The sequence below is a fragment of the Eubalaena glacialis genome, chromosome 13, assembly GCF_028564815.1.
Source record: "Eubalaena glacialis isolate mEubGla1 chromosome 13, mEubGla1.1.hap2.+ XY, whole genome shotgun sequence".
In the NCBI taxonomy this organism is placed as follows: domain Eukaryota; kingdom Metazoa; phylum Chordata; class Mammalia; order Artiodactyla; family Balaenidae; genus Eubalaena; species Eubalaena glacialis.
The window spans coordinates 37704404-37775756 of NC_083728.1; positions in this window are offsets into that span (position 1 = coordinate 37704404).

Here is a 71353-nt window from a genome sequence, read left to right on the forward strand (position 1 = left end):
GTACTCGTATGAGGCATGCTGGTCTCAGTTCCTTGCTGGGAGCTCCTCCAGGAGCACACTGGAGCTTGCCGGCCAAGAAATTGGACCCCTGGTCTCAAGTAAAAGTTCAGATTTCTTCCATAGTAAGCTTAGGTATGCCATAGTAGCGGAGAAGCATGTGTTCAAGGAATGCTGCCACACTGTTGCGTCTTTCACGACTCCTTGTGCACTCACGTTCGTTGTAACATCTTTGAAAGGGCACTGAATGCCGTCCAACTCTTCTGTTGCGTTTGAGCCAACAGAAGCAAATTGGTTTGTTTGCTTTAACGCTGTGAATCTGCAGCGGTAATGGCAAAGCCCTGCCCGGATCGCTCAACAGCTCTCGTTTGTACAGCATTCCAACGGCCTCAGGAACGCCGTTCCAAGCAGCCTTACATTCCATGCTGGTGTGCCCCAGGGAGGCCTTTGGATTCTTCTGAGAAACACCACCGTGCCTCACAAATGAAACCTGTGGGCTCCCAAGAGATGCCTCCCTGCGGCAGTCGGAAGCTACATGTTGAGTTCCAGCCTGAAAACAACGGAGAGCTTTCCCTGTGACAAGGCTGGACTTCTGGGACCCTCCAGATTCACCAAGGCCTAACTTTTGCACGGCGGGGGAATGCTCTTCTGCACGTACAGCACTCCCCACGTGAAAACCTTTCTTAGCAGAACGAGGCAGTCTTTCCCTAGTACTAGAGGGCTAGGCAGAATCTTCAGATAAACATGCTGTGTCATCAAGCGTGAAAGGGGGACACTGATGGGAACGGTAGCATTCTCCCGGTTTGGAAGGGACTTGCTTTGGTCTTCCAAGCTGCCTGAACAGCACTAGCGGCCCCACTTCTCCTCACTGCAGGATTGTCGCTGTGGGCCAAGGCTGCGTTCTCTCAACGTCAATAATGTGCTGGCAATTCCTTTCTAGAAACTCATCCCACTGCACTCCAGATTCAGCTCCGGCCAAATGAAAGGTGACCTAAGGCCTCAAGGTAAGGTCCAGTGTTTCACATCAGCAGAGTTGGGTGTGCAGTGGTATCCACGAAGCCATACTCTGAAATGGATTGCCTTAACTCTGCTATGCGCCTGGGGACACATAGGACAGTCGATCGTGCACCAATTTCGCATGATGACCGCTGTGTGCCGCCAGAGCGGCCGCTGGCTTCTGAGGAGCCCTAGGCCAAATAGGCCCCCGGGAAGCACTCTTCACATTCATAGCAAGGGCAACGCACTCCTTTCTGGGTTGCCTATGGAGAGTGTTCCAGTCGTCAAAGAGCCTCGCGCAAGCAGCGCCTGGCAGACTCTCTTTGCAAGTGGATCGGTCTCGGTGACTGAAACAGAACTGCACTGCTAATACACAATGTGCTGACGATTCAGTCCGGGACACAGGACAGCACTCTCACAGAAGCAAAAGCTGAGCTTTTCATCCAGCCTGAAGACCAGTACATTTTTCACACTTAACACTGTTAGGTATGTGCAAGAGCCATGGTCACAGAGGCCTAGCTAAGGTACTGAAATACTTACCCAGCTCATCCTATGCAGAGGTGCCCGTGCCCAAAGGGTCTCCATGGAAGGGCCCTGTGGGTCCCGTGTGTTTCCTTGAGGTAGTCAGAGACTACTGAGGATAACCTTATGAGCTCCAGTTTGAAACCGGGCAACCCTGGCAAAACCTTAATTTCGTCCGTGGGAGGCGAGACAGTGGCGGTTTGAAAGCTGCCTGAAAAACACTCCTGCTGCCCATCTTCTCTTTGCTGCCTGACGGCGTCCCGAAAGAACTGTGAGTGTACTCGTATGAGGCATGCTGGTCTCAGTTCCTTGCTGGGAGCTCCTCCAGGAGCACACTGGAGCTTGCCGGCCAAGAAATTGGACCCCTGACCTCAAGTAAAAGTCCGGATTTCTCCCATAGTATGCTTAGGTATGTCACAGTAGCGGAGAAGCATGGGTTCAAGGAATGCTGCCACACTGTTGCGTCTTTCACGACTCATTGTGCACTCAAGTTCGTTGTAACATCTGTGAAAGGGCACTGAATGCCGTCCAACTCTTCTGTTGCGTTTGAGCCAACAGAAGCAAATGGGTTCGTTTGCTTTAACGCTGTGAATGTGCAGCATTAATGGCAAAGCCCTGCCCGGATCGCTCGACAGCTCTCGTTTGTACAGCATTCCAACGGCCTCAGGAACGCCGTTCCAAGCAGTCTTACATTCCATGCTGGTGTGCCCCAGGGAGGCCTTTGGATTCTTCTGAGAAACACCACCGTGCCTCACAAATGAAACCTGTGGGCTCCCAAGAGATGCCTCCCTGCGGCAGTCGGAAGCTACATGTTGAGTTCCAGCCTGAAAACAACGGACAGCTTTCCCTGTGACAAGGCTGGACTTCTGGGACCCTCCAGATTCACCAAGGCCTAACTTTTGCACGGCGGGGGAATGCTCTTCTGCACGTACAGCACTCCCCACGTGAAAACCTTTCTTAGCAGAACGAGGCAGTCTTTCCCTAGTACTAGAGGGCTAGGCAGAATCTTCAGATAAACATGCTGTGTCATCAAGCGTGAAAGGGGGACACTGATGGGAACGGTCGCATTCTCCCGGTTTGGAAGGGACTTGCTTTGGTCTTCCAAGCTGCCTGAACAGCACTAGCGGCCCCACTTCTCTTCACTGCAGGATTGTCGCTGTGGGCCAAGGCTGCGTTCTCTCAATGTCAATAATGTGCTGGCAATTCCTTTCTAGAAACTCATCCCACTGCACTCCAGATTCAGCTCCTGCCAAATGAAAGGTGACCTAAGGCCTCAAGGTAAGGTCCAGTGTTTCACATCAGCAGAGTTGGGTGTGCAGTGGTATCCACGAAGCCATACTCTGAAATGGATTGCCTTAACTCTGCTATGCGCCTGGGGACACATAGGACAGTCGATCGTGCACCAATTTCGCATGATGACCGCTGTGTGCCGCCAGAGCGGCCGCTGGCTTCTGAGGAGCCCTAGGCCAAATAGGCCCCCGGGAAGCACTCTTCACATTCATAGCAAGGGCAACGCACTCCTTTCTGGGTTGCCTATGGAGAGTGTTCCAATCGTCAAAGAGCCTCGCGCAAGCAGCGCCTGGCAGACTCTCTTTGCAAGTGGATCGGTCTCGGTGACTGAAACAGAACTGCACTGCTAATACACATTGTGCTGACGATTCAGTCCGGGACACAGGACAGCACTCTCACAGAAGCAAAAGCTGAGCTTTTCATCCAGCCTGAAGACCAGTACATTTTTCACACTTAACACTGTTAGGTATGTGCAAGAGCCATGGTCACCGAGGCCTAGCTAAGGTACTGAAATACTTACCCAGCTCATCCTATGCAGAGGTGCCCGTGCCCAAAGGGTCTCCATGGAAGGGCCCTGTGGGTCCCGTGTGTTTCCTTGAGGTAGTCAGAGACTACTGAGGATAACCTTATGAGCTCCAGTTTGAAACCGGGCAACCCTGGCAAAACCTTAATTTCGTCCGTGGGAGGCGAGACAGTGGCGGTTTGAAAGCTGCCTGAAAAACACTCCTGCTGCCCATCTTCTCTTTGCTGCCTGACGGCGTCCCGAAAGAACTGTGAGTGTACTCGTATGAGGCATGCTGGTCTCAGTTCCTTGCTGGGAGTTCCTCCAGGAGCACACTGGAGCTTGCCGGCCAAAAAATTGGACCCCTGGTCTCAAGTAAAAGTTCAGATTTCTTCCATAGTAAGCTTAGGTATGCCATAGTAGCGGAGAAGCATGTGTTCAAGGAATGCTGCCACACTGTTGCGTCTTTCACGACTCCTTGTGCACTCACGTTCGTTGTAACATCTTTGAAATGGCACTGAATGCCGTCCAACTCTTCTGTTGCGTTTGAGCCAACAGAAGCAAATTGGTTCGTTTGCTTTAACGCTGTGAATCTGCAGCGGTAATGGCAAAGCCCTGCCCGGATCGCTCAACAGCTCTCGTTTGTACAGCATTCCAACGGCCTCAGGAACGCCGTTCCAAGCAGCCTTACATTCCATGCTGGTGTGCCCCAGGGAGGCCTTTGGATTCTTCTGAGAAACACCACCGTGCCTCACAAATGAAACCTGTGGGCTCCCAAGAGATGCCTCCCTGCGGCAGTCGGAAGCTACATGTTGAGTTCCAGCCTGAAAACAACGGACAGCTTTCCCTGTGACAAGGCTGGACTTCTGGGACCCTCCAGATTCACCAAGGCCTAACTTTTGCACGGCGGGGGAATGCTCTTCTGCACGTACAGCACTCCCCACGTGAAAACCTTTCTTAGCAGAACGAGGCAGTCTTTCCCTAGTACTAGAGGGCTAGGCAGAATCTTCAGATAAACATGCTGTGTCATCAAGCGTGAAAGGGGGACACTGATGGGAACGGTAGCATTCTCCCGGTTTGGAAGGGACTTGCTTTGGTCTTCCAAGCTGCCTGAACAGCACTAGCGGCCCCACTTCTCCTCACTGCAGGATTGTCGCTGTGGGCCAAGGCTGCGTTCTCTCAACGTCAATAATGTGCTGGCAATTCCTTTCTAGAAACTCATCCCACTGCACTCCAGATTCAGCTCCGGCCAAATGAAAGGTGACCTAAGGCCTCAAGGTAAGGTCCAGTGTTTCACATCAGCAGAGTTGGGTGTGCAGTGGTATCCACGAAGCCATACTCTGAAATGGATTGCCTTAACTCTGCTATGCGCCTGGGGACACATAGGACAGTCGATCGTGCACCAATTTCGCATGATGACCGCTGTGTGCCGCCAGAGCGGCCGCTGGCTTCTGAGGAGCCCTAGGCCAAATAGGCCCCCGGGAAGCACTCTTCACATTCATAGCAAGGGCAACGCACTCCTTTCTGGGTTGCCTATGGAGAGTGTTCCAGTCGTCAAAGAGCCTCGCGCAAGCAGCGCCTGGCAGACTCTCTTTGCAAGTGGATCGGTCTCGGTGACTGAAACAGAACTGCACTGCTAATACACAATGTGCTGACGATTCAGTCCGGGACACAGGACAGCACTCTCACAGAAGCAAAAGCTGAGCTTTTCATCCAGCCTGAAGACCAGTACATTTTTCACACTTAACACTGTTAGGTATGTGCAAGAGCCATGGTCACAGAGGCCTAGCTAAGGTACTGAAATACTTACCCAGCTCATCCTATGCAGAGGTGCCCGTGCCCAAAGGGTCTCCATGGAAGGGCCCTGTGGGTCCCGTGTGTTTCCTTGAGGTAGTCAGAGACTACTGAGGATAACCTTATGAGCTCCAGTTTGAAACCGGGCAACCCTGGCAAAACCTTAATTTCGTCCGTGGGAGGCGAGACAGTGGCGGTTTGAAAGCTGCCTGAAAAACACTCCTGCTGCCCATCTTCTCTTTGCTGCCTGACGGCGTCCCGAAAGAACTGTGAGTGTACTCGTATGAGGCATGCTGGTCTCAGTTCCTTGCTGGGAGCTCCTCCAGGAGCACACTGGAGCTTGCCGGCCAAGAAATTGGACCCCTGACCTCAAGTAAAAGTCCGGATTTCTCCCATAGTATGCTTAGGTATGTCACAGTAGCGGAGAAGCATGGGTTCAAGGAATGCTGCCACACTGTTGCGTCTTTCACGACTCATTGTGCACTCAAGTTCGTTGTAACATCTGTGAAAGGGCACTGAATGCCGTCCAACTCTTCTGTTGCGTTTGAGCCAACAGAAGCAAATGGGTTCGTTTGCTTTAACGCTGTGAATGTGCAGCATTAATGGCAAAGCCCTGCCCGGATCGCTCGACAGCTCTCGTTTGTACAGCATTCCAACGGCCTCAGGAACGCCGTTCCAAGCAGTCTTACATTCCATGCTGGTGTGCCCCAGGGAGGCCTTTGGATTCTTCTGAGAAACACCACCGTGCCTCACAAATGAAACCTGTGGGCTCCCAAGAGATGCCTCCCTGCGGCAGTCGGAAGCTACATGTTGAGTTCCAGCCTGAAAACAACGGACAGCTTTCCCTGTGACAAGGCTGGACTTCTGGGACCCTCCAGATTCACCAAGGCCTAACTTTTGCACGGCGGGGGAATGCTCTTCTGCACGTACAGCACTCCCCACGTGAAAACCTTTCTTAGCAGAACGAGGCAGTCTTTCCCTAGTACTAGAGGGCTAGGCAGAATCTTCAGATAAACATGCTGTGTCATCAAGCGTGAAAGGGGGACACTGATGGGAACGGTCGCATTCTCCCGGTTTGGAAGGGACTTGCTTTGGTCTTCCAAGCTGCCTGAACAGCACTAGCGGCCCCACTTCTCTTCACTGCAGGATTGTCGCTGTGGGCCAAGGCTGCGTTCTCTCAATGTCAATAATGTGCTGGCAATTCCTTTCTAGAAACTCATCCCACTGCACTCCAGATTCAGCTCCTGCCAAATGAAAGGTGACCTAAGGCCTCAAGGTAAGGTCCAGTGTTTCACATCAGCAGAGTTGGGTGTGCAGTGGTATCCACGAAGCCATACTCTGAAATGGATTGCCTTAACTCTGCTATGCGCCTGGGGACACATAGGACAGTCGATCGTGCACCAATTTCGCATGATGACCGCTGTGTGCCGCCAGAGCGGCCGCTGGCTTCTGAGGAGCCCTAGGCCAAATAGGCCCCCGGGAAGCACTCTTCACATTCATAGCAAGGGCAACGCACTCCTTTCTGGGTTGCCTATGGAGAGTGTTCCAATCGTCAAAGAGCCTCGCGCAAGCAGCGCCTGGCAGACTCTCTTTGCAAGTGGATCGGTCTCGGTGACTGAAACAGAACTGCACTGCTAATACACATTGTGCTGACGATTCAGTCCGGGACACAGGACAGCACTCTCACAGAAGCAAAAGCTGAGCTTTTCATCCAGCCTGAAGACCAGTACATTTTTCACACTTAACACTGTTAGGTATGTGCAAGAGCCATGGTCACCGAGGCCTAGCTAAGGTACTGAAATACTTACCCAGCTCATCCTATGCAGAGGTGCCCGTGCCCAAAGGGTCTCCATGGAAGGGCCCTGTGGGTCCCGTGTGTTTCCTTGAGGTAGTCAGAGACTACTGAGGATAACCTTATGAGCTCCAGTTTGAAACCGGGCAACCCTGGCAAAACCTTAATTTCGTCCGTGGGAGGCGAGACAGTGGCGGTTTGAAAGCTGCCTGAAAAACACTCCTGCTGCCCATCTTCTCTTTGCTGCCTGACGGCGTCCCGAAAGAACTGTGAGTGTACTCGTATGAGGCATGCTGGTCTCAGTTCCTTGCTGGGAGTTCCTCCAGGAGCACACTGGAGCTTGCCGGCCAAAAAATTGGACCCCTGGTCTCAAGTAAAAGTTCAGATTTCTTCCATAGTAAGCTTAGGTATGCCATAGTAGCGGAGAAGCATGTGTTCAAGGAATGCTGCCACACTGTTGCGTCTTTCACGACTCCTTGTGCACTCACGTTCGTTGTAACATCTTTGAAATGGCACTGAATGCCGTCCAACTCTTCTGTTGCGTTTGAGCCAACAGAAGCAAATTGGTTCGTTTGCTTTAACGCTGTGAATGTGCAGCGGTAATGGCAAAGCCCTGCCCGGATCGCTCGACAGCTCTCGTTTGTACAGCATTCCAACGGCCTCAGGAACGCCGTTCCAAGCAGCCTTACATTCCATGCTGGTGTGCCCCAGGGAGGCCTTTGGATTCTTCTGAGAAACACCACCGTGCCTCACAAATGAAACCTGTGGGCTCCCAAGAGATGCCTCCCTGCGGCAGTCGGAAGCTACATGTTGAGTTCCAGCCTGAAAACAACGGACAGCTTTCCCTGTGACAAGGCTGGACTTCTGGGACCCTCCAGATTCACCAAGGCCTAACTTTTGCACGGCGGGGGAATGCTCTTCTGCACGTACAGCACTCCCCACGTGAAAACCTTTCTTAGCAGAACGAGGCAGTCTTTCCCTAGTACTAGAGGGCTAGGCAGAATCTTCAGATAAACATGCTGTGTCATCAAGCGTGAAAGGGGGACACTGATGGGAACGGTAGCATTCTCCCAGTTTGGAAGGGACTTGCTTTGGTCTTCCAAGCTGCCTGAACAGCACTAGCGGCCCCACTTCTCCTCACTGCAGGATTGTCGCTGTGGGCCAAGGCTGCGTTCTCTCAATGTCAATAATGTGCTGGCAATTCCTTTCTAGAAACTCATCCCACTGCACTCCAGATTCAGCTCCGGCCAAATGAAAGGTGACCTAAGGCCTCAAGGTAAGGTCCAGTGTTTCACATCAGCAGAGTTGGGTGTGCAGTGGTATCCACGAAGCCATACTCTGAAATGGATTGCCTTAACTCTGCTATGCGCCTGGGGACACATAGGACAGTCGATCGTGCACCAATTTCGCATGATGACCGCTGTGTGCCGCCAGAGCGGCCGCTGGCTTCTGAGGAGCCCTAGGCCAAATAGGCCCCCGGGAAGCACTCTTCACATTCATAGCAAGGGCAACGCACTCCTTTCTGGGTTGCCTATGGAGAGTGTTCCAGTCGTCAAAGAGCCTCGCGCAAGCAGCGCCTGGCAGACTCTCTTTGCAAGTGGATCGGTCTCGGTGACTGAAACAGAACTGCACTGCTAATACACATTGTGCTGACGATTCAGTCCGGGACACAGGACAGCACTCTCACAGAAGCAAAAGCTGAGCTTTTCATCCAGCCTGAAGACCAGTACATTTTTCACACTTAACACGGTTAGGTATGTGCAAGAGCCATGGTCACCGAGGCCTAGCTAAGGGACTGAAATTCTTACCCAGTTCATCCTATGCAGAGGTGCCCGTGCCCAAAGGGTCTCCATGGAAGGGCCCTGTGGGTCCCGTGTGTTTCCTTGAGGTAGTCAGAGACTACTGAGGATAACCTTATGAGCTCCAGTTTGAAACCGGGCAACCCTGGCAAAACCTTAATTTCGTCCGTGGGAGGCGAGACAGTGGCGGTTTGAAAGCTGCCTGAAAAACACTCCTGCTGCCCATCTTCTCTTTGCTACCTGACGGCGTCCCGAAAGAACTGTGAGTGTACTCGTATGAGGCATGCTGGTCTCAGTTCCTTGCTGGGAGCTCCTCCAGGAGCACACTGGAGCTTGCCGGCCAAAAAATTGGACCCCTGGTCTCAAGTAAAAGTTCAGATTTCTTCCATAGTATGCTTAGGTATGCCACAGTATCGGAGAAGCATGTGTTCAAGGAATGCTGCCACACTGTTGCGTCTTTCACGACTCCTTGTGCAATCACGTTCGTTGTAACATCTTTGAAAGGGCACTGAATGCCGTCCAACTCTTCTGTTGCGTTTGAGCCAACAGAAGCAAATTGGTTCGTTTGCTTTAACGCTGTGAATGTGCAGCGGTAATGGCAAAGCCCTGCCCGGATCGCTCGACAGCTCTCGTTTGTACAGCATTCCAACGGCCTCAGGAACGCCGTTCCAAGCAGCCTTACATTCCATGCTGGTGTGCCCCAGGGAGGCCTTTGGATTCTTCTGAGAAACACCACCGTGCCTCACAAATGAAACCTGTGGGCTCCCAAGAGATGCCTCCCTGCGGCAGTCGGAAGCTACATGTTGAGTTCCAGCCTGAAAACAACGGACAGCTTTCCCTGTGACAAGGCTGGACTTCTGGGACCCTCCAGATTCACCAAGGCCTAACTTTTGCACGGCGGGGGAATGCTCTTCTGCACGTACAGCACTCCCCACGTGAAAACCTTTCTTAGCAGAACGAGGCAGTCTTTCCCTAGTACTAGAGGGCTAGGCAGAATCTTCAGATAAACATGCTGTGTCATCAAGCGTGAAAGGGGGACACTGATGGGAACGGTAGCATTCTCCCGGTTTGGAAGTGAGTTGCTTTGGGCTTCCAAGCTGCCTGAACAGCACTAGCGGCCCCACTTCTCCTCACTGCAGGATTGTCGCTGTGGGCCAAGGCTGCGTTCTCTCAATGTCAATAATGTGCTGGCAATTCCTTTCTAGAAACTCATCCCACTGCACTCCAGATTCAGCTCCTGCCAAGTGAAAGGTGACCTAAGGCCTCAAGGTAAGGTCCAGTGTTTCACATCAGCAGAGTTGGGTGTGCAGTGGTATCCACGAAGCCATACTCTGAAATGGATTGCCTTAACTCTGCTATGCGCCTGGGGACACATAGGACAGTCGATCGTGCACCAATTTCGCATGATGACCGCTGTGTGCCGCCAGAGCGGCCGCTGGCTTCTGAGGAGCCCTAGGCCAAATAGGCCCCCGGGAAGCACTCTTCACATTCATAGCAAGGGCAACGCACTCCTTTCTGGGTTGCCTATGGAGAGTGTTCCAATCGTCAAAGAGCCTCGCGCAAGCAGCGCCTGGCAGACTCTCTTTGCAAGTGGATCAGTCTCGGTGACTGAAACAGAACTGCACTGCTAATACACATTGTGCTGACGATTCACTCCGGGACACAGGACAGCACTCTCACAGAAGCAAAAGCTGAGCTTTTCATCCAGCCTGAAGACCAGTACATTTTTCACACTTAACACTGTTAGGTATGTGCAAGAGCCATGGTCACCGAGGCCTAGCTAAGGTACTGAAATACTTACCCAGCTCATCCTATGCAGAGGTGCCCGTGCCCAAAGGGTCTCCATGGAAGGGCCCTGTGGGTCCCGTGTGTTTCCTTGAGGTAGTCAGAGACTACTGAGGATAACCTTATGAGCTCCAGTTTGAAACCGGGCAACCCTGGCAAAACCTTAATTTCGTCCGTGGGAGGCGAGACAGTGGCGGTTTGAAAGCTGCCTGAAAAACACTCCTGCTGCCCATCTTCTCTTTGCTGCCTGACGGCGTCCCGAAAGAACTGTGAGTGTACTCGTATGAGGCATGCTGGTCTCAGTTCCTTGCTGGGAGTTCCTCCAGGAGCACACTGGAGCTTGCCGGCCAAAAAATTGGACCCCTGGTCTCAAGTAAAAGTTCAGATTTCTTCCATAGTAAGCTTAGGTATGCCATAGTAGCGGAGAAGCATGTGTTCAAGGAATGCTGCCACACTGTTGCGTCTTTCACGACTCCTTGTGCACTCACGTTCGTTGTAACATCTTTGAAAGGGCACTGAATGCCGTCCAACTCTTCTGTTGCGTTTGAGCCAACAGAAGCAAATGGGTTCGTTTGCTTTAACGCTGTGAATGTGCAGCGGTAATGGCAAAGCCCTGCCCGGATCGCTCGACAGCTCTCGTTTGTACAGCATTCCAACGGCCTCAGGAACGCCGTTCCAAGCAGCCTTACATTCCATGCTGGTGTGCCCCAGGGAGGCCTTTGGATTCTTCTGAGAAACACCACCGTGCCTCACAAATGAAACCTGTGGGCTCCCAAGAGATGCCTCCCTGCGGCAGTCGGAAGCTACATGTTGAGTTCCAGCCTGAAAACAACGGACAGCTTTCCCTGTGACAAGGCTGGACTTCTGGGACCCTCCAGATTCACCAAGGCCTAACTTTTGCACGGCGGGGGAATGCTCTTCTGCACGTACAGCACTCCCCACGTGAAAACCTTTCTTAGCAGAAGGAGGCAGTCTTTCCCTAGTACTAGAGGGCTAGGCAGAATCTTCAGATAAACATGCTGTGTCATCAAGCGTGAAAGGGGGACACTGATGGGAACGGTCGCATTCTCCCGGTTTGGAAGGGACTTGCTTTGGTCTTCCAAGCTGCCTGAACAGCACTAGCGGCCCCACTTCTCCTCACTGCAGGATTGTCGCTGTGGGCCAAGGCTGCGTTCTCTCAATGTCAATAATGTGCTGGCAATTCCTTTCTAGAAACTCATCCCACTGCACTCCAGATTCAGCTCCGGCCAAATGAAAGGTGACCTAAGGCCTCAAGGTAAGGTCCAGTGTTTCACATCAGCAGAGTTGGGTGTGCAGTGGTATCCACGAAGCCATACTCTGAAATGGATTGCCTTAACTCTGCTATGCGCCTGGGGACACATAGGACAGTCGATCGTGCACCAATTTCGCATGATGACCGCTGTGTGCCGCCAGAGCGGCCGCTGGCTTCTGAGGAGCCCTAGGCCAAATAGGCCCCCGGGAAGCACTCTTCACATTCATAGCAAGGGCAACGCACTCCTTTCTGGGTTGCCTATGGAGAGTGTTCCAGTCGTCAAAGAGCCTCGCGCAAGCAGCGCCTGGCAGACTCTCTTTGCAAGTGGATCGGTCTCGGTGACTGAAACAGAACTGCACTGCTAATACACATTGTGCTGACGATTCAGTCCGGGACACAGGACAGCGCTCTCACAGAAGCAAAAGCTGAGCTTTTCATCCAGCCTGAAGACCAGTACATTTTTCACACTTAACACGGTTAGGTATGTGCAAGAGCCATGGTCACCGAGGCCTAGCTAAGGGACTGAAATTCTTACCCAGCTCATCCTATGCAGAGGTGCCCGTGCCCAAAGGGTCTCCATGGAAGGGCCCTGTGGGTCCCGTGTGTTTCCTTGAGGTAGTCAGAGACTACTGAGGATAACCTTATGAGCTCCAGTTTGAAACCGGGCAACCCTGGCAAAACCTTAATTTCGTCCGTGGGAGGCGAGACAGTGGCGGTTTGAAAGCTGCCTGAAAAACACTCCTGCTGCCCATCTTCTCTTTGCTACCTGACGGCGTCCCGAAAGAACTGTGAGTGTACTCGTATGAGGCATGCTGGTCTCAGTTCCTTGCTGGGAGCTCCTCCAGGAGCACACTGGAGCTTGCCGGCCAAGAAATTGGACCCCTGACCTCAAGTAAAAGTCCGGATTTCTCCCATAGTATGCTTAGGTATGCGACAGTAGCGGAGAAGCATGGGTTCAAGGAATGCTGCCACACTGTTGCGTCTTTCACGACTCATTGTGCACTCACGTTCGTTGTAACATCTGTGAAAGGGCACTGAATGCCGTCCAACTCTTCTGTTGCGTTTGAGCCAACAGAAGCAAATGGGTTCGTTTGCTTTAACGCTGTGAATGTGCAGCAGTAATGGCAAAGCCCTGCCCGGATCGCTCGACAGCTCTCGTTTGTACAGCATTCCAACGGCCTCAGGAACGCCGTTCCAAGCAGCCTTACATTCCATGCTGGTGTGCCCCAGGGAGGCCTTTGGATTCTTCTGAGAAACACCACCGTGCCTCACAAATGAAACCTGTGGGCTCCCAAGAGATGCCTCCCTGCGGCAGTCGGAAGCTACATGTTGAGTTCCAGCCTGAAAACAACGGACAGCTTTCCCTGTGACAAGGCTGGACTTCTGGGACCCTCCAGATTCACCAAGGCCTAACTTTTGCACGGCGGGGGAATGCTCTTCTGCACGTACAGCACTCCCCACGTGAAAACCTTTCTTAGCAGAACGAGGCAGTCTTTCCCTAGTACTAGAGGGCTAGGCAGAATCTTCAGATAAACATGCTGTGTCATCAAGCGTGAAAGGGGGACACTGATGGGAACGGTAGCATTCTCCCAGTTTGGAAGGGACTTGCTTTGGTCTTCCAAGCTGCCTGAACAGCACTAGCGGCCCCACTTCTCCTCACTGCAGGATTGTCGCTGTGGGCCAAGGCTGCGTTCTCTCAATGTCAATAATGTGCTGGCAATTCCTTTCTAGAAACTCATCCCACTGCACTCCAGATTCAGCTCCTGCCAAATGAAAGGTGACCTAAGGCCTCAAGGTAAGGCCCAGTGTTTCACATCAGCAGAGTTGGGTGTGCAGTGGTATCCACGAAGCCATACTCTGAAATGGATTGCCTTAACTCTGCTATGCGCCTGGGGACACATAGGACAGTCGATCGTGCACCAATTTCGCATGATGACCGCTGTGTGCCGCCAGAGCGGCCGCTGGCTTCTGAGGAGCCCTAGGCCAAATAGGCCCCCGGGAAGCACTCTTCACATTCATAGCAAGGGCAACGCACTCCTTTCTGGGTTGCCTATGGAGAGTGTTCCAGTCGTCAAAGAGCCTCGCGCAAGCAGCGCCTGGCAGACTCTCTTTGCAAGTGGATCGGTCTCGGTGACTGAAACAGAACTGCACTGCTAATACACATTGTGCTGACGATTCAGTCCGGGACACAGGACAGCACTCTCACAGAAGCAAAAGCTGAGCTTTGCATCCAGCCTGAAGACCAGTACATTTTTCACACTTAACACGGTTAGGTATGTGCAAGAGCCATGGTCACCGAGGCCTAGCTAAGGGACTGAAATTCTTACCCAGTTCATCCTATGCAGAGGTGCCCGTGCCCAAAGGGTCTCCATGGAAGGGCCCTGTGGGTCCCGTGTGTTTCCTTGAGGTAGTCAGAGACTACTGAGGATAACCTTATGAGCTCCAGTTTGAAACCGGGCAACCCTGGCAAAACCTTAATTTCGTCCGTGGGAGGCGAGACAGTGGCGGTTTGAAAGCTGCCTGAAAAACACTCCTGCTGCCCATCTTCTCTTTGCTACCTGACGGCGTCCCGAAAGAACTGTGAGTGTACTCGTATGAGGCATGCTGGTCTCAGTTCCTTGCTGGGAGCTCCACCAGGAGCACACTGGAGCTTGCCGGCCAAGAAATTGGACCCCTGGTCTCAAGTAAAAGTTCAGATTTCTTCCATAGTAAGCTTAGGTATGCCATAGTAGCGGAGAAGCATGTGTTCAAGGAATGCTGCCACACTGTTGCGTCTTTCACGACTCCTTGTGCACTCACGTTCGTTGTAACATCTTTGAAAGGGCACTGAATGCCGTCCAACTCTTCTGTTGCGTTTGAGCCAACAGAAGCAAATTGGTTTGTTTGCTTTAACGCTGTGAATCTGCAGCGGTAATGGCAAAGCCCTGCCCGGATCGCTCAACAGCTCTCGTTTGTACAGCATTCCAACGGCCTCAGGAACGCCGTTCCAAGCAGCCTTACATTCCATGCTGGTGTGCCCCAGGGAGGCCTTTGGATTCTTCTGAGAAACACCACCGTGCCTCACAAATGAAACCTGTGGGCTCCCAAGAGATGCCTCCCTGCGGCAGTCGGAAGCTACATGTTGAGTTCCAGCCTGAAAACAACGGACAGCTTTCCCTGTGACAAGGCTGGACTTCTGGGACCCTCCAGATTCACCAAGGCCTAACTTTTGCACGGCGGGGGAATGCTCTTCTGCACGTACAGCACTCCCCACGTGAAAACCTTTCTTAGCAGAACGAGGCAGTCTTTCCCTAGTACTAGAGGGCTAGGCAGAATCTTCAGATAAACATGCTGTGTCATCAAGCGTGAAAGGGGGACACTGATGGGAACGGTAGCATTCTCCCGGTTTGGAAGGGACTTGCTTTGGTCTTCCAAGCTGCCTGAACAGCACTAGCGGCCCCACTTCTCCTCACTGCAGGATTGTCGCTGTGGGCCAAGGCTGCGTTCTCTCAATGTCAATAATGTGCTGGCAATTCCTTTCTAGAAACTCATCCCACTGCACTCCAGATTCAGCTCCGGCCAAATGAAAGGTGACCTAAGGCCTCAAGGTAAGGTCCAGTGTTTCACATCAGCAGAGTTGGGTGTGCAGTGGTATCCACGAAGCCATACTCTGAAATGGATTGCCTTAACTCTGCTATGCGCCTGGGGACACATAGGACAGTCGATCGTGCACCAATTTCGCATGATGACCGCTGTGTGCCGCCAGAGCGGCCGCTGGCTTCTGAGGAGCCCTAGGCCAAATAGGCCCCCGGGAAGCACTCTTCACATTCATAGCAAGGGCAACGCACTCCTTTCTGGGTTGCCTATGGAGAGTGTTCCAGTCGTCAAAGAGCCTCGCGCAAGCAGCGCCTGGCAGACTCTCTTTGCAAGTGGATCGGTCTCGGTGACTGAAACAGAACTGCACTGCTAATACACAATGTGCTGACGATTCAGTCCGGGACACAGGACAGCACTCTCACAGAAGCAAAAGCTGAGCTTTTCATCCAGCCTGAAGACCAGTACATTTTTCACACTTAACACTGTTAGGTATGTGCAAGAGCCATGGTCACAGAGGCCTAGCTAAGGTACTGAAATACTTACCCAGCTCATCCTATGCAGAGGTGCCCGTGCCCAAAGGGTCTCCATGGAAGGGCCCTGTGGGTCCCGTGTGTTTCCTTGAGGTAGTCAGAGACTACTGAGGATAACCTTATGAGCTCCAGTTTGAAACCGGGCAACCCTGGCAAAACCTTAATTTCGTCCGTGGGAGGCGAGACAGTGGCGGTTTGAAAGCTGCCTGAAAAACACTCCTGCTGCCCATCTTCTCTTTGCTACCTGACGGTGTCCCGAAAGAACTGTGAGTGTACTCGTATGAGGCATGCTGGTCTCAGTTCCTTGCTGGGAGCTCCTCCAGGAGCACACTGGAGCTTGCCGGCCAAGAAATTGGACCCCTGACCTCAAGTAAAAGTCCGGATTTCTCCCATAGTATGCTTAGGTATGTCACAGTAGCGGAGAAGCATGGGTTCAAGGAATGCTGCCACACTGTTGCGTCTTTCACGACTCATTGTGCACTCAAGTTCGTTGTAACATCTGTGAAAGGGCACTGAATGCCGTCCAACTCTTCTGTTGCGTTTGAGCCAACAGAAGCAAATGGGTTCGTTTGCTTTAACGCTGTGAATGTGCAGCATTAATGGCAAAGCCCTGCCCGGATCGCTCGACAGCTCTCGTTTGTACAGCATTCCAACGGCCTCAGGAACGCCGTTCCAAGCAGCCTTACATTCCATGCTGGTGTGCCCCAGGGAGGCCTTTGGATTCTTCTGAGAAACACCACCGTGCCTCACAAATGAAACCTGTGGGCTCCCAAGAGATGCCTCCCTGCGGCAGTCGGAAGCTACATGTTGAGTTCCAGCCTGAAAACAACGGACAGCTTTCCCTGTGACAAGGCTGGACTTCTGGGACCCTCCAGATTCACCAAGGCCTAACTTTTGCACGGCGGGGGAATGCTCTTCTGCACGTACAGCACTCCCCACGTGAAAACCTTTCTTAGCAGAACGAGGCAGTCTTTCCCTAGTACTAGAGGGCTAGGCAGAATCTTCAGATAAACATGCTGTGTCATCAAGCGTGAAAGGGGGACACTGATGGGAACGGTCGCATTCTCCCGGTTTGGAAGGGACTTGCTTTGGTCTTCCAAGCTGCCTGAACAGCACTAGCGGCCCCACTTCTCTTCACTGCAGGATTGTCGCTGTGGGCCCAGGCTGCGTTCTCTCAATGTCAATAATGTGCTGGCAATTCCTTTCTAGAAACTCATCCCACTGCACTCCAGATTCAGCTCCGGCCAAATGAAAGGTGACCTAAGGCCTCAAGGTAAGGTCCAGTGTTTCACATCAGCAGAGTTGGGTGTGCAGTGGTATCCACGAAGCCATACTCTGAAATGGATTGCCTTAACTCTGCTATGCGCCTGGGGACACATAGGACAGTCGATCGTGCACCAATTTCGCATGATGACCGCTGTGTGCCGCCAGAGCGGCCGCTGGCTTCTGAGGAGCCCTAGGCCAAATAGGCCCCCGGGAAGCACTCTTCACATTCATAGCAAGGGCAACGCACTCCTTTCTGGGTTGCCTATGGAGAGTGTTCCAATCGTCAAAGAGCCTCGCGCAAGCAGCGCCTGGCAGACTCTCTTTGCAAGTGGATCGGTCTCGGTGACTGAAACAGAACTGCACTGCTAATACACATTGTGCTGACGATTCAGTCCGGGACACAGGACAGCACTCTCACAGAAGCAAAAGCTGAGCTTTTCATCCAGCCTGAAGACCAGTACATTTTTCACACTTAACACTGTTAGGTATGTGCAAGAGCCATGGTCACCGAGGCCTAGCTAAGGTACTGAAATACTTACCCAGCTCATCCTATGCAGAGGTGCCCGTGCCCAAAGGGTCTCCATGGAAGGGCCCTGTGGGTCCCGTGTGTTTCCTTGAGGTAGTCAGAGACTACTGAGGATAACCTTATGAGCTCCAGTTTGAAACCGGGCAACCCTGGCAAAACCTTAATTTCGTCCGTGGGAGGCGAGACAGTGGCGGTTTGAAAGCTGCCTGAAAAACACTCCTGCTGCCCATCTTCTCTTTGCTGCCTGACGGCGTCCCGAAAGAACTGTGAGTGTACTCGTATGAGGCATGCTGGTCTCAGTTCCTTGCTGGGAGTTCCTCCAGGAGCACACTGGAGCTTGCCGGCCAAAAAATTGGACCCCTGGTCTCAAGTAAAAGTTCAGATTTCTTCCATAGTAAGCTTAGGTATGCCATAGTAGCGGAGAAGCATGTGTTCAAGGAATGCTGCCACACTGTTGCGTCTTTCACGACTCCTTGTGCACTCACGTTCGTTGTAACATCTTTGAAATGGCACTGAATGCCGTCCAACTCTTCTGTTGCGTTTGAGCCAACAGAAGCAAATGGGTTCGTTTGCTTTAACGCTGTGAATGTGCAGCGGTAATGGCAATGCCCTGCCCGGATCGCTCGACAGCTCTCGTTTGTACAGCATTCCAACGGCCTCAGGAACGCCGTTCCAAGCAGCCTTACATTCCATGCTGGTGTGCCCCAGGGAGGCCTTTGGATTCTTCTGAGAAACACCACCGTGCCTCACAAATGAAACCTGTGGGCTCCCAAGAGATGCCTCCCTGCGGCAGTCGGAAGCTACATGTTGAGTTCCAGCCTGAAAACAACGGACAGCTTTCCCTGTGACAAGGCTGGACTTCTGGGACCCTCCAGATTCACCAAGGCCTAACTTTTGCACGGCGGGGGAATGCTCTTCTGCACGTACAGCACTCCCCACGTGAAAACCTTTCTTAGCAGAACGAGGCAGTCTTTCCCTAGTACTAGAGGGCTAGGCAGAATCTTCAGATAAACATGCTGTGTCATCAAGCGTGAAAGGGGGACACTGATGGGAACGGTAGCATTCTCCCAGTTTGGAAGGGACTTGCTTTGGTCTTCCAAGCTGCCTGAACAGCACTAGCGGCCCCACTTCTCCTCACTGCAGGATTGTCGCTGTGGGCCAAGGCTGCGTTCTCTCAATGTCAATAATGTGCTGGCAATTCCTTTCTAGAAACTCATCCCACTGCACTCCAGATTCAGCTCCTGCCAAATGAAAGGTGACCTAAGGCCTCAAGGTAAGGTCCAGTGTTTCACATCAGCAGAGTTGGGTGTGCAGTGGTATCCACGAAGCCATACTCTGAAATGGATTGCCTTAACTCTGCTATGCGCCTGGGGACACATAGGACAGTCGATCGTGCACCAATTTCGCATGATGACCGCTGTGTGCCGCCAGAGCGGCCGCTGGCTTCTGAGGAGCCCTAGGCCAAATAGGCCCCCGGGAAGCACTCTTCACATTCATAGCAAGGGCAACGCACTCCTTTCTGGGTTGCCTATGGAGAGTGTTCCAGTCGTCAAAGAGCCTCGCGCAAGCAGCGCCTGGCAGACTCTCTTTGCAAGTGGATCGGTCTCGGTGACTGAAACAGAACTGCACTGCTAATACACATTGTGCTGACGATTCAGTCCGGGACACAGGACAGCACTCTCACAGAAGCAAAAGCTGAGCTTTTCATCCAGCCTGAAGACCAGTACATTTTTCACACTTAACACGGTTAGGTATGTGCAAGAGCCATGGTCACCGAGGCCTAGCTAAGGTACTGAAATACTTACCCAGCTCATCCTATGCAGAGGTGCCCGTGCCCAAAGGGTCTCCATGGAAGGGCCCTGTGGGTCCCGTGTGTTTCCTTGAGGTAGTCAGAGACTACTGAGGATAACCTTATGAGCTCCAGTTTGAAACCGGGCAACCCTGGCAAAACCTTAATTTCGTCCGTGGGAGGCGAGACAGTGGCGGTTTGAAAGCTGCCTGAAAAACACTCCTGCTGCCCATCTTCTCTTTGCTGCCTGACGGCGTCCCGAAAGAACTGTGAGTGTACTCGTATGAGGCATGCTGGTCTCAGTTCCTTGCTGGGAGTTCCTCCAGGAGCACACTGGAGCTTGCCGGCCAAAAAATTGGACCCCTGGTCTCAAGTAAAAGTTCAGATTTCTTCCATAGTAAGCTTAGGTATGCCATAGTAGCGGAGAAGCATGTGTTCAAGGAATGCTGCCACACTGTTGCATCTTTCACGACTCCTTGTGCACTCACGTTCGTTGTAACATCTTTGAAAGGGCACTGAATGCCGTCCAACTCTTCTGTTGCGTTTGAGCCAACAGAAGCAAATTGGTTCGTTTGCTTTAACGCTGTGAATGTGCAGCGGTAATGGCAAAGCCCTGCCCGGATCGCTCGACAGCTCTCGTTTGTACAGCATTCCAACGGCCTCAGGAACGCCGTTCCAAGCAGCCTTACATTCCATGCTGGTGTGCCCCAGGGAGGCCTTTGGATTCTTCTGAGAAACACCACCGTGCCTCACAAATGAAACCTGTGGGCTCCCAAGAGATGCCTCCCTGCGGCAGTCGGAAGCTACATGTTGAGTTCCAGCCTGAAAACAACGGACAGCTTTCCCTGTGACAAGGCTGGACTTCTGGGACCCTCCAGATTCACCAAGGCCTAACTTTTGCACGGCGGGGGAATGCTCTTCTGCACGTACAGCACTCCCCACGTGAAAACCTTTCTTAGCAGAACGAGGCAGTCTTTCCCTAGTACTAGAGGGCTAGGCAGAATCTTCAGATAAACATGCTGTGTCATCAAGCGTGAAAGGGGGACACTGATGGGAACGGTAGCATTCTCCCAGTTTGGAAGGGACTTGCTTTGGTCTTCTAAGCTGCCTGAACAGCACTAGCGGCCCCACTTCTCCTCACTGCAGGATTGTCGCTGTGGGCCAAGGCTGCGTTCTCTCAATGTCAATAATGTGCTGGCAATTCCTTTCTAGAAACTCATCCCACTGCACTCCAGATTCAGCTCCTGCCAAATGAAAGGTGACCTAAGGCCTCAAGGTAAGGTCCAGTGTTTCACATCAGCAGAGTTGGGTGTGCAGTGGTATCCACGAAGCCATACTCTGAAATGGATTGCCTTAACTCTGCTATGCGCCTGGGGACACATAGGACAGTCGATCGTGCACCAATTTCGCATGATGACCGCTGTGTGCCGCCAGAGCGGCCGCTGGCTTCTGAGGAGCCCTAGGCCAAATAGGCCCCCGGGAAGCACTCTTCACATTCATAGCAAGGGCAACGCACTCCTTTCTGGGTTGCCTATGGAGAGTGTTCCAGTCGTCAAAGAGCCTCGCGCAAGCAGCGCCTGGCAGACTCTCTTTGCAAGTGGATCGGTCTCGGTGACTGAAACAGAACTGCACTGCTAATACACATTGTGCTGACGATTCAGTCCGGGACACAGGACAGCACTCTCACAGAAGCAAAAGCTGAGCTTTTCATCCAGCCTGAAGACCAGTACATTTTTCACACTTAACACGGTTAGGTATGTGCAAGAGCCATGGTCACCGAGGCCTAGCTAAGGTACTGAAATACTTACCCAGCTCATCCTATGCAGAGGTGCCCGTGCCCAAAGGGTCTCCATGGAAGGGCCCTGTGGGTCCCGTGTGTTTCCTTGAGGTAGTCAGAGACTACTGAGGATAACCTTATGAGCTCCAGTTTGAAACCGGGCAACCCTGGCAAAACCTTAATTTCGTCCGTGGGAGGCGAGACAGTGGCGGTTTGAAAGCTGCCTGAAAAACACTCCTGCTGCCCATCTTCTCTTTGCTGCCTGACGGCGTCCCGAAAGAACTGTGAGTGTACTCGTATGAGGCATGCTGGTCTCAGTTCCTTGCTGGGAGTTCCTCCAGGAGCACACTGGAGCTTGCCGGCCAAAAAATTGGACCCCTGGTCTCAAGTAAAAGTTCAGATTTCTTCCATAGTAAGCTTAGGTATGCCATAGTAGCGGAGAAGCATGTGTTCAAGGAATGCTGCCACACTGTTGCGTCTTTCACGACTCCTTGTGCACTCACGTTCGTTGTAACATCTTTGAAAGGGCACTGAATGCCGTCCAACTCTTCTGTTGCGTTTGAGCCAACAGAAGCAAATTGGTTCGTTTGCTTTAACGCTGTGAATCTGCAGCGGTAATGGCAAAGCCCTGCCCGGATCGCTCGACAGCTCTCGTTTGTACAGCATTCCAACGGCCTCAGGAACGCCGTTCCAAGCAGCCTTACATTCCATGCTGGTGTGCCCCAGGGAGGCCTTTGGATTCTTCTGAGAAACACCACCGTGCCTCACAAATGAAACCTGTGGGCTCCCAAGAGATGCCTCCCTGCGGCAGTCGGAAGCTACATGTTGAGTTCCAGCCTGAAAACAACGGACAGCTTTCCCTGTGACAAGGCTGGACTTCTGGGACCCTCCAGATTCACCAAGGCCTAACTTTTGCACGGCGGGGGAATGCTCTTCTGCACGTACAGCACTCCCCACGTGAAAACCTTTCTTAGCAGAACGAGGCAGTCTTTCCCTAGTACTAGAGGGCTAGGCAGAATCTTCAGATAAACATGCTGTGTCATCAAGCGTGAAAGGGGGACACTGATGGGAACGGTCGCATTCTCCCGGTTTGGAAGGGACTTGCTTTGGTCTTCCAAGCTGCCTGAACAGCACTAGCGGCCCCACTTCTCCTCACTGCAGGATTGTCGCTGTGGGCCAAGGCTGCGTTCTCTCAATGTCAATAATGTGCTGGCAATTCCTTTCTAGAAACTCATCCCACTGCACTCCAGATTCAGCTCCGGCCAAATGAAAGGTGACCTAAGGCCTCAAGGTAAGGTCCAGTGTTTCACATCAGCAGAGTTGGGTGTGCAGTGGTATCCACGAAGCCATACTCTGAAATGGATTGCCTTAACTCTGCTATGCGCCTGGGGACACATAGGACAGTCGATCGTGCACCAATTTCGCATGATGACCGCTGTGTGCCGCCAGAGCGGCCGCTGGCTTCTGAGGAGCCCTAGGCCAAATAGGCCCCCGGGAAGCACTCTTCACATTCATAGCAAGGGCAACGCACTCCTTTCTGGGTTGCCTATGGAGAGTGTTCCAGTCGTCAAAGAGCCTCGCGCAAGCAGCGCCTGGCAGACTCTCTTTGCAAGTGGATCGGTCTCGGTGACTGAAACAGAACTGCACTGCTAATACACATTGTGCTGACGATTCAGTCCGGGACACAGGACAGCGCTCTCACAGAAGCAAAAGCTGAGCTTTTCATCCAGCCTGAAGACCAGTACATTTTTCACACTTAACACGGTTAGGTATGTGCAAGAGCCATGGTCACCGAGGCCTAGCTAAGGGACTGAAATTCTTACCCAGCTCATCCTATGCAGAGGTGCCCGTGCCCAAAGGGTCTCCATGGAAGGGCCCTGTGGGTCCCGTGTGTTTCCTTGAGGTAGTCAGAGACTACTGAGGATAACCTTATGAGCTCCAGTTTGAAACCGGGCAACCCTGGCAAAACCTTAATTTCGTCCGTGGGAGGCGAGACAGTGGCGGTTTGAAAGCTGCCTGAAAAACACTCCTGCTGCCCATCTTCTCTTTGCTACCTGACGGCGTCCCGAAAGAACTGTGAGTGTACTCGTATGAGGCATGCTGGTCTCAGTTCCTTGCTGGGAGCTCCTCCAGGAGCACACTGGAGCTTGCCGGCCAAGAAATTGGACCCCTGACCTCAAGTAAAAGTCCGGATTTCTCCCATAGTATGCTTAGGTATGCCACAGTAGCGGAGAAGCATGGGTTCAAGGAATGCTGCCACACTGTTGCGTCTTTCACGACTCATTGTGCACTCACGTTCGTTGTAACATCTGTGAAAGGGCACTGAATGCCGTCCAACTCTTCTGTTGCGTTTGAGCCAACAGAAGCAAATGGGTTCGTTTGCTTTAACGCTGTGAATGTGCAGCAGTAATGGCAAAGCCCTGCCCGGATCGCTCGACAGCTCTCGTTTGTACAGCATTCCAACGGCCTCAGGAACGCCGTTCCAAGCAGCCTTACATTCCATGCTGGTGTGCCCCAGGGAGGCCTTTGGATTCTTCTGAGAAACACCACCGTGCCTCACAAATGAAACCTGTGGGCTCCCAAGAGATGCCTCCCTGCGGCAGTCGGAAGCTACATGTTGAGTTCCAGCCTGAAAACAACGGACAGCTTTCCCTGTGACAAGGCTGGACTTCTGGGACCCTCCAGATTCACCAAGGCCTAACTTTTGCACGGCGGGGGAATGCTCTTCTGCACGTACAGCACTCCCCACGTGAAAACCTTTCTTAGCAGAACGAGGCAGTCTTTCCCTAGTACTAGAGGGCTAGGCAGAATCTTCAGATAAACATGCTGTGTCATCAAGCGTGAAAGGGGGACACTGATGGGAACGGTAGCATTCTCCCAGTTTGGAAGGGACTTGCTTTGGTCTTCCAAGCTGCCTGAACAGCACTAGCGGCCCCACTTCTCCTCACTGCAGGATTGTCGCTGTGGGCCAAGGCTGCGTTCTCTCAATGTCAATAATGTGCTGGCAATTCCTTTCTAGAAACTCATCCCACTGCACTCCAGATTCAGCTCCTGCCAAATGAAAGGTGACCTAAGGCCTCAAGGTAAGGTCCAGTGTTTCACATCAGCAGAGTTGGGTGTGCAGTGGTATCCACGAAGCCATACTCTGAAATGGATTGCCTTAACTCTGCTATGCGCCTGGGGACACATAGGACAGTCGATCGTGCACCAATTTCGCATGATGACCGCTGTGTGCCGCCAGAGCGGCCGCTGGCTTCTGAGGAGCCCTAGGCCCCCGGGAAGCACTCTTCACATTCATAGCAAGGGCAACGCACTCCTTTCTGGGTTGCCTATGGAGAGTGTTCCAGTCGTCAAAGAGCCTCGCGCAAGCAGCGCCTGGCAGACTCTCTTTGCAAGTGGATCGGTCTCGGTGACTGAAACAGAACTGCACTGCTAATACACATTGTGCTGACGATTCAGTCCGGGACACAGGACAGCACTCTCACAGAAGCAAAAGCTGAGCTTTGCATCCAGCCTGAAGACCAGTACATTTTTCACACTTAACACGGTTAGGTATGTGCAAGAGCCATGGTCACCGAGGCCTAGCTAAGGGACTGAAATTCTTACCCAGTTCATCCTATGCAGAGGTGCCCGTGCCCAAAGGGTCTCCATGGAAGGGCCCTGTGGGTCCCGTGTGTTTCCTTGAGGTAGTCAGAGACTACGGAGGATAACCTTATGAGCTCCAGTTTGAAACCGGGCAACCCTGGCAAAACCTTAATTTCGTCCGTGGGAGGCGAGACAGTGGCGGTTTGAAAGCTGCCTGAAAAACACTCCTGCTGCCCATCTTCTCTTTGCTACCTGACGGCGTCCCGAAAGAACTGTGAGTGTACTCGTATGAGGCATGCTGGTCTCAGTTCCTTGCTGGGAGCTCCTCCAGGAGCACACTGGAGCTTGCCGGCCAAGAAATTGGACCCCTGGTCTCAAGTAAAAGTTCAGATTTCTTCCATAGTAAGCTTAGGTATGCCATAGTAGCGGAAAAGCATGTGTTCAAGGAATGCTGCCACACTGTTGCGTCTTTCACGACTCCTTGTGCACTCACGTTCGTTGTAACATCTTTGAAAGGGCACTGAATGCCGTCCAACTCTTCTGTTGCGTTTGAGCCAACAGAAGCAAATTGGTTTGTTTGCTTTAACGCTGTGAATCTGCAGCGGTAATGGCAAAGCCCTGCCCGGATCGCTCAACAGCTCTCGTTTGTACAGCATTCCAACGGCCTCAGGAACGCCGTTCCAAGCAGCCTTACATTCCATGCTGGTGTGCCCCAGGGAGGCCTTTGGATTCTTCTGAGAAACACCACCGTGCCTCACAAATGAAACCTGTGGGCTCCCAAGAGATGCCTCCCTGCGGCAGTCGGAAGCTACATGTTGAGTTCCAGCCTGAAAACAACGGACAGCTTTCCCTGTGACAAGGCTGGACTTCTGGGACCCTCCAGATTCACCAAGGCCTAACTTTTGCACGGCGGGGGAATGCTCTTCTGCACGTACAGCACTCCCCACGTGAAAACCTTTCTTAGCAGAACGAGGCAGTCTTTCCCTAGTACTAGAGGGCTAGGCAGAATCTTCAGATAAACATGCTGTGTCATCAAGCGTGAAAGGGGGACACTGATGGGAACGGTAGCATTCTCCCGGTTTGGAAGGGACTTGCTTTGGTCTTCCAAGCTGCCTGAACAGCACTAGCGGTCCCACTTCTCCTCACTGCAGGATTGTCGCTGTGGGCCAAGGCTGCGTTCTCTCAATGTCAATAATGTGCTGGCAATTCCTTTCTAGAAACTCATCCCACTGCACTCCAGATTCAGCTCCGGCCAAATGAAAGGTGACCTAAGGCCTCAAGGTAAGGTCCAGTGTTTCACATCAGCAGAGTTGGGTGTGCAGTGGTATCCACGAAGCCATACTCTGAAATGGATTGCCTTAACTCTGCTATGCGCCTGGGGACACATAGGACAGTCGATCGTGCACCAATTTCGCATGATGACCGCTGTGTGCCGCCAGAGCGGCCGCTGGCTTCTGAGGAGCCCTAGGCCAAATAGGCCCCCGGGAAGCACTCTTCACATTCATAGCAAGGGCAACGCACTCCTTTCTGGGTTGCCTATGGAGAGTGTTCCAGTCGTCAAAGAGCCTCGCGCAAGCAGCGCCTGGCAGACTCTCTTTGCAAGTGGATCGGTCTCGGTGACTGAAACAGAACTGCACTGCTAATACACATTGTGCTGACGATTCACTCCGGGACACAGGACAGCATTCTCACAGAAGCAAAAGCTGAGCTTTTCATCCAGCCTGAAGACCAGTACATTTTTCACACTTAACACTGTTAGGTATGTGCAAGAGCCATGGTCACCGAGGCCTAGCTAAGGTACTGAAATACTTACCCAGCTCATCCTATGCAGAGGTGCCCGTGCCCAAAGGGTCTCCATGGAAGGGCCCTGTGGGTCCCGTGTGTTTCCTTGAGGTAGTCAGAGACTACTGAGGATAACCTTATGAGCTCCAGTTTGAAACCGGGCAACCCTGGCAAAACCTTAATTTCGTCCGTGGGAGGCGAGACAGTGGCGGTTTGAAAGCTGCCTGAAAAACACTCCTGCTGCCCATCTTCTCTTTGCTGCCTGACGGCGTCCCGAAAGAACTGTGAGTGTACTCGTATGAGGCATGCTGGTCTCAGTTCCTTGCTGGGAGTTCCTCCAGGAGCACACTGGAGCTTGCCGGCCAAAAAATTGGACCCCTGGTCTCAAGTAAAAGTTCAGATTTCTTCCATAGTAAGCTTAGGTATGCCATAGTAGCAGAGAAGCATGTGTTCAAGGAATGCTGCCACACTGTTGCGTCTTTCACGACTCCTTGTGCACTCACGTTCGTTGTAACATCTTTGAAAGGGCACTGAATGCCGTCCAACTCTTCTGTTGCGTTTGAGCCAACAGAAGCAAATTGGTTCGTTTGCTTTAACGCTGTGAATGTGCAGCGGTAATGGCAAAGCCCTGCCCGGATCGCTCGACAGCTCTCGTTTGTACAGCATTCCAACGGCCTCAGGAACGCCGTTCCAAGCAGCCTTACATTCCATGCTGGTGTGCCCCAGGGAGGCCTTTGGATTCTTCTGAGAAACACCACCGTGCCTCACAAATGAAACCTGTGGGCTCCCAAGAGATGCCTCCCTGCGGCAGTCGGAAGCTACATGTTGAGTTCCAGCCTGAAAACAACGGACAGCTTTCCCTGTGACAAGGCTGGACTTCTGGGACCCTCCAGATTCACCAAGGCCTAACTTTTGCACGGCGGGGGAATGCTCTTCTGCACGTACAGCACTCCCCACGTGAAAACCTTTCTTAGCAGAACGAGGCAGTCTTTCCCTAGTACTAGAGGGCTAGGCAGAATCTTCAGATAAACATGCTGTGTCATCAAGCGTGAAAGGGGGACACTGATGGGAACGGTAGCATTCTCCCAGTTTGGAAGGGACTTGCTTTGCTCTTCTAAGCTGCCTGAACAGCACTAGCGGCCCCACTTCTCCTCACTGCAGGATTGTCGCTGTGGGCCAAGGCTGCGTTCTCTCAATGTCAATAATGTGCTGGCAATTCCTTTCTAGAAACTCATCCCACTGCACTCCAGATTCAGCTCCTGCCAAATGAAAGGTGACCTAAGGCCTCAAGGTAAGGTCCAGTGTTTCACATCAGCAGAGTTGGGTGTGCAGTGGTATCCACGAAGCCATACTCTGAAATGGATTGCCTTAACTCTGCTATGCGCCTGGGGACACATAGGACAGTCGATCGTGCACCAATTTCGCATGATGACCGCTGTGTGCCGCCAGAGCGGCCGCTGGCTTCTGAGGAGCCCTAGGCCAAATAGGCCCCCGGGAAGCACTCTTCACATTCATAGCAAGGGCAACGCACTCCTTTCTGGGTTGCCTATGGAGAGTGTTCCAGTCGTCAAAGAGCCTCGCGCAAGCAGCGCCTGGCAGACTCTCTTTGCAAGTGGATCGGTCTCGGTGACTGAAACAGAACTGCACTGCTAATACACATTGTGCTGACGATTCAGTCCGGGACACAGGACAGCACTCTCACAGAAGCAAAAGCTGAGCTTTTCATCCAGCCTGAAGACCAGTACATTTTTCACACTTAACACGGTTAGGTATGTGCAAGAGCCATGGTCACCGAGGCCTAGCTAAGGTACTGAAATACTTACCCAGCTCATCCTATGCAGAGGTGCCCGTGCCCAAAGGGTCTCCATGGAAGGGCCCTGTGGGTCCCGTGTGTTTCCTTGAGGTAGTCAGAGACTACTGAGGATAACCTTATGAGCTCCAGTTTGAAACCGGGCAACCCTGGCAAAACCTTAATTTCGTCCGTGGGAGGCGAGACAGTGGCGGTTTGAAAGCTGCCTGAAAAACACTCCTGCTGCCCATCTTCTCTTTGCTGCCTGACGGCGTCCCGAAAGAACTGTGAGTGTACTCGTATGAGGCATGCTGGTCTCAGTTCCTTGCTGGGAGTTCCTCCAGGAGCACACTGGAGCTTGCCGGCCAAAAAATTGGACCCCTGGTCTCAAGTAAAAGTTCAGATTTCTTCCATAGTAAGCTTAGGTATGCCATAGTAGCGGAGAAGCATGTGTTCAAGGAATGCTGCCACACTGTTGCGTCTTTCACGACTCCTTGTGCACTCACGTTCGTTGTAACATCTTTGAAAGGGCACTGAATGCCGTCCAACTCTTCTGTTGCGTTTGAGCCAACAGAAGCAAATTGGTTCGTTTGCTTTAACGCTGTGAATGTGCAGCGGTAATGGCAAAGCCCTGCCCGGATCGCTCGACAGCTCTCGTTTGTACAGCATTCCAACGGCCTCAGGAACGCCGTTCCAAGCAGCCTTACATTCCATGCTGGTGTGCCCCAGGGAGGCCTTTGGATTCTTCTGAGAAACACCACCGTGCCTCACAAATGAAACCTGTGGGCTCCCAAGAGATGCCTCCCTGCGGCAGTCGGAAGCTACATGTTGAGTTCCAGCCTGAAAACAACGGACAGCTTTCCCTGTGACAAGGCTGGACTTCTGGGACCCTCCAGATTCACCAAGGCCTAACTTTTGCACGGCGGGGGAATGCTCTTCTGCACGTACAGCACTCCCCACGTGAAAACCTTTCTTAGCAGAACGAGGCAGTCTTTCCCTAGTACTAGAGGGCTAGGCAGAATCTTCAGATAAACATGCTGTGTCATCAAGCGTGAAAGGGGGACACTGATGGGAACGGTCGCATTCTCCCGGTTTGGAAGGGACTTGCTTTGGTCTTCCAAGCTGCCTGAACAGCACTAGCGGCCCCACTTCTCCTCACTGCAGGATTGTCGCTGTGGGCCAAGGCTGCGTTCTCTCAATGTCAATAATGTGCTGGCAATTCCTTTCTAGAAACTCATCCCACTGCACTCCAGATTCAGCTCCGGCCAAATGAAAGGTGACCTAAGGCCTCAAGGTAAGGTCCAGTGTTTCACATCAGCAGAGTTGGGTGTGCAGTGGTATCCACGAAGCCATACTCTGAAATGGATTGCCTTAACTCTGCTATGCGCCTGGGGACACATAGGACAGTCGATCGTGCACCAATTTCGCATGATGACCGCTGTGTGCCGCCAGAGCGGCCGCTGGCTTCTGAGGAGCCCTAGGCCAAATAGGCCCCCGGGAAGCACTCTTCACATTCATAGCAAGGGCAACGCACTCCTTTCTGGGTTGCCTATGGAGAGTGTTCCAGTCGTCAAAGAGCCTCGCGCAAGCAGCGCCTGGCAGACTCTCTTTGCAAGTGGATCGGTCTCGGTGACTGAAACAGAACTGCACTGCTAATACACATTGTGCTGACGATTCAGTCCGGGACACAGGACAGCGCTCTCACAGAAGCAAAAGCTGAGCTTTTCATCCAGCCTGAAGACCAGTACATTTTTCACACTTAACACGGTTAGGTATGTGCAAGAGCCATGGTCACCGAGGCCTAGCTAAGGGACTGAAATTCTTACCCAGCTCATCCTATGCAGAGGTGCCCGTGCCCAAAGGGTCTCCATGGAAGGGCCCTGTGGGTCCCGTGTGTTTCCTTGAGGTAGTCAGAGACTACTGAGGATAACCTTATGAGCTCCAGTTTGAAACCGGGCAACCCTGGCAAAACCTTAATTTCGTCCGTGGGAGGCGAGACAGTGGCGGTTTGAAAGCTGCCTGAAAAACACTCCTGCTGCCCATCTTCTCTTTGCTGCCTGACGGCGTCCCGAAAGAACTGTGAGTGTACTCGTATGAGGCATGCTGGTCTCAGTTCCTTGCTGGGAGTTCCTCCAGGAGCACACTGGAGCTTGCCGGCCAAAAAATTGGACCCCTGGTCTCAAGTAAAAGTTCAGATTTCTTCCATAGTAAGCTTAGGTATGCCATAGTAGCGGAGAAGCATGTGTTCAAGGAATGCTGCCACACTGTTGCGTCTTTCACGACTCCTTGTGCACTCACGTTCGTTGTAACATCTTTGAAAGGGCACTGAATGCCGTCCAACTCTTCTGTTGCGTTTGAGCCAACAGAAGCAAATTGGTTCGTTTGCTTTAACGCTGTGAATGTGCAGCGGTAATGGCAAAGCCCTGCCCGGATCGCTCGACAGCTCTCGTTTGTACAGCATTCCAACGGCCTCAGGAACGCCGTTCCAAGCAGCCTTACATTCCATGCTGGTGTGCCCCAGGGAGGCCTTTGGATTCTTCTGAGAAACACCACCGTGCCTCACAAATGAAACCTGTGGGCTCCCAAGAGATGCCTCCCTGCGGCAGTCGGAAGCTACATGTTGAGTTCCAGCCTGAAAACAACGGACAGCTTTCCCTGTGACAAGGCTGGACTTCTGGGACCCTCCAGATTCACCAAGGCCTAACTTTTGCACGGCGGGGGAATGCTCTTCTGCACGTACAGCACTCCCCACGTGAAAACCTTTCTTAGCAGAACGAGGCAGTCTTTCCCTAGTACTAGAGGGCTAGGCAGAATCTTCAGATAAACATGCTGTGTCATCAAGCGTGAAAGGGGGACACTGATGGGAACGGTAGCATTCTCCCAGTTTGGAAGGGACTTGCTTTGCTCTTCTAAGCTGCCTGAACAGCACTAGCGGCCCCACTTCTCCTCACTGCAGGATTGTCGCTGTGGGCCAAGGCTGCGTTCTCTCAATGTCAATAATGTGCTGGCAATTCCTTTCTAGAAACTCATCCCACTGCACTCCAGATTCAGCTCCTGCCAAATGAAAGGTGACCTAAGGCCTCAAGGTAAGGTCCAGTGTTTCACATCAGCAGAGTTGGGTGTGCAGTGGTATCCACGAAGCCATACTCTGAAATGGATTGCCTTAACTCTGCTATGCGCCTGGGGACACATAGGACAGTCGATCGTGCACCAATTTCGCATGATGACCGCTGTGTGCCGCCAGAGCGGCCGCTGGCTTCTGAGGAGCCCTAGGCCAAATAGGCCCCCGGGAAGCACTCTTCACATTCATAGCAAGGGCAACGCACTCCTTTCTGGGTTGCCTATGGAGAGTGTTCCAGTCGTCAAAGAGCCTCGCGCAAGCAGCGCCTGGCAGACTCTCTTTGCAAGTGGATCGGTCTCGGTGACTGAAACAGAACTGCACTGCTAATACACATTGTGCTGACGATTCAGTCCGGGACACAGGACAGCACTCTCACAGAAGCAAAAGCTGAGCTTTTCATCCAGCCTGAAGACCAGTACATTTTTCACACTTAACACGGTTAGGTATGTGCAAGAGCCATGGTCACCGAGGCCTAGCTAAGGTACTGAAATACTTACCCAGCTCATCCTATGCAGAGGTGCCCGTGCCCAAAGGGTCTCCATGGAAGGGCCCTGTGGGTCCCGTGTGTTTCCTTGAGGTAGTCAGAGACTACTGAGGATAACCTTATGAGCTCCAGTTTGAAACCGGGCAACCCTGGCAAAACCTTAATTTCGTCCGTGGGAGGCGAGACAGTGGCGGTTTGAAAGCTGCCTGAAAAACACTCCTGCTGCCCATCTTCTCTTTGCTGCCTGACGGCGTCCCGAAAGAACTGTGAGTGTACTCGTATGAGGCATGCTGGTCTCAGTTCCTTGCTGGGAGTTCCTCCAGGAGCACACTGGAGCTTGCCGGCCAAAAAATTGGACCCCTGGTCTCAAGTAAAAGTTCAGATTTCTTCCATAGTAAGCTTAGGTATGCCATAGTAGCGGAGAAGCATGTGTTCAAGGAATGCTGCCACACTGTTGCGTCTTTCACGACTCCTTGTGCACTCACGTTCGTTGTAACATCTTTGAAAGGGCACTGAATGCCGTCCAACTCTTCTGTTGCGTTTGAGCCAACAGAAGCAAATTGGTTCGTTTGCTTTAACGCTGTGAATGTGCAGCGGTAATGGCAAAGCCCTGCCCGGATCGCTCGACAGCTCTCGTTTGTACAGCATTCCAACGGCCTCAGGAACGCCGTTCCAAGCAGCCTTACATTCCATGCTGGTGTGCCCCAGGGAGGCCTTTGGATTCTTCTGAGAAACACCACCGTGCCTCACAAATGAAACCTGTGGGCTCCCAAGAGATGCCTCCCTGCGGCAGTCGGAAGCTACATGTTGAGTTCCAGCCTGAAAACAACGGACAGCTTTCCCTGTGACAAGGCTGGACTTCTGGGACCCTCCAGATTCACCAAGGCCTAACTTTTGCACGGCGGGGGAATGCTCTTCTGCACGTACAGCACTCCCCACGTGAAAACCTTTCTTAGCAGAACGAGGCAGTCTTTCCCTAGTACTAGAGGGCTAGGCAGAATCTTCAGATAAACATGCTGTGTCATCAAGCGTGAAAGGGGGACACTGATGGGAACGGTCGCATTCTCCCGGTTTGGAAGGGACTTGCTTTGGTCTTCCAAGCTGCCTGAACAGCACTAGCGGCCCCACTTCTCCTCACTGCAGGATTGTCGCTGTGGGCCAAGGCTGCGTTCTCTCAATGTCAATAATGTGCTGGCAATTCCTTTCTAGAAACTCATCCCACTGCACTCCAGATTCAGCTCCGGCCAAATGAAAGGTGACCTAAGGCCTCAAGGTAAGGTCCAGTGTTTCACATCAGCAGAGTTGGGTGTGCAGTGGTATCCACGAAGCCATACTCTGAAATGGATTGCCTTAACTCTGCTATGCGCCTGGGGACACATAGGACAGTCGATCGTGCACCAATTTCGCATGATGACCGCTGTGTGCCGCCAGAGCGGCCGCTGGCTTCTGAGGAGCCCTAGGCCAAATAGGCCCCCGGGAAGCACTCTTCACATTCATAGCAAGGGCAACGCACTCCTTTCTGGGTTGCCTATGGAGAGTGTTCCAGTCGTCAAAGAGCCTCGCGCAAGCAGCGCCTGGCAGACTCTCTTTGCAAGTGGATCGGTCTCGGTGACTGAAACAGAACTGCACTGCTAATACACATTGTGCTGACGATTCAGTCCGGGACACAGGACAGCGCTCTCACAGAAGCAAAAGCTGAGCTTTTCATCCAGCCTGAAGACCAGTACATTTTTCACACTTAACACGGTTAGGTATGTGCAAGAGCCATGGTCACCGAGGCCTAGCTAAGGGACTGAAATTCTTACCCAGCTCATCCTATGCAGAGGTGCCCGTGCCCAAAGGGTCTCCATGGAAGGGCCCTGTGGGTCCCGTGTGTTTCCTTGAGGTAGTCAGAGACTACTGAGGATAACCTTATGAGCTCCAGTTTGAAACCGGGCAACCCTGGCAAAACCTTAATTTCGTCCGTGGGAGGCGAGACAGTGGCGGTTTGAAAGCTGCCTGAAAAACACTCCTGCTGCCCATCTTCTCTTTGCTACCTGACGGCGTCCCGAAAGAACTGTGAGTGTACTCGTATGAGGCATGCTGGTCTCAGTTCCTTGCTGGGAGCTCCTCCAGGAGCACACTGGAGCTTGCCGGCCAAGAAATTGGACCCCTGACCTCAAGTAAAAGTCCGGATTTCTCCCATAGTATGCTTAGGTATGCCACAGTAGCGGAGAAGCATGGGTTCAAGGAATGCTGCCACACTGTTGCGTCTTTCACGACTCCTTGTGCACTCACGTTCGTTGTAACATCTGTGAAAGGGCACTGAATGCCGTCCAACTCTTCTGTTGCGTTTGAGCCAACAGAAGCAAATGGGTTCGTTTGCTTTAACGCTGTGAATGTGCAGCGGTAATGGCAAAGCCCTGCCCGGATCGCTCGACAGCTCTCGTTTGTACAGCATTCCAACGGCCTCAGGAACGCCGTTCCAAGCAGCCTTACATTCCATGCTGGTGTGCCCCAGGGAGGCCTTTGGATTCTTCTGAGAAACACCACCGTGCCTCACAAATGAAACCTGTGGGCTCCCAAGAGATGCCTCCCTGCGGCAGTCGGAAGCTACATGTTGAGTTCCAACCTGAAAACAACGGACAGCTTTCCCTGTGACAAGGCTGGACTTCTGGGACCCTCCAGATTCACCAAGGCCTAACTTTTGCACGGCGGGGGAATGCTCTTCTGCACGTACAGCACTCCCCACGTGAAAACCTTTCTTAGCAGAACGAGGCAGTCTTTCCCTAGTACTAGAGGGCTAGGCAGAATCTTCAGATAAACATGCTGTGTCATCAAGCGTGAAAGGGGGACACTGATGGGAACGGTCGCATTCTCCCAGTTTGGAAGGGACTTGCTTTGGTCTTCCAAGCTGCCTGAACAGCACTAGCGGCCCCACTTCTCCTCACTGCAGGATTGTCGCTGTGGGCCAAGGCTGCGTTCTCTCAATGTCAATAATGTGCTGGCAATTCCTTTCTAGAAACTCATCCCACTGCACTCCAGATTCAGCTCCGGCCAAATGAAAGGTGACCTAAGGCCTCAAGGTAAGGTCCAGTGTTTCACATCAGCAGAGTTGGGTGTGCAGTGGTATCCACGAAGCCATACTCTGAAATGGATTGCCTTAACTCTGCTATGCGCCTGGGGACACATAGGACAGTCGATCGTGCACCAATTTCGCATGATGACCGCTGTGTGCCGCCAGAGCGGCCGCTGGCTTCTGAGGAGCCCTAGGCCAAATAGGGCCCCGGGAAGCACTCTTCACATTCATAGCAAGGGCAACGCACTCCTTTCTGGGTTGCCTATGGAGAGTGTTCCAGTCGTCAAAGAGCCTCGCGCAAGCAGCGCCTGGCAGACTCTCTTTGCAAGTGGATCGGTCTCGGTGACTGAAACAGAACTGCACTGCTAATACACATTGTGCTGACGATTCAGTCCGGGACACAGGACAGCACTCTCACAGAAGCAAAAGCTGAGCTTTTCATCCAGCCTGAAGACCAGTACATTTTTCACACTTAACACGGTTAGGTATGTGCAAGAGCCATGGTCACCGAGGCCTAGCTAAGGGACTGAAATTCTTACCCAGCTCATCCTATGCAGAGGTGCCCGTGCCCAAAGGGTCTCCATGGAAGGGCCCTGTGGGTCCCGTGTGTTTCCTTGAGGTAGTCAGAGACTACTGAGGATAACCTTATGAGCTCCAGTTTGAAACCGGGCAACCCTGGCAAAACCTTAATTTCGTCCGTGGGAGGCGAGACAGTGGCGGTTTGAAAGCTGCCTGAAAAACACTCCTGCTGCCCATCTTCTCTTTGCTACCTGACGGCGTCCCGAAAGAACTGTGAGTGTACTCGTATGAGGCATGCTGGTCTCAGTTCCTTGCTGGGAGCTCCTCCAGGAGCACACTGGAGCTTGCCGGCCAAGAAATTGGACCCCTGACCTCAAGTAAAAGTCCGGATTTCTCCCATAGTATGCTTAGGTATGCCACAGTAGCGGAGAAGCATGGGTTCAAGGAATGCTGCCACACTGTTGCGTCTTTCACGACTCATTGTGCACTCACGTTCGTTGTAACATCTGTGAAAGGGCACTGAATGCCGTCCAACTCTTCTGTTGCGTTTGAGCCAACAGAAGCAAATGGGTTCGTTTGCTTTAACGCTGTGAATGTGCAGCGGTAATGGCAAAGCCCTGCCCGGATCGCTCGACAGCTCTCGTTTGTACAGCATTCCAACGGCCTCAGGAACGCCGTTCCAAGCAGCCTTACATTCCATGCTGGTGTGCCCCAGGGAGGCCTTTGGATTCTTCTGAGAAACACCACCGTGCCTCACAAATGAAACCTGTGGGCTCCCAAGAGATGCCTCCCTGCGGCAGTCGGAAGCTACATGTTGAGTTCCAGCCTGAAAACAACGGACAGCTTTCCCTGTGACAAGGCTGGACTTCTGGGACCCTCCAGATTCACCAAGGCCTAACTTTTGCACGGCGGGGGAATGCTCTTCTGCACGTACAGCACTCCCCACGTGAAAACCTTTCTTAGCAGAACGAGGCAGTCTTTCCCTAGTACTAGAGGGCTAGGCAGAATCTTCAGATAAACATGCTGTGTCATCAAGCGTGAAAGGGGGACACTGATGGGAACGGTAGCATTCTCCCAGTTTGGAAGGGACTTGCTTTGGTCTTCCAAGCTGCCTGAACAGCACTAGCGGCCCCACTTCTCCTCACTGCAGGATTGTCGCTGTGGGCCAAGGCTGCGTTCTCTCAATGTCAATAATGTGCTGGCAATTCCTTTCTAGAAACTCATCCCACTGCACTCCAGATTCAGCTCCTGCCAAATGAAAGGTGACCTAAGGCCTCAAGGTAAGGTCCAGTGTTTCACATCAGCAGAGTTGGGTGTGCAGTGGTATCCACGAAGCCATACTCTGAAATGGATTGCCTTAACTCTGCTATGCGCCTGGGGACACATAGGACAGTCGATCGTGCACCAATTTCGCATGATGACCGCTGTGTGCCGCCAGAGCGGCCGCTGGCTTCTGAGGAGCCCTAGGCCAAATAGGCCCCCGGGAAGCACTCTTCACATTCATAGCAAGGGCAACGCACTCCTTTCTGGGTTGCCTATGGAGAGTGTTCCAGTCGTCAAAGAGCCTCGCGCAAGCAGCGCCTGGCAGACTCTCTTTGCAAGTGGATCGGTCTCGGTGACTGAAACAGAACTGCACTGCTAATACACATTGTGCTGACGATTCAGTCCGGGACACAGGACAGCACTCTCACAGAAGCAAAAGCTGAGCTTTGCATCCAGCCTGAAGACCAGTACATTTTTCACACTTAACACGGTTAGGTATGTGCAAGAGCCATGGTCACCGAGGCCTAGCTAAGGGACTGAAATTCTTACCCAGTTCATCCTATGCAGAGGTGCCCGTGCCCAAAGGGTCTCCATGGAAGGGCCCTGTGGGTCCCGTGTGTTTCCTTGAGGTAGTCAGAGACTACTGAGGATAACCTTATGAGCTCCAGTTTGAAACTGGGCAACCCTGGCAAAACCTTAATTTCGTCCGTGGGAGGCGAGACAGTGGCGGTTTGAAAGCTGCCTGAAAAACACTCCTGCTGCCCATCTTCTCTTTGCTACCTGACGGCGTCCCGAAAGAACTGTGAGTGTACTCGTATGAGGCATGCTGGTCTCAGTTCCTTGCTGGGAGCTCCTCCAGGAGCACACTGGAGCTTGCCGGCCAAGAAATTGGACCCCTGACCTCAAGTAAAAGTCCGGATTTCTCCCATAGTATGCTTAGGTATGCCACAGTAGCGGAGAAGCATGGGTTCAAGGAATGCTGCCACACTGTTGCGTCTTTCACGACTCATTGTGCACTCACGTTCGTTGTAACATCTGTGAAAGGGCACTGAATGCCGTCCAACTCTTCTGTTGCGTTTGAGCCAACAGAAGCAAATGGGTTCGTTTGCTTTAACGCTGTGAATGTGCAGCGGTAATGGCAAAGCCCTACCCGGATCGCTCGACAGCTCTCGTTTGTACAGCATTCCAACGGCCTCAGGAACGCCGTTCCAAGCAGCCTTACATTCCATGCTGGTGTGCCCCAGGGAGGCCTTTGGATTCTTCTGAGAAACACCACCGTGCCTCACAAATGAAACCTGTGGGCTCCCAAGAGATGCCTCCCTGCGGCAGTCGGAAGCTACATGTTGAGTTCCAGCCTGAAAACAACGGACAGCTTTCCCTGTGACAAGGCTGGACTTCTGGGACCCTCCAGATTCACCAAGGCCTAACTTTTGCACGGCGGGGGAATGCTCTTCTGCACGTACAGCACTCCCCACGTGAAAACCTTTCTTAGCAGAACGAGGCAGTCTTTCCCTAGTACTAGAGGGCTAGGCAGAATCTTCAGATAAACATGCTGTGTCATCAAGCGTGAAAGGGGGACACTGATGGGAACGGTCGCATTCTCCCAGTTTGGAAGGGACTTGCTTTGGTCTTCCAAGCTGCCTGAACAGCACTAGCGGCCCCACTTCTCCTCACTGCAGGATTGTCGCTGTGGGCCAAGGCTGCGTTCTCTCAATGTCAATAATGTGCTGGCAATTCCTTTCTAGAAACTCATCCCACTGCACTCCAGATTCAGCTCCGGCCAAATGAAAGGTGACCTAAGGCCTCAAGGTAAGGTCCAGTGTTTCACATCAGCAGAGTTGGGTGTGCAGTGGTATCCACGAAGCCATACTCTGAAATGGATTGCCTTAACTCTGCTATGCGCCTGGGGACACATAGGACAGTCGATCGTGCACCAATTTCGCATGATGACCGCTGTGTGCCGCCAGAGCGGCCGCTGGCTTCTGAGGAGCCCTAGGCCAAATAGGGCCCCGGGAAGCACTCTTCACATTCATAGCAAGGGCAACGCACTCCTTTCTGGGTTGCCTATGGAGAGTGTTCCAGTCGTCAAAGAGCCTCGCGCAAGCAGCGCCTGGCAGACTCTCTTTGCAAGTGGATCGGTCTCGGTGACTGAAACAGAACTGCACTGCTAATACACATTGTGCTGACGATTCAGTCCGGGACACAGGACAGCACTCTCACAGAAGCAAAAGCTGAGCTTTTCATCCAGCCTGAAGACCAGTACATTTTTCACACTTAACACGGTTAGGTATGTGCAAGAGCCATGGTCACCGAGGCCTAGCTAAGGGACTGAAATTCTTACCCAGCTCATCCTATGCAGAGGTGCCCGTGCCCAAAGGGTCTCCATGGAAGGGCCCTGTGGGTCCCGTGTGTTTCCTTGAGGTAGTCAGAGACTACTGAGGATAACCTTATGAGCTCCAGTTTGAAACCGGGCAACCCTGGCAAAACCTTAATTTCGTCCGTGGGAGGCGAGACAGTGGCGGTTTGAAAGCTGCCTGAAAAACACTCCTGCTGCCCATCTTCTCTTTGCTACCTGACGGCGTCCCGAAAGAACTGTGAGTGTACTCGTATGAGGCATGCTGGTCTCAGTTCCTTGCTGGGAGCTCCTCCAGGAGCACACTGGAGCTTGCCGGCCAAGAAATTGGACCCCTGACCTCAAGTAAAAGTCCGGATTTCTCCCATAGTATGCTTAGGTATGCCACAGTAGCGGAGAAGCATGGGTTCAAGGAATGCTGCCACACTGTTGCGTCTTTCACGACTCATTGTGCACTCACGTTCGTTGTAACATCTGTGAAAGGGCACTGAATGCCGTCCAACTCTTCTGTTGCGTTTGAGCCAACAGAAGCAAATGGGTTCGTTTGCTTTAACGCTGTGAATGTGCAGCGGTAATGGCAAAGCCCTGCCCGGATCGCTCGACAGCTCTCGTTTGTACAGCATTCCAACGGCCTCAGGAACGCCGTTCCAAGCAGCCTTACATTCCATGCTGGTGTGCCCCAGGGAGGCCTTTGGATTCTTCTGAGAAACACCACCGTGCCTCACAAATGAAACCTGTGGGCTCCCAAGAGATGCCTCCCTGCGGCAGTCGGAAGCTACATGTTGAGTTCCAGCCTGAAAACAACGGACAGCTTTCCCTGTGACAAGGCTGGACTTCTGGGACCCTCCAGATTCACCAAGGCCTAACTTTTGCACGGCGGGGGAATGCTCTTCTGCACGTACAGCACTCCCCACGTGAAAACCTTTCTTAGCAGAACGAGGCAGTCTTTCCCTAGTACTAGAGGGCTAGGCAGAATCTTCAGATAAACATGCTGTGTCATCAAGCGTGAAAGGGGGACACTGATGGGAACGGTAGCATTCTCCCAGTTTGGAAGGGACTTGCTTTGGTCTTCCAAGCTGCCTGAACAGCACTAGCGGCCCCACTTCTCCTCACTGCAGGATTGTCGCTGTGGGCCAAGGCTGCGTTCTCTCAATGTCAATAATGTGCTGGCAATTCCTTTCTAGAAACTCATCCCACTGCACTCCAGATTCAGCTCCTGCCAAATGAAAGGTGACCTAAGGCCTCAAGGTAAGGTCCAGTGTTTCACATCAGCAGAGTTGGGTGTGCAGTGGTATCCACGAAGCCATACTCTGAAATGGATTGCCTTAACTCTGCTATGCGCCTGGGGACACATAGGACAGTCGATCGTGCACCAATTTCGCATGATGACCGCTGTGTGCCGCCAGAGCGGCCGCTGGCTTCTGAGGAGCCCTAGGCCAAATAGGCCCCCGGGAAGCACTCTTCACATTCATAGCAAGGGCAACGCACTCCTTTCTGGGTTGCCTATGGAGAGTGTTCCAGTCGTCAAAGAGCCTCGCGCAAGCAGCGCCTGGCAGACTCTCTTTGCAAGTGGATCGGTCTCGGTGACTGAAACAGAACTGCACTGCTAATACACATTGTGCTGACGATTCAGTCCGGGACACAGGACAGCACTCTCACAGAAGCAAAAGCTGAGCTTTGCATCCAGCCTGAAGACCAGTACATTTTTCACACTTAACACGGTTAGGTATGTGCAAGAGCCATGGTCACCGAGGCCTAGCTAAGGGACTGAAATTCTTACCCAGTTCATCCTATGCAGAGGTGCCCGTGCCCAAAGGGTCTCCATGGAAGGGCCCTGTGGGTCCCGTGTGTTTCCTTGAGGTAGTCAGAGACTACTGAGGATAACCTTATGAGCTCCAGTTTGAAACTGGGCAACCCTGGCAAAACCTTAATTTCGTCCGTGGGAGGCGAGACAGTGGCGGTTTGAAAGCTGCCTGAAAAACACTCCTGCTGCCCATCTTCTCTTTGCTACCTGACGGCGTCCCGAAAGAACTGTGAGTGTACTCGTATGAGGCATGCTGGTCTCAGTTCCTTGCTGGGAGCTCCTCCAGGAGCACACTGGAGCTTGCCGGCCAAGAAATTGGACCCCTGACCTCAAGTAAAAGTCCGGATTTCTCCCATAGTATGCTTAGGTATGCCACAGTAGCGGAGAAGCATGGGTTCAAGGAATGCTGCCACACTGTTGCGTCTTTCACGACTCATTGTGCACTCACGTTCGTTGTAACATCTGTGAAAGGGCACTGAATGCCGTCCAACTCTTCTGTTGCGTTTGAGCCAACAGAAGCAAATGGGTTCGTTTGCTTTAACGCTGTGAATGTGCAGCGGTAATGGCAAAGCCCTACCCGGATCGCTCGACAGCTCTCGTTTGTACAGCATTCCAACGGCCTCAGGAACGCCGTTCCAAGCAGCCTTACATTCCATGCTGGTGTGCCCCAGGGAGGCCTTTGGATTCTTCTGAGAAACACCACCGTGCCTCACAAATGAAACCTGTGGGCTCCCAAGAGATGCCTCCCTGCGGCAGTCGGAAGCTACATGTTGAGTTCCAGCCTGAAAACAACGGACAGCTTTCCCTGTGACAAGGCTGGACTTCTGGGACCCTCCAGATTCACCAAGGCCTAACTTTTGCACGGCGGGGGAATGCTCTTCTGCACGTACAGCACTCCCCACGTGAAAACCTTTCTTAGCAGAACGAGGCAGTCTTTCCCTAGTACTAGAGGGCTAGGCAGAATCTTCAGATAAACATGCTGTGTCATCAAGCGTGAAAGGGGGACACTGATGGGAACGGTCGCATTCTCCCGGTTTGGAAGGGACTTGCTTTGGTCTTCCAAGCTGCCTGAACAGCACTAGCGGCCCCACTTCTCCTCACTGCAGGATTGTCGCTGTGGGCCAAGGCTGCGTTCTCTCAATGTCAATAATGTGCTGCAATTCCTTTCTAGAAACTCATCCCACTGCACTCCAGATTCAGCTCCGGCCAAATGAAAGGTGACCTAAGGCCTCAAGGTAAGGTCCAGTGTTTCACATCAGCAGAGTTGGGTGTGCAGTGGTATCCACGAAGCCATACTCTGAAATGGATTGCCTTAACTCTGCTATGCGCCTGGGGACACATAGGACAGTCGATCGTGCACCAATTTCGCATGATGACCGCTGTGTGCCGCCAGAGCGGCCGCTGGCTTCTGAGGAGCCCTAGGCCAAATAGGCCCCCGGGAAGCACTCTTCACATTCATAGCAAGGGCAACGCACTCCTTTCTGGGTTGCCTATGGAGAGTGTTCCAGTCGTCAAAGAGCCTCGCGCAAGCAGCGCCTGGCAGACTCTCTTTGCAAGTGGATCGGTCTCGGTGACTGAAACAGAACTGCACTGCTAATACACATTGTGCTGACGATTCAGTCCGGGACACAGGACAGCGCTCTCACAGAAGCAAAAGCTGAGCTTTTCATCCAGCCTGAAGACCAGTACATTTTTCACACTTAACACGGTTAGGTATGTGCAAGAGCCATGGTCACCGAGGCCTAGCTAAGGGACTGAAATTCTTACCCAGCTCATCCTATGCAGAGGTGCCCGTGCCCAAAGGGTCTCCATGGAAGGGCCCTGTGGGTCCCGTGTGTTTCCTTGAGGTAGTCAGAGACTACTGAGGATAACCTTATGAGCTCCAGTTTGAAACCGGGCAACCCTGGCAAAACCTTAATTTCGTTCGTGGGAGGCGAGACAGTGGCGGTTTGAAAGCTGCCTGAAAAACACTCCTGCTGCCCATCTTCTCTTTGCTACCTGACGGCGTCCCGAAAGAACTGTGAGTGTACTCGTATGAGGCATGCTGGTCTCAGTTCCTTGCTGGGAGCTCCTCCAGGAGCACACTGGAGCTTGCCGGCCAAGAAATTGGACCCCTGACCTCAAGTAAAAGTCCGGATTTCTCCCATAGTATGCTTAGGTATGCCACAGTAGCGGAGAAGCATGGGTTCAAGGAATGCTGCCACACTGTTGCGTCTTTCACGACTCATTGTGCACTCACGTTCGTTGTAACATCTGTGAAAGGGCACTGAATGCCGTCCAACTCTTCTGTTGCGTTTGAGCCAACAGAAGCAAATGGGTTCGTTTGCTTTAACGCTGTGAATGTGCAGCAGTAATGGCAAAGCCCTGCCCGGATCGCTCGACAGCTCTCGTTTGTACAGCATTCCAACGGCCTCAGGAACGCCGTTCCAAGCAGCCTTACATTCCATGCTGGTGTGCCCCAGGGAGGCCTTTGGATTCTTCTGAGAAACACCACCGTGCCTCACAAATGAAACCTGTGGGCTCCCAAGAGATGCCTCCCTGCGGCAGTCGGAAGCTACATGTTGAGTTCCAACCTGAAAACAACGGACAGCTTTCCCTGTGACAAGGCTGGACTTCTGGGACCCTCCAGATTCACCAAGGCCTAACTTTTGCACGGCGGGGGAATGCTCTTCTGCACGTACAGCACTCCCCACGTGAAAACCTTTCTTAGCAGAACGAGGCAGTCTTTCCCTAGTACTAGAGGGCTAGGCAGAATCTTCAGATAAACATGCTGTGTCATCAAGCGTGAAAGGGGGACACTGATGGGAACGGTCGCATTCTCCCAGTTTGGAAGGGACTTGCTTTGGTCTTCCAAGCTGCCTGAACAGCACTAGCGGCCCCACTTCTCCTCACTGCAGGATTGTCGCTGTGGGCCAAGGCTGCGTTCTCTCAATGTCAATAATGTGCTGGCAATTCCTTTCTAGAAACTCATCCCACTGCACTCCAGATTCAGCTCCGGCCAAATGAAAGGTGACCTAAGGCCTCAAGGTAAGGTCCAGTGTTTCACATCAGCAGAGTTGGGTGTGCAGTGGTATCCACGAAGCCATACTCTGAAATGGATTGCCTTAACTCTGCTATGCGCCTGGGGACACATAGGACAGTCGATCGTGCACCAATTTCGCATGATGACCGCTGTGTGCCGCCAGAGCGGCCGCTGGCTTCTGAGGAGCCCTAGGCCAAATAGGCCCCCGGGAAGCACTCTTCACATTCATAGCAAGGGCAACGCACTCCTTTCTGGGTTGCCTATGGAGAGTGTTCCAGTCGTCAAAGAGCCTCGCGCAAGCAGCGCCTGGCAGACTCTCTTTGCAAGTGGATCGGTCTCGGTGACTGAAACAGAACTGCACTGCTAATACACATTGTGCTGACGATTCAGTCCGGGACACAGGACAGCACTCTCACAGAAGCAAAAGCTGAGCTTTTCATCCAGCCTGAAGACCAGTACATTTTTCACACTTAACACGGTTAGGTATGTGCAAGAGCCATGGTCACCGAGGCCTAGCTAAGGGACTGAAATTCTTACCCAGCTCATCCTATGCAGAGGTGCCCGTGCCCAAAGGGTCTCCATGGAAGGGCCCTGTGGGTCCCGTGTGTTTCCTTGAGGTAGTCAGAGACTACTGAGGATAACCTTATGAGCTCCAGTTTGAAACCGGGCAACCCTGGCAAAACCTTAATTTCGTCCGTGGGAGGCGAGACAGTGGCGGTTTGAAAGCTGCCTGAAAAACACTCCTGCTGCCCATCTTCTCTTTGCTACCTGACGGCGTCCCGAAAGAACTGTGAGTGTACTCGTATGAGGCATGCTGGTCTCAGTTCCTTGCTGGGAGCTCCTCCAGGAGCACACTGGAGCTTGCCGGCCAAGAAATTGGACCCCTGACCTCAAGTAAAAGTCCGGATTTCTCCCATAGTATGCTTAGGTATGCCACAGTAGCGGAGAAGCATGGGTTCAAGGAATGCTGCCACACTGTTGCGTCTTTCACGACTCATTGTGCACTCACGTTCGTTGTAACATCTGTGAAAGGGCACTGAATGCCGTCCAACTCTTCTGTTGCGTTTGAGCCAACAGAAGCAAATGGGTTCGTTTGCTTTAACGCTGTGAATGTGCAGCGGTAATGGCAAAGCCCTGCCCGGATCGCTCGACAGCTCTCGTTTGTACAGCATTCCAACGGCCTCAGGAACGCCGTTCCAAGCAGCCTTACATTCCATGCTGGTGTGCCCCAGGGAGGCCTTTGGATTCTTCTGAGAAACACCACCGTGCCTCACAAATGAAACCTGTGGGCTCCCAAGAGATGCCTCCCTGCGGCAGTCGGAAGCTACATGTTGAGTTCCAGCCTGAAAACAACGGACAGCTTTCCCTGTGACAAGGCTGGACTTCTGGGACCCTCCAGATTCACCAAGGCCTAACTTTTGCACGGCGGGGGAATGCTCTTCTGCACGTACAGCACTCCCCACGTGAAAACCTTTCTTAGCAGAACGAGGCAGTCTTTCCCTAGTACTAGAGGGCTAGGCAGAATCTTCAGATAAACATGCTGTGTCATCAAGCGTGAAAGGGGGACACTGATGGGAACGGTCGCATTCTCCCGGTTTGGAAGGGACTTGCTTTGGTCTTCCAAGCTGCCTGAACAGCACTAGCGGCCCCACTTCTCCTCACTGCAGGATTGTCGCTGTGGGCCAAGGCTGCGTTCTCTCAATGTCAATAATGTGCTGCAATTCCTTTCTAGAAACTCATCCCACTGCACTCCAGATTCAGCTCCGGCCAAATGAAAGGTGACCTAAGGCCTCAAGGTAAGGTCCAGTGTTTCACATCAGCAGAGTTGGGTGTGCAGTGGTATCCACGAAGCCATACTCTGAAATGGATTGCCTTAACTCTGCTATGCGCCTGGGGACACATAGGACAGTCGATCGTGCACCAATTTCGCATGATGACCGCTGTGTGCCGCCAGAGCGGCCGCTGGCTTCTGAGGAGCCCTAGGCCAAATAGGCCCCCGGGAAGCACTCTTCACATTCATAGCAAGGGCAACGCACTCCTTTCTGGGTTGCCTATGGAGAGTGTTCCAGTCGTCAAAGAGCCTCGCGCAAGCAGCGCCTGGCAGACTCTCTTTGCAAGTGGATCGGTCTCGGTGACTGAAACAGAACTGCACTGCTAATACACATTGTGCTGACGATTCAGTCCGGGACACAGGACAGCGCTCTCACAGAAGCAAAAGCTGAGCTTTTCATCCAGCCTGAAGACCAGTACATTTTTCACACTTAACACGGTTAGGTATGTGCAAGAGCCATGGTCACCGAGGCCTAGCTAAGGGACTGAAATTCTTACCCAGCTCATCCTATGCAGAGGTGCCCGTGCCCAAAGGGTCTCCATGGAAGGGCCCTGTGGGTCCCGTGTGTTTCCTTGAGGTAGTCAGAGACTACTGAGGATAACCTTATGAGCTCCAGTTTGAAACCGGGCAACCCTGGCAAAACCTTAATTTCGTTCGTGGGAGGCGAGACAGTGGCGGTTTGAAAGCTGCCTGAAAAACACTCCTGCTGCCCATCTTCTCTTTGCTACCTGACGGCGTCCCGAAAGAACTGTGAGTGTACTCGTATGAGGCATGCTGGTCTCAGTTCCTTGCTGGGAGCTCCTCCAGGAGCACACTGGAGCTTGCCGGCCAAGAAATTGGACCCCTGACCTCAAGTAAAAGTCCGGATTTCTCCCATAGTATGCTTAGGTATGCCACAGTAGCGGAGAAGCATGGGTTCAAGGAATGCTGCCACACTGTTGCGTCTTTCACGACTCATTGTGCACTCACGTTCGTTGTAACATCTGTGAAAGGGCACTGAATGCCGTCCAACTCTTCTGTTGCGTTTGAGCCAACAGAAGCAAATGGGTTCGTTTGCTTTAACGCTGTGAATGTGCAGCAGTAATGGCAAAGCCCTGCCCGGATCGCTCGACAGCTCTCGTTTGTACAGCATTCCAACGGCCTCAGGAACGCCGTTCCAAGCAGCCTTACATTCCATGCTGGTGTGCCCCAGGGAGGCCTTTGGATTCTTCTGAGAAACACCACCGTGCCTCACAAATGAAACCTGTGGGCTCCCAAGAGATGCCTCCCTGCGGCAGTCGGAAGCTACATGTTGAGTTCCAACCTGAAAACAACGGACAGCTTTCCCTGTGACAAGGCTGGACTTCTGGGACCCTCCAGATTCACCAAGGCCTAACTTTTGCACGGCGGGGGAATGCTCTTCTGCACGTACAGCACTCCCCACGTGAAAACCTTTCTTAGCAGAACGAGGCAGTCTTTCCCTAGTACTAGAGGGCTAGGCAGAATCTTCAGATAAACATGCTGTGTCATCAAGCGTGAAAGGGGGACACTGATGGGAACGGTCGCATTCTCCCAGTTTGGAAGGGACTTGCTTTGGTCTTCCAAGCTGCCTGAACAGCACTAGCGGCCCCACTTCTCCTCACTGCAGGATTGTCGCTGTGGGCCAAGGCTGCGTTCTCTCAATGTCAATAATGTGCTGGCAATTCCTTTCTAGAAACTCATCCCACTGCACTCCAGATTCAGCTCCGGCCAAATGAAAGGTGACCTAAGGCCTCAAGGTAAGGTCCAGTGTTTCACATCAGCAGAGTTGGGTGTGCAGTGGTATCCACGAAGCCATACTCTGAAATGGATTGCCTTAACTCTGCTATGCGCCTGGGGACACATAGGACAGTCGATCGTGCACCAATTTCGCATGATGACCGCTGTGTGCCGCCAGAGCGGCCGCTGGCTTCTGAGGAGCCCTAGGCCAAATAGGCCCCCGGGAAGCACTCTTCACATTCATAGCAAGGGCAACGCACTCCTTTCTGGGTTGCCTATGGAGAGTGTTCCAGTCGTCAAAGAGCCTCGCGCAAGCAGCGCCTGGCAGACTCTCTTTGCAAGTGGATCGGTCTCGGTGACTGAAACAGAACTGCACTGCTAATACACATTGTGCTGACGATTCAGTCCGGGACACAGGACAGCACTCTCACAAAAGCAAAAGCTGAGCTTTTCATCCAGCCTGAAGACCAGTACATTTTTCACACTTAACACGGTTAGGTATGTGCAAGAGCCATGGTCACCGAGGCCTAGCTAAGGGACTGAAATTCTTACCCAGCTCATCCTATGCAGAGGTGCCCGTGCCCAAAGGGTCTCCATGGAAGGGCCCTGTGGGTCCCGTGTGTTTCCTTGAGGTAGTCAGAGACTACTGAGGATAACCTTATGAGCTCCAGTTTGAAACCGGGCAACCCTGGCAAAACCTTAATTTCGTCCGTGGGAGGCGAGACAGTGGCGGTTTGAAAGCTGCCTGAAAAACACTCCTGCTGCCCATCTTCTCTTTGCTACCTGACGGCGTCCCGAAAGAACTGTGAGTGTACTCGTATGAGGCATGCTGGTCTCAGTTCCTTGCTGGGAGCTCCTCCAGGAGCACACTGGAGCTTGCCGGCCAAGAAATTGGACCCCTGACCTCAAGTAAAAGTCCGGATTTCTCCCATAGTATGCTTAGGTATGCCACAGTAGCGGAGAAGCATGGGTTCAAGGAATGCTGCCACACTGTTGCGTCTTTCACGACTCATTGTGCACTCACGTTCGTTGTAACATCTGTGAAAGGGCACTGAATGCCGTCCAACTCTTCTGTTGCGTTTGAGCCAACAGAAGCAAATGGGTTCGTTTGCTTTAACGCTGTGAATGTGCAGCGGTAATGGCAAAGCCCTGCCCGGATCGCTCGACAGCTCTCGTTTGTACAGCATTCCAACGGCCTCAGGAACGCCGTTCCAAGCAGCCTTACATTCCATGCTGGTGTGCCCCAGGGAGGCCTTTGGATTCTTCTGAGAAACACCACCGTGCCTCACAAATGAAACCTGTGGGCTCCCAAGAGATGCCTCCCTGCGGCAGTCGGAAGCTACATGTTGAGTTCCAGCCTGAAAACAACGGACAGCTTTCCCTGTGACAAGGCTGGACTTCTGGGACCCTCCAGATTCACCAAGGCCTAACTTTTGCACGGCGGGGGAATGCTCTTCTGCACGTACAGCACTCCCCACGTGAAAACCTTTCTTAGCAGAACGAGGCAGTCTTTCCCTAGTACTAGAGGGCTAGGCAGAATCTTCAGATAAACATGCTGTGTCATCAAGCGTGAAAGGGGGACACTGATGGGAACGGTAGCATTCTCCCAGTTTGGAAGGGACTTGCTTTGGTCTTCCAAACTGCCTGAACAGCACTAGCGGCCCCACTTCTCCTCACTGCAGGATTGTCGCTGTGGGCCAAGGCTGCGTTCTCTCAATGTCAATAATGTGCTGGCAATTCCTTTCTAGAAACTCATCCCACTGCACTCCAGATTCAGCTCCTGCCAAATGAAAGGTGACCTAAGGCCTCAAGGTAAGGTCCAGTGTTTCACATCAGCAGAGTTGGGTGTGCAGTGGTATCCACGAAGCCATACTCTGAAATGGATTGCCTTAACTCTGCTATGCGCCTGGGGACACATAGGACAGTCGATCGTGCACCAATTTCGCATGATGACCGCTGTGTGCCGCCAGAGCGGCCGCTGGCTTCTGAGGAGCCCTAGGCCAAATAGGCCCCCGGGAAGCACTCTTCACATTCACAGCAAGGGCAACGCACTCCTTTCTGGGTTGCCTATGGAGAGTGTTCCAGTCGTCAAAGAGCCTCGCGCAAGCAGCGCCTGGCAGACTCTCTTTGCAAGTGGATCGGTCTCGGTGACTGAAACAGAACTGCACTGCTAATACACATTGTGCTGACGATTCAGTCCGGGACACAGGACAGCACTCTCACAGAAGCAAAAGCTGAGCTTTTCATCCAGCCTGAAGACCAGTACATTTTTCACACTTAACACGGTTAGGTATGTGCAAGAGCCATGGTCACCGAGGCCTAGCTAAGGGACTGAAATTCTTACCCAGTTCATCCTATGCAGAGGTGCCCGTGCCCAAAGGGTCTCCATGGAAGGGCCCTGTGGGTCCCGTGTGTTTCCTTGAGGTAGTCAGAGACTACTGAGGATAACCTTATGAGCTCCAGTTTGAAACTGGGCAACCCTGGCAAAACCTTAATTTCGTCCGTGGGAGGCGAGACAGTGGCGGTTTGAAAGCTGCCTGAAAAACACTCCTGCTGCCCATCTTCTCTTTGCTACCTGACGGCGTCCCGAAAGAACTGTGAGTGTACTCGTATGAGGCATGCTGGTCTCAGTTCCTTGCTGGGAGCTCCTCCAGGAGCACACTGGAGCTTGCCGGCCAAGAAATTGGACCCCTGACCTCAAGTAAAAGTCCGGATTTCTCCCATAGTATGCTTAGGTATGCCACAGTAGCGGAGAAGCATGGGTTCAAGGAATGCTGCCACACTGTTGCGTCTTTCACGACTCATTGTGCACTCACGTTCGTTGTAACATCTGTGAAAGGGCACTGAATGCCGTCCAACTCTTCTGTTGCGTTTGAGCCAACAGAAGCAAATGGGTTCGTTTGCTTTAACGCTGTGAATGTGCAGCGGTAATGGCAAAGCCCTACCCGGATCGCTCGACAGCTCTCGTTTGTACAGCATTCCAACGGCCTCAGGAACGCCGTTCCAAGCAGCCTTACATTCCATGCTGGTGTGCCCCAGGGAGGCCTTTGGATTCTTCTGAGAAACACCACCGTGCCTCACAAATGAAACCTGTGGGCTCCCAAGAGATGCCTCCCTTCGGCAGTCGGAAGCTACATGTTGAGTTCCAGCCTGAGAACAACGGACAGCTTTCCCTGTGACAAGGCTGGACTTCTGGGACCCTCCAGATTCACCAAGGCCTAACTTTTGCACGGCGGGGGAATGCTCTTCTGCACGTACAGCACTCCCCACGTGAAAACCTTTCTTAGCAGAACGAGGCAGTCTTTCCCTAGTACTAGAGGGCTAGGCAGAATCTTCAGATAAACATGCTGTGTCATCAAGCGTGAAAGGGGGACACTGATGGGAACGGTCGCATTCTCCCGGTTTGGAAGGGACTTGCTTTGGTCTTCCAAGCTGCCTGAACAGCACTAGCGGCCCCACTTCTCCTCACTGCAGGATTGTCGCTGTGGGCCAAGGCTGCGTTCTCTCAATGTCAATAATGTGCTGGCAATTCCTTTCTAGAAACTCATCCCACTGCACTCCAGATTCAGCTCCGGCCAAATGAAAGGTGACCTAAGGCCTCAAGGTAAGGTCCAGTGTTTCACATCAGCAGAGTTGGGTGTGCAGTGGTATCCACGAAGCCATACTCTGAAATGGATTGCCTTAACTCTGCTATGCGCCTGGGGACACATAGGACAGTCGATCGTGCACCAATTTCGCATGATGACCGCTGTGTGCCGCCAGAGCGGCCGCTGGCTTCTGAGGAGCCCTAGGCCAAATAGGCCCCCGGGAAGCACTCTTCACATTCATAGCAAGGGCAACGCACTCCTTTCTGGGTTGCCTATGGAGAGTGTTCCAGTCGTCAAAGAGCCTCGCGCAAGCAGCGCCTGGCAGACTCTCTTTGCAAGTGGATCGGTCTCGGTGACTGAAACAGAACTGCACTGCTAATACACAATGTGCTGACGATTCAGTCCGGGACACAGGACAGCGCTCTCACAGAAGCAAAAGCTGAGCTTTTCATCCAGCCTGAAGACCAGTACATTTTTCACACTTAACACGGTTAGGTATGTGCAAGAGCCATGGTCACCGAGGCCTAGCTAAGGGACTGAAATTCTTACCCAGCTCATCCTATGCAGAGGTGCCCGTGCCCAAAGGGTCTCCATGGAAGGGCCCTGTGGGTCCCGTGTGTTTCCTTGAGGTAGTCAGAGACTACTGAGGATAACCTTATGAGCTCCAGTTTGAAACCGGGCAACCCTGGCAAAACCTTAATTTCGTTCGTGGGAGGCGAGACAGTGGCGGTTTGAAAGCTGCCTGAAAAACACTCCTGCTGCCCATCTTCTCTTTGCTACCTGACGGCGTCCCGAAAGAACTGTGAGTGTACTCGTATGAGGCATGCTGGTCTCAGTTCCTTGCTGGGAGCTCCTCCAGGAGCACACTGGAGCTTGCCGGCCAAGAAATTGGACCCCTGACCTCAAGTAAAAGTCCGGATTTCTCCCATAGTATGCTTAGGTATGCCACAGTAGCGGAGAAGCATGGGTTCAAGGAATGCTGCCACACTGTTGCGTCTTTCACGACTCATTGTGCACTCACGTTCGTTGTAACATCTGTGAAAGGGCACTGAATGCCGTCCAACTCTTCTGTTGCGTTTGAGCCAACAGAAGCAAATGGGTTCGTTTGCTTTAACGCTGTGAATGTGCAGCAGTAATGGCAAAGCCCTGCCCGGATCGCTCGACAGCTCTCGTTTGTACAGCATTCCAACGGCCTCAGGAACGCCGTTCCAAGCAGCCTTACATTCCATGCTGGTGTGCCCCAGGGAGGCCTTTGGATTCTTCTGAGAAACACCACCGTGCCTCACAAATGAAACCTGTGGGCTCCCAAGAGATGCCTCCCTGCGGCAGTCGGAAGCTACATGTTGAGTTCCAGCCTGAAAACAACGGACAGCTTTCCCTGTGACAAGGCTGGACTTCTGGGACCCTCCAGATTCACCAAGGCCTAACTTTTGCACGGCGGGGGAATGCTCTTCTGCACGTACAGCACTCCCCACGTGAAAACCTTTCTTAGCAGAACGAGGCAGTCTTTCCCTAGTACTAGAGGGCTAGGCAGAATCTTCAGATAAACATGCTGTGTCATCAAGCGTGAAAGGGGGACACTGATGGGAACGGTAGCATTCTCCCAGTTTGGAAGGGACTTGCTTTGGTCTTCCAAGCTGCCTGAACAGCACTAGCGGCCCCACTTCTCCTCACTGCAGGATTGTCGCTGTGGGCCAAGGCTGCGTTCTCTCAATGTCAATAATGTGCTGGCAATTCCTTTCTAGAAACTCATCCCACTGCACTCCAGATTCAGCTCCTGCCAAATGAAAGGTGACCTAAGGCCTCAAGGTAAGGTCCAGTGTTTCACATCAGCAGAGTTGGGTGTGCAGTGGTATCCACGAAGCCATACTCTGAAATGGATTGCCTTAACTCTGCTATGCGCCTGGGGACACATAGGACAGTCGATCGTGCACCAATTTCGCATGATGACCGCTGTGTGCCGCCAGAGCGGCCGCTGGCTTCTGAGGAGCCCTAGGCCAAATAGGCCCCCGGGAAGCACTCTTCACATTCATAGCAAGGGCAACGCACTCCTTTCTGGGTTGCCTATGGAGAGTGTTCCAGTCGTCAAAGAGCCTCGCGCAAGCAGCGCCTGGCAGACTCTCTTTGCAAGTGGATCGGTCTCGGTGACTGAAACAGAACTGCACTGCTAATACACAATGTGCTGACGATTCAGTCCGGGACACAGGACAGCACTCTCACAGAAGCAAAAGCTGAGCTTTTCATCCAGCCTGAAGACCAGTACATTTTTCACACTTAACACGGTTAGGTATGTGCAAGAGCCATGGTCACCGAGGCCTAGCTAAGGGACTGAAATTCTTACCCAGTTCATCCTATGCAGAGGTGCCCGTGCCCAAAGGGTCTCCATGGAAGGGCCCTGTGGGTCCCGTGTGTTTCCTTGAGGTAGTCAGAGACTACGGAGGATAACCTTATGAGCTCCAGTTTGAAACCGGGCAACCCTGGCAAAACCTTAATTTCGTCCGTGGGAGGCGAGACAGTGGCGGTTTGAAAGCTGCCTGAAAAACACTCCTGCTGCCCATCTTCTCTTTGCTACCTGACGGCGTCCCGAAAGAACTGTGAGTGTACTCGTATGAGGCATGCTGGTCTCAGTTCCTTGCTGGGAGCTCCTCCAGGAGCACACTGGAGCTTGCCGGCCAAGAAATTGGACCCCTGACCTCAAGTAAAAGTTCAGATTTCTTCCATAGTAAGCTTAGGTATGCCATAGTAGCGGAGAAGCATGTGTTCAAGGAATGCTGCCACACTGTTGCGTCTTTCACGACTCCTTGTGCACTCACGTTCGTTGTAACATCTTTGAAAGGGCACTGAATGCCGTCCAACTCTTCTGTTGCGTTTGAGCCAACAGAAGCAAATTGGTTTGTTTGCTTTAACGCTGTGAATCTGCAGCGGTAATGGCAAAGCCCTGCCCGGATCGCTCAACAGCTCTCATTTGTACAGCATTCCAACGGCCTCAGGAACGCCGTTCCAAGCAGCCTTACATTCCATGCTGGTGTGCCCCAGGGAGGCCTTTGGATTCTTCTGAGAAACACCACCGTGCCTCACAAATGAAACCTGTGGGCTCCCAAGAGATGCCTCCCTGCGGCAGTCGGAAGCTACATGTTGAGTTCCAGCCTGAAAACAACGGACAGCTTTCCCTGTGACAAGGCTGGACTTCTGGGACCCTCCAGATTCACCAAGGCCTAACTTTTGCACGGCGGGGGAATGCTCTTCTGCACGTACAGCACTCCCCACGTGAAAACCTTTCTTAGCAGAACGAGGCAGTCTTTCCCTAGTACTAGAGGGCTAGGCAGAATCTTCAGATAAACATGCTGTGTCATCAAGCGTGAAAGGGGGACACTGATGGGAACGGTAGCATTCTCCCGGTTTGGAAGGGACTTGCTTTGGTCTTCCAAGCTGCCTGAACAGCACTAGCGGCCCCACTTCTCCTCACTGCAGGATTGTCGCTGTGGGCCAAGGCTGCGTTCTCTCAATGTCAATAATGTGCTGGCAATTCCTTTCTAGAAACTCATCCCACTGCACTCCAGATTCAGCTCCGGCCAAATGAAAGGTGACCTAAGGCCTCAAGGTAAGGTCCAGTGTTTCACATCAGCAGAGTTGGGTGTGCAGTGGTATCCACGAAGCCATACTCTGAAATGGATTGCCTTAACTCTGCTATGCGCCTGGGGACACATAGGACAGTCGATCGTGCACCAATTTCGCATGATGACCGCTGTGTGCCGCCAGAGCGGCCGCTGGCTTCTGAGGAGCCCTAGGCCAAATAGGCCCCCGGGAAGCACTCTTCACATTCATAGCAAGGGCAACGCACTCCTTTCTGGGTTGCCTATGGAGAGTGTTCCAGTCGTCAAAGAGCCTCGCGCAAGCAGCGCCTGGCAGACTCTCTTTGCAAGTGGATCGGTCTCGGTGACTGAAACAGAACTGCACTGCTAATACACAATGTGCTGACGATTCAGTCCGGGACACAGGACAGCACTCTCACAGAAGCAAAAGCTGAGCTTTTCATCCAGCCTGAAGACCAGTACATTTTTCACACTTAACACTGTTAGGTATGTGCAAGAGCCATGGTCACAGAGGCCTAGCTAAGGTACTGAAATACTTACCCAGCTCATCCTATGCAGAGGTGCCCGTGCCCAAAGGGTCTCCATGGAAGGGCCCTGTGGGTCCCGTGTGTTTCCTTGAGGTAGTCAGAGACTACTGAGGATAACCTTATGAGCTCCAGTTTGAAACCGGGCAACCCTGGCAAAACCTTAATTTCGTCCGTGGGAGGCGAGACAGTGGCGGTTTGAAAGCTGCCTGAAAAACACTCCTGCTGCCCATCTTCTCTTTGCTACCTGACGGCGTCCCGAAAGAACTGTGAGTGTACTCGTATGAGGCATGCTGGTCTCAGTTCCTTGCTGGGAGCTCCTCCAGGAGCACACTGGAGCTTGCCGGCCAAGAAATTGGACCCCTGACCTCAAGTAAAAGTCCGGATTTCTCCCATAGTATGCTTAGGTATGTCACAGTAGCGGAGAAGCATGGGTTCAAGGAATGCTGCCACACTGTTGCGTCTTTCACGACTCATTGTGCACTCACGTTCGTTGTAACATCTGTGAAAGGGCACTGAATGCCGTCCAACTCTTCTGTTGCGTTTGAGCCAACAGAAGCAAATGGGTTCGTTTGCTTTAACGCTGTGAATGTGCAGCATTAATGGCAAAGCCCTGCCCGGATCGCTCGACAGCTCTCGTTTGTACAGCATTCCAACGGCCTCAGGAACGCCGTTCCAAGCAGCCTTACATTCCATGCTGGTGTGCCCCAGGGAGGCCTTTGGATTCTTCTGAGAAACACCACCGTGCCTCACAAATGAAACCTGTGGGCTCCCAAGAGATGCCTCCCTGCGGCAGTCGGAAGCTACATGTTGAGTTCCAGCCTGAAAACAACGGACAGCTTTCCCTGTGACAAGGCTGGACTTCTGGGACCCTCCAGATTCACCAAGGCCTAACTTTTGCACGGCGGGGGAATGCTCTTCTGCACGTACAGCACTCCCCACGTGAAAACCTTTCTTAGCAGAACGAGGCAGTCTTTCCCTAGTACTAGAGGGCTAGGCAGAATCTTCAGATAAACATGCTGTGTCATCAAGCGTGAAAGGGGGACACTGATGGGAACGGTAGCATTCTCCCAGTTTGGAAGGGACTTGCTTTGGTCTTCCAAGCTGCCTGAACAGCACTAGCGGCCCCACTTCTCCTCACTGCAGGATTGTCGCTGTGGGCCAAGGCTGCGTTCTCTCAATGTCAATAATGTGCTGGCAATTCCTTTCTAGAAACTCATCCCACTGCACTCCAGATTCAGCTCCGGCCAAATGAAAGGTGACCTAAGGCCTCAAGGTAAGGTCCAGTGTTTCACATCAGCAGAGTTGGGTGTGCAGTGGTATCCACGAAGCCATACTCTGAAATGGATTGCCTTAACTCTGCTATGCGCCTGGGGACACATAGGACAGTCGATCGTGCACCAATTTCGCATGATGACCGCTGTGTGCCGCCAGAGCGGCCGCTGGCTTCTGAGGAGCCCTAGGCCAAATAGGCCCCCGGGAAGCACTCTTCACATTCATAGCAAGGGCAACGCACTCCTTTCTGGGTTGCCTATGGAGAGTGTTCCAATCGTCAAAGAGCCTCGCGCAAGCAGCGCCTGGCAGACTCTCTTTGCAAGTGGATCGGTCTCGGTGACTGAAACAGAACTGCACTGCTAATACACATTGTGCTGACGATTCAGTCCGGGACACAGGACAGCACTCTCACAGAAGCAAAAGCTGAGCTTTTCATCCAGCCTGAAGACCAGTACATTTTTCACACTTAACACTGTTAGGTATGTGCAAGAGCCATGGTCACCGAGGCCTAGCTAAGGTACTGAAATACTTACCCAGCTCATCCTATGCAGAGGTGCCCGTGCCCAAAGGGTCTCCATGGAAGGGCCCTGTGGGTCCCGTGTGTTTCCTTGAGGTAGTCAGAGACTACTGAGGATAACCTTATGAGCTCCAGTTTGAAACCGGGCAACCCTGGCAAAACCTTAATTTCGTCCGTGGGAGGCGAGACAGTGGCGGTTTGAAAGCTGCCTGAAAAACACTCCTGCTGCCCATCTTCTCTTTGCTGCCTGACGGCGTCCCGAAAGAACTGTGAGTGTACTCGTATGAGGCATGCTGGTCTCAGTTCCTTGCTGGGAGTTCCTCCAGGAGCACACTGGAGCTTGCCGGCCAAAAAATTGGACCCCTGGTCTCAAGTAAAAGTTCAGATTTCTTCCGTAGTAAGCTTAGGTATGCCATAGTAGCGGAGAAGCATGTGTTCAAGGAATGCTGCCACACTGTTGCGTCTTTCACGACTCCTTGTGCACTCACGTTCGTTGTAACATCTTTGAAATGGCACTGAATGCCGTCCAACTCTTCTGTTGCGTTTGAGCCAACAGAAGCAAATTGGTTCGTTTGCTTTAACGCTGTGAATGTGCAGCGGTAATGGCAAAGCCCTGCCCGGATCGCTCGACAGCTCTCGTTTGTACAGCATTCCAACGGCCTCAGGAACGCCGTTCCAAGCAGCCTTACATTCCATGCTGGTGTGCCCCAGGGAGGCCTTTGGATTCTTCTGAGAAACACCACCGTGCCTCACAAATGAAACCTGTGGGCTCCCAAGAGATGCCTCCCTGCGGCAGTCGGAAGCTACATGTTGAGTTCCAGCCTGAAAACAACGGACAGCTTTCCCTGTGACAAGGCTGGACTTCTGGGACCCTCCAGATTCACCAAGGCCTAACTTTTGCACGGCGGGGGAATGCTCTTCTGCACGTACAGCACTCCCCACGTGAAAACCTTTCTTAGCAGAACGAGGCAGTCTTTCCCTAGTACTAGAGGGCTAGGCAGAATCTTCAGATAAACATGCTGTGTCATCAAGCGTGAAAGGGGGACACTGATGGGAACGGTAGCATTCTCCCAGTTTGGAAGGGACTTGCTTTGGTCTTCCAAGCTGCCTGAACAGCACTAGCGGCCCCACTTCTCCTCACTGCAGGATTGTCGCTGTGGGCCAAGGCTGCGTTCTCTCAATGTCAATAATGTGCTGGCAATTCCTTTCTAGAAACTCATCCCACTGCACTCCAGATTCAGCTCCGGCCAAATGAAAGGTGACCTAAGGCCTCAAGGTAAGGTCCAGTGTTTCACATCAGCAGAGTTGGGTGTGCAGTGGTATCCACGAAGCCATACTCTGAAATGGATTGCCTTAACTCTGCTATGCGCCTGGGGACACATAGGACAGTCGATCGTGCACCAATTTCGCATGATGACCGCTGTGTGCCGCCAGAGCGGCCGCTGGCTTCTGAGGAGCCCTAGGCCAAATAGGCCCCCGGGAAGCACTCTTCACATTCATAGCAAGGGCAACGCACTCCTTTCTGGGTTGCCTATGGAGAGTGTTCCAGTCGTCAAAGAGCCTCGCGCAAGCAGCGCCTGGCAGACTCTCTTTGCAAGTGGATCGGTCTCGGTGACTGAAACAGAACTGCACTGCTAATACACATTGTGCTGACGATTCAGTCCGGGACACAGGACAGCACTCTCACAGAAGCAAAAGCTGAGCTTTGCATCCAGCCTGAAGACCAGTACATTTTTCACACTTAACACGGTTAGGTATGTGCAAGAGCCATGGTCACCGAGGCCTAGCTAAGGGACTGAAATTCTTACCCAGTTCATCCTATGCAGAGGTGCCCGTGCCCAAAGGGTCTCCATGGAAGGGCCCTGTGGGTCCCGTGTGTTTCCTTGAGGTAGTCAGAGACTACGGAGGATAACCTTATGAGCTCCAGTTTGAAACCGGGCAACCCTGGCAAAACCTTAATTTCGTCCGTGGGAGGCGAGACAGTGGCGGTTTGAAAGCTGCCTGAAAAACACTCCTGCTGCCCATCTTCTCTTTGCTACCTGACGGCGTCCCGAAAGAACTGTGAGTGTACTCGTATGAGGCATGCTGGTCTCAGTTCCTTGCTGGGAGCTCCTCCAGGAGCACACTGGAGCTTGCCGGCCAAGAAATTGGACCCCTGGTCTCAAGTAAAAGTTCAGATTTCTTCCATAGTAAGCTTAGGTATGCCATAGTAGCGGAGAAGCATGTGTTCAAGGAATGCTGCCACACTGTTGCGTCTTTCACGACTCCTTGTGCACTCACGTTCGTTGTAACATCTTTGAAAGGGCACTGAATGCCGTCCAACTCTTCTGTTGCGTTTGAGCCAACAGAAGCAAATTGGTTTGTTTGCTTTAACGCTGTGAATCTGCAGCGGTAATGGCAAAGCCCTGCCCGGATCGCTCAACAGCTCTCGTTTGTACAGCATTCCAACGGCCTCAGGAACGCCGTTCCAAGCAGCCTTACATTCCATGCTGGTGTGCCCCAGGGAGGCCTTTGGATTCTTCTGAGAAACACCACCGTGCCTCACAAATGAAACCTGTGGGCTCCCAAGAGATGCCTCCCTGCGGCAGTCGGAAGCTACATGTTGAGTTCCAGCCTGAAAACAACGGACAGCTTTCCCTGTGACAAGGCTGGACTTCTGGGACCCTCCAGATTCACCAAGGCCTAACTTTTGCACGGCGGGGGAATGCTCTTCTGCACGTACAGCACTCCCCACGTGAAAACCTTTCTTAGCAGAACGAGGCAGTCTTTCCCTAGTACTAGAGGGCTAGGCAGAATCTTCAGATAAACATGCTGTGTCATCAAGCGTGAAAGGGGGACACTGATGGGAACGGTAGCATTCTCCCGGTTTGGAAGGGACTTGCTTTGGTCTTCCAAGCTGCCTGAACAGCACTAGCGGCCCCACTTCTCCTCACTGCAGGATTGTCGCTGTGGGCCAAGGCTGCGTTCTCTCAATGTCAATAATGTGCTGGCAATTCCTTTCTAGAAACTCATCCCACTGCACTCCAGATTCAGCTCCGGCCAAATGAAAGGTGACCTAAGGCCTCAAGGTAAGGTCCAGTGTTTCACATCAGCAGAGTTGGGTGTGCAGTGGTATCCACGAAGCCATACTCTGAAATGGATTGCCTTAACTCTGCTATGCGCCTGGGGACACATAGGACAGTCGATCGTGCACCAATTTCGCATGATGACCGCTGTGTGCCGCCAGAGCGGCCGCTGGCTTCTGAGGAGCCCTAGGCCAAATAGGCCCCCGGGAAGCACTCTTCACATTCATAGCAAGGGCAACGCACTCCTTTCTGGGTTGCCTATGGAGAGTGTTCCAGTCGTCAAAGAGCCTCGCGCAAGCAGCGCCTGGCAGACTCTCTTTGCAAGTGGATCGGTCTCGGTGACTGAAACAGAACTGCACTGCTAATACACAATGTGCTGACGATTCAGTCCGGGACACAGGACAGCACTCTCACAGAAGCAAAAGCTGAGCTTTTCATCCAGCCTGAAGACCAGTACATTTTTCACACTTAACACTGTTAGGTATGTGCAAGAGCCATGGTCACAGAGGCCTAGCTAAGGTACTGAAATACTTACCCAGCTCATCCTATGCAGAGGTGCCCGTGCCCAAAGGGTCTCCATGGAAGGGCCCTGTGGGTCCCGTGTGTTTCCTTGAGGTAGTCAGAGACTACTGAGGATAACCTTATGAGCTCCAGTTTGAAACCGGGCAACCCTGGCAAAACCTTAATTTCGTCCGTGGGAGGCGAGACAGTGGCGGTTTGAAAGCTGCCTGAAAAACACTCCTGCTGCCCATCTTCTCTTTGCTACCTGACGGCGTCCCGAAAGAACTGTGAGTGTACTCGTATGAGGCATGCTGGTCTCAGTTCCTTGCTGGGAGCTCCTCCAGGAGCACACTGGAGCTTGCCGGCCAAGAAATTGGACCCCTGACCTCAAGTAAAAGTCCGGATTTCTCCCATAGTATGCTTAGGTATGTCACAGTAGCGGAGAAGCATGGGTTCAAGGAATGCTGCCACACTGTTGCGTCTTTCACGACTCATTGTGCACTCACGTTCGTTGTAACATCTGTGAAAGGGCACTGAATGCCGTCCAACTCTTCTGTTGCGTTTGAGCCAACAGAAGCAAATGGGTTCGTTTGCTTTAACGCTGTGAATGTGCAGCATTAATGGCAAAGCCCTGCCCGGATCGCTCGACAGCTCTCGTTTGTACAGCATTCCAACGGCCTCAGGAACGCCGTTCCAAGCAGCCTTACATTCCATGCTGGTGTGCCCCAGGGAGGCCTTTGGATTCTTCTGAGAAACACCACCGTGCCTCACAAATGAAACCTGTGGGCTCCCAAGAGATGCCTCCCTGCGGCAGTCGGAAGCTACATGTTGAGTTCCAGCCTGAAAACAACGGACAGCTTTCCCTGTGACAAGGCTGGACTTCTGGGACCCTCCAGATTCACCAAGGCCTAACTTTTGCACGGCGGGGGAATGCTCTTCTGCACGTACAGCACTCCCCACGTGAAAACCTTTCTTAGCAGAACGAGGCAGTCTTTCCCTAGTACTAGAGGGCTAGGCAGAATCTTCAGATAAACATGCTGTGTCATCAAGCGTGAAAGGGGGACACTGATGGGAACGGTAGCATTCTCCCAGTTTGGAAGGGACTTGCTTTGGTCTTCCAAGCTGCCTGAACAGCACTAGCGGCCCCACTTCTCCTCACTGCAGGATTGTCGCTGTGGGCCAAGGCTGCGTTCTCTCAATGTCAATAATGTGCTGGCAATTCCTTTCTAGAAACTCATCCCACTGCACTCCAGATTCAGCTCCGGCCAAATGAAAGGTGACCTAAGGCCTCAAGGTAAGGTCCAGTGTTTCACATCAGCAGAGTTGGGTGTGCAGTGGTATCCACGAAGCCATACTCTGAAATGGATTGCCTTAACTCTGCTATGCGCCTGGGGACACATAGGACAGTCGATCGTGCACCAATTTCGCATGATGACCGCTGTGTGCCGCCAGAGCGGCCGCTGGCTTCTGAGGAGCCCTAGGCCAAATAGGCCCCCGGGAAGCACTCTTCACATTCATAGCAAGGGCAACGCACTCCTTTCTGGGTTGCCTATGGAGAGTGTTCCAATCGTCAAAGAGCCTCGCGCAAGCAGCGCCTGGCAGACTCTCTTTGCAAGTGGATCGGTCTCGGTGACTGAAACAGAACTGCACTGCTAATACACATTGTGCTGACGATTCAGTCCGGGACACAGGACAGCACTCTCACAGAAGCAAAAGCTGAGCTTTTCATCCAGCCTGAAGACCAGTACATTTTTCACACTTAACACTGTTAGGTATGTGCAAGAGCCATGGTCACCGAGGCCTAGCTAAGGTACTGAAATACTTACCCAGCTCATCCTATGCAGAGGTGCCCGTGCCCAAAGGGTCTCCATGGAAGGGCCCTGTGGGTCCCGTGTGTTTCCTTGAGGTAGTCAGAGACTACTGAGGATAACCTTATGAGCTCCAGTTTGAAACCGGGCAACCCTGGCAAAACCTTAATTTCGTCCGTGGGAGGCGAGACAGTGGCGGTTTGAAAGCTGCCTGAAAAACACTCCTGCTGCCCATCTTCTCTTTGCTGCCTGACGGCGTCCCGAAAGAACTGTGAGTGTACTCGTATGAGGCATGCTGGTCTCAGTTCCTTGCTGGGAGTTCCTCCAGGAGCACACTGGAGCTTGCCGGCCAAAAAATTGGACCCCTGGTCTCAAGTAAAAGTTCAGATTTCTTCCGTAGTAAGCTTAGGTATGCCATAGTAGCGGAGAAGCATGTGTTCAAGGAATGCTGCCACACTGTTGCGTCTTTCACGACTCCTTGTGCACTCACGTTCGTTGTAACATCTTTGAAATGGCACTGAATGCCGTCCAACTCTTCTGTTGCGTTTGAGCCAACAGAAGCAAATTGGTTCGTTTGCTTTAACGCTGTGAATGTGCAGCGGTAATGGCAAAGCCCTGCCCGGATCGCTCGACAGCTCTCGTTTGTACAGCATTCCAACGGCCTCAGGAACGCCGTTCCAAGCAGCCTTACATTCCATGCTGGTGTGCCCCAGGGAGGCCTTTGGATTCTTCTGAGAAACACCACCGTGCCTCACAAATGAAACCTGTGGGCTCCCAAGAGATGCCTCCCTGCGGCAGTCGGAAGCTACATGTTGAGTTCCAGCCTGAAAACAACGGACAGCTTTCCCTGTGACAAGGCTGGACTTCTGGGACCCTCCAGATTCACCAAGGCCTAACTTTTGCACGGCGGGGGAATGCTCTTCTGCACGTACAGCACTCCCCACGTGAAAACCTTTCTTAGCAGAACGAGGCAGTCTTTCCCTAGTACTAGAGGGCTAGGCAGAATCTTCAGATAAACATGCTGTGTCATCAAGCGTGAAAGGGGGACACTGATGGGAACGGTAGCATTCTCCCAGTTTGGAAGGGACTTGCTTTGGTCTTCCAAGCTGCCTGAACAGCACTAGCGGCCCCACTTCTCCTCACTGCAGGATTGTCGCTGTGGGCCAAGGCTGCGTTCTCTCAATGTCAATAATGTGCTGGCAATTCCTTTCTAGAAACTCATCCCACTGCACTCCAGATTCAGCTCCTGCCAAATGAAAGGTGACCTAAGGCCTCAAGGTAAGGTCCAGTGTTTCACATCAGCAGAGTTGGGTGTGCAGTGGTATCCACGAAGCCATACTCTGAAATGGATTGCCTTAACTCTGCTATGCGCCTGGGGACACATAGGACAGTCGATCGTGCACCAATTTCGCATGATGACCGCTGTGTGCCGCCAGAGCGGCCGCTGGCTTCTGAGGAGCCCTAGGCCAAATAGGCCCCCGGGAAGCACTCTTCACATTCATAGCAAGGGCAACGCACTCCTTTCTGGGTTGCCTATGGAGAGTGTTCCAGTCGTCAAAGAGCCTCGCGCAAGCAGCGCCTGGCAGACTCTCTTTGCAAGTGGATCGGTCTCGGTGACTGAAACAGAACTGCACTGCTAATACACATTGTGCTGACGATTCAGTCCGGGACACAGGACAGCACTCTCACAGAAGCAAAAGCTGAGCTTTGCATCCAGCCTGAAGACCAGTACATTTTTCACACTTAACACGGTTAGGTATGTGCAAGAGCCATGGTCACCGAGGCCTAGCTAAGGGACTGAAATTCTTACCCAGTTCATCCTATGCAGAGGTGCCCGTGCCCAAAGGGTCTCCATGGAAGGGCCCTGTGGGTCCCGTGTGTTTCCTTGAGGTAGTCAGAGACTACGGAGGATAACCTTATGAGCTCCAGTTTGAAACCGGGCAACCCTGGCAAAACCTTAATTTCGTCCGTGGGAGGCGAGACAGTGGCGGTTTGAAAGCTGCCTGAAAAACACTCCTGCTGCCCATCTTCTCTTTGCTACCTGACGGCGTCCCGAAAGAACTGTGAGTGTACTCGTATGAGGCATGCTGGTCTCAGTTCCTTGCTGGGAGCTCCTCCAGGAGCACACTGGAGCTTGCCGGCCAAGAAATTGGACCCCTGGTCTCAAGTAAAAGTTCAGATTTCTTCCATAGTAAGCTTAGGTATGCCATAGTAGCGGAGAAGCATGTGTTCAAGGAATGCTGCCACACTGTTGCGTCTTTCACGACTCCTTGTGCACTCACGTTCGTTGTAACATCTTTGAAAGGGCACTGAATGCCGTCCAACTCTTCTGTTGCGTTTGAGCCAACAGAAGCAAATTGGTTTGTTTGCTTTAACGCTGTGAATCTGCAGCGGTAATGGCAAAGCCCTGCCCGGATCGCTCAACAGCTCTCGTTTGTACAGCATTCCAACGGCCTCAGGAACGCCGTTCCAAGCAGCCTTACATTCCATGCTGGTGTGCCCCAGGGAGGCCTTTGGATTCTTCTGAGAAACACCACCGTGCCTCACAAATGAAACCTGTGGGCTCCCAAGAGATGCCTCCCTGCGGCAGTCGGAAGCTACATGTTGAGTTCCAGCCTGAAAACAACGGACAGCTTTCCCTGTGACAAGGCTGGACTTCTGGGACCCTCCAGATTCACCAAGGCCTAACTTTTGCACGGCGGGGGAATGCTCTTCTGCACGTACAGCACTCCCCACGTGAAAACCTTTCTTAGCAGAACGAGGCAGTCTTTCCCTAGTACTAGAGGGCTAGGCAGAATCTTCAGATAAACATGCTGTGTCATCAAGCGTGAAAGGGGGACACTGATGGGAACGGTAGCATTCTCCCGGTTTGGAAGGGACTTGCTTTGGTCTTCCAAGCTGCCTGAACAGCACTAGCGGCCCCACTTCTCCTCACTGCAGGATTGTCGCTGTGGGCCAAGGCTGCGTTCTCTCAATGTCAATAATGTGCTGGCAATTCCTTTCTAGAAACTCATCCCACTGCACTCCAGATTCAGCTCCGGCCAAATGAAAGGTGACCTAAGGCCTCAAGGTAAGGTCCAGTGTTTCACATCAGCAGAGTTGGGTGTGCAGTGGTATCCACGAAGCCATACTCTGAAATGGATTGCCTTAACTCTGCTATGCGCCTGGGGACACATAGGACAGTCGATCGTGCACCAATTTCGCATGATGACCGCTGTGTGCCGCCAGAGCGGCCGCTGGCTTCTGAGGAGCCCTAGGCCAAATAGGCCCCCGGGAAGCACTCTTCACATTCATAGCAAGGGCAACGCACTCCTTTCTGGGTTGCCTATGGAGAGTGTTCCAGTCGTCAAAGAGCCTCGCGCAAGCAGCGCCTGGCAGACTCTCTTTGCAAGTGGATCGGTCTCGGTGACTGAAACAGAACTGCACTGCTAATACACAATGTGCTGACGATTCAGTCCGGGACACAGGACAGCACTCTCACAGAAGCAAAAGCTGAGCTTTTCATCCAGCCTGAAGACCAGTACATTTTTCACACTTAACACTGTTAGGTATGTGCAAGAGCCATGGTCACAGAGGCCTAGCTAAGGTACTGAAATACTTACCCAGCTCATCCTATGCAGAGGTGCCCGTGCCCAAAGGGTCTCCATGGAAGGGCCCTGTGGGTCCCGTGTGTTTCCTTGAGGTAGTCAGAGACTACTGAGGATAACCTTATGAGCTCCAGTTTGAAACCGGGCAACCCTGGCAAAACCTTAATTTCGTCCGTGGGAGGCGAGACAGTGGCGGTTTGAAAGCTGCCTGAAAAACACTCCTGCTGCCCATCTTCTCTTTGCTACCTGACGGCGTCCCGAAAGAACTGTGAGTGTACTCGTATGAGGCATGCTGGTCTCAGTTCCTTGCTGGGAGCTCCTCCAGGAGCACACTGGAGCTTGCCGGCCAAGAAATTGGACCCCTGACCTCAAGTAAAAGTCCGGATTTCTCCCATAGTATGCTTAGGTATGTCACAGTAGCGGAGAAGCATGGGTTCAAGGAATGCTGCCACACTGTTGCGTCTTTCACGACTCATTGTGCACTCACGTTCGTTGTAACATCTGTGAAAGGGCACTGAATGCCGTCCAACTCTTCTGTTGCGTTTGAGCCAACAGAAGCAAATGGGTTCGTTTGCTTTAACGCTGTGAATGTGCAGCAGTAATGGCAAAGCCCTGCCCGGATCGCTCGACAGCTCTCGTTTGTACAGCATTCCAACGGCCTCAGGAACGCCGTTCCAAGCAGCCTTACATTCCATGCTGGTGTGCCCCAGGGAGGCCTTTGGATTCTTCTGAGAAACACCACCGTGCCTCACAAATGAAACCTGTGGGCTCCCAAGAGATGCCTCCCTGCGGCAGTCGGAAGCTACATGTTGAGTTCCAGCCTGAAAACAACGGACAGCTTTCCCTGTGACAAGGCTGGACTTCTGGGACCCTCCAGATTCACCAAGGCCTAACTTTTGCACGGCGGGGGAATGCTCTTCTGCACGTACAGCACTCCCCACGTGAAAACCTTTCTTAGCAGAACGAGGCAGTCTTTCCCTAGTACTAGAGGGCTAGGCAGAATCTTCAGATAAACATGCTGTGTCATCAAGCGTGAAAGGGGGACACTGATGGGAACGGTAGCATTCTCCCAGTTTGGAAGGGACTTGCTTTGGTCTTCCAAGCTGCCTGAACAGCACTAGCGGCCCCACTTCTCCTCACTGCAGGATTGTCGCTGTGGGCCAAGGCTGCGTTCTCTCAATGTCAATAATGTGCTGGCAATTCCTTTCTAGAAACTCATCCCACTGCACTCCAGATTCAGCTCCGGCCAAATGAAAGGTGACCTAAGGCCTCAAGGTAAGGTCCAGTGTTTCACATCAGCAGAGTTGGGTGTGCAGTGGTATCCACGAAGCCATACTCTGAAATGGATTGCCTTAACTCTGCTATGCGCCTGGGGACACATAGGACAGTCGATCGTGCACCAATTTCGCATGATGACCGCTGTGTGCCGCCAGAGCGGCCGCTGGCTTCTGAGGAGCCCTAGGCCAAATAGGCCCCCGGGAAGCACTCTTCACATTCATAGCAAGGGCAACGCACTCCTTTCTGGGTTGCCTATGGAGAGTGTTCCAATCGTCAAAGAGCCTCGCGCAAGCAGCGCCTGGCAGACTCTCTTTGCAAGTGGATCGGTCTCGGTGACTGAAACAGAACTGCACTGCTAATACACATTGTGCTGACGATTCAGTCCGGGACACAGGACAGCACTCTCACAGAAGCAAAAGCTGAGCTTTTCATCCAGCCTGAAGACCAGTACATTTTTCACACTTAACACTGTTAGGTATGTGCAAGAGCCATGGTCACCGAGGCCTAGCTAAGGTACTGAAATACTTACCCAGCTCATCCTATGCAGAGGTGCCCGTGCCCAAAGGGTCTCCATGGAAGGGCCCTGTGGGTCCCGTGTGTTTCCTTGAGGTAGTCAGAGACTACTGAGGATAACCTTATGAGCTCCAGTTTGAAACCGGGCAACCCTGGCAAAACCTTAATTTCGTCCGTGGGAGGCGAGACAGTGGCGGTTTGAAAGCTGCCTGAAAAACACTCCTGCTGCCCATCTTCTCTTTGCTGCCTGACGGCGTCCCGAAAGAACTGTGAGTGTACTCGTATGAGGCATGCTGGTCTCAGTTCCTTGCTGGGAGTTCCTCCAGGAGCACACTGGAGCTTGCCGGCCAAAAAATTGGACCCCTGGTCTCAAGTAAAAGTTCAGATTTCTTCCATAGTAAGCTTAGGTATGCCATAGTAGCGGAGAAGCATGTGTTCAAGGAATGCTGCCACACTGTTGCATCTTTCACGACTCCTTGTGCACTCACGTTCGTTGTAACATCTTTGAAAGGGCACTGAATGCCGTCCAACTCTTCTGTTGCGTTTGAGCCAACAGAAGCAAATTGGTTCGTTTGCTTTAACGCTGTGAATGTGCAGCGGTAATGGCAAAGCCCTGCCCGGATCGCTCGACAGCTCTCGTTTGTACAGCATTCCAACGGCCTCAGGAACGCCGTTCCAAGCAGCCTTACATTCCATGCTGGTGTGCCCCAGGGAGGCCTTTGGATTCTTCTGAGAAACACCACCGTGCCTCACAAATGAAACCTGTGGGCTCCCAAGAGATGCCTCCCTGCGGCAGTCGGAAGCTACATGTTGAGTTCCAGCCTGAAAACAACGGACAGCTTTCCCTGTGACAAGGCTGGACTTCTGGGACCCTCCAGATTCACCAAGGCCTAACTTTTGCACGGCGGGGGAATGCTCTTCTGCACGTACAGCACTCCCCACGTGAAAACCTTTCTTAGCAGAACGAGGCAGTCTTTCCCTAGTACTAGAGGGCTAGGCAGAATCTTCAGATAAACATGCTGTGTCATCAAGCGTGAAAGGGGGACACTGATGGGAACGGTAGCATTCTCCCAGTTTGGAAGGGACTTGCTTTGGTCTTCCAAGCTGCCTGAACAGCACTAGCGGCCCCACTTCTCCTCACTGCAGGATTGTCGCTGTGGGCCAAGGCTGCGTTCTCTCAATGTCAATAATGTGCTGGCAATTCCTTTCTAGAAACTCATCCCACTGCACTCCAGATTCAGCTCCTGCCAAATGAAAGGTGACCTAAGGCCTCAAGGTAAGGTCCAGTGTTTCACATCAGCAGAGTTGGGTGTGCAGTGGTATCCACGAAGCCATACTCTGAAATGGATTGCCTTAACTCTGCTATGCGCCTGGGGACACATAGGACAGTCGATCGTGCACCAATTTCGCATGATGACCGCTGTGTGCCGCCAGAGCGGCCGCTGGCTTCTGAGGAGCCCTAGGCCAAATAGGCCCCCGGGAAGCACTCTTCACATTCATAGCAAGGGCAACGCACTCCTTTCTGGGTTGCCTATGGAGAGTGTTCCAGTCGTCAAAGAGCCTCGCGCAAGCAGCGCCTGGCAGACTCTCTTTGCAAGTGGATCGGTCTCGGTGACTGAAACAGAACTGCACTGCTAATACACATTGTGCTGACGATTCACTCCGGGACACAGGACAGCACTCTCACAGAAGCAAAAGCTGAGCTTTTCATCCAGCCTGAAGACCAGTACATTTTTCACACTTAACACTGTTAGGTATGTGCAAGAGCCATGGTCACAGAGGCCTAGCTAAGGTACTGAAATACTTACCCAGCTCATCCTATGCAGAGGTGCCCGTGCCCAAAGGGTCTCCATGGAAGGGCCCTGTGGGTCCCGTGTGTTTCCTTGAGGTAGTCAGAGACTACTGAGGATAACCTTATGAGCTCCAGTTTGAAACCGGGCAACCCTGGCAAAACCTTAATTTCGTCCGTGGGAGGCGAGACAGTGGCGGTTTGAAAGCTGCCTGAAAAACACTCCTGCTGCCCATCTTCTCTTTGCTGCCTGACGGCGTCCCGAAAGAACTGTGAGTGTACTCGTATGAGGCATGCTGGTCTCAGTTCCTTGCTGGGAGTTCCTCCAGGAGCACACTGGAGCTTGCCGGCCAAAAAATTGGACCCCTGGTCTCAAGTAAAAGTTCAGATTTCTTCCATAGTAAGCTTAGGTATGCCATAGTAGCGGAGAAGCATGTGTTCAAGGAATGCTGCCACACTGTTGCGTCTTTCACGACTCCTTGTGCACTCACGTTCGTTGTAACATCTTTGAAAGGGCACTGAATGCCGTCCAACTCTTCTGTTGCGTTTGAGCCAACAGAAGCAAATTGGTTCGTTTGCTTTAACGCTGTGAATCTGCAGCGGTAATGGCAAAGCCCTGCCCGGATCGCTCGACAGCTCTCGTTTGTACAGCATTCAAACGGCCTCAGGAACGCTGTTCCAAGCAGCCTTACATTCCATGCTGGTGTGCCCCAGGGAGGCCTTTGGATTCTTCTGAGAAACACCACCGTGCCTCACAAATGAAACCTGTGGGCTCCCAAGAGATGCCTCCCTGCGGCAGTCGGAAGCTACATGTTGAGTTCCAGCCTGAAAACAATGGACAGCTTTCCCTGTGACAAGGCTGGACTTCTGGGACCCTCCAGATTCACCAAGGCCTAACTTTTGCACGGCGGGGGAATGCTCTTCTGCACGTACAGCACTCCCCACGTGAAAACCTTTCTTAGCAGAACGAGGCAGTCTTTCCCTAGTACTAGAGGTCTAGGCAGAATCTTCAGATAAACATGCTGTGTCATCAAGCGTGAAAGGGGGACACTGATGGGAACGGTAGCATTCTCCCAGTTTGGAAGGGACTTGCTTTGGTCTTCCAAGCTGCCTGAACAGCACTAGCGGCCCCACTTCTCCTCACTGCAGGATTGTCGCTGTGGGCCAAGGCTGCGTTCTCTCAATGTCAATAATGTGCTGGCAATTCCTTTCTAGAAACTCATCCCACTGCACTCCAGATTCAGCTCCTGCCAAATGAAAGGTGACCTAAGGCCTCAAGGTAAGGTCCAGTGTTTCACATCAGCAGAGTTGGGTGTGCAGTGGTATCCACGAAGCCATACTCTGAAATGGATTGCCTTAACTCTGCTATGCGCCTGGGGACACATAGGACAGTCGATCGTGCACCAATTTCGCATGATGACCGCTGTGTGCCGCCAGAGCGGCCGCTGGCTTCTGAGGAGCCCTAGGCCAAATAGGCCCCCGGGAAGCACTCTTCACATTCATAGCAAGGGCAACGCACTCCTTTCTGGGTTGCCTATGGAGAGTGTTCCAGTCGTCAAAGAGCCTCGCGCAAGCAGCGCCTGGCAGACTCTCTTTGCAAGTGGATCGGTCTCGGTGACTGAAACAGAACTGCACTGCTAATACACATTGTGCTGACGATTCACTCCGGGACACAGGACAGCACTCTCACAGAAGCAAAAGCTGAGCTTTTCATCCAGCCTGAAGACCAGTACATTTTTCACACTTAACACGGT